Below are 71,673 nucleotides of genomic sequence, written 5' to 3'. Positions count from 1 at the left end.
GAATTTTTACCGTTGCCATTTCCAGCCGGGATCTTGACGGGTTAAATTAGACACAATACCACTGCCACTGCCGAAGGACCACATCGCGGGGGCCGAGCGAAGTCAGCGCAGCGGATGCTGTCCAGCGCCATCCTCCTGTGTTGTTGTATGGCCGTGCCGTGTCGCCCCACCCCTAGTTATTTATTATTGTTAATAACTTACTTTTTCTTACATCCTGTTGTAAATAAAGTACAGAGCAATTTTCTTTCCAAGTGTAGCTCGCTCTCTCTCTTCCTTGGCTGCTAATAACCTGCGGGTTGATGGAAGGAAGAAGATGGTGGCCGAGGGCTACTGCTTACACCCATTTCTAGGTGTGTGCAAGGAATTCACATGCAGTAAGAGGCCACGGGGTGACTTCAGGGCCAGGACCCCTGCTGGGGAAAGACTGGGCGTCTACTCCAATTGTCCAGCCAAAAGATCCCCCGTGAACATAGCCCAGTGGGATCCACTCACAGACTTCTCTGTCTCCTCAGCCAGCACTGCGTCCTCCCCTTCCCTCCCCACCCAATGTAGAGGCCCAGCCCCAAGGGGAAATGAACCCAAGGGTTCTCTGTCTCTGAGCTATACCCTCAGCCCCCCCCCCTTTTCTTTTTTTGGTGATACTGGGGGTGGAACCAGGGGCTTTTCTTCCTCCAGGCTATACTCCCAGACCTATTTTATATTTTATTTGGAAACAGGGTCTCACTGAGTTGCTGAGAGCCTCACTAAGTATCTGAGGCTGGCTTCAAACCTGTGTGATCCTCCTGTCTCAGCCTCCCAAGTGCGGGGATTACAAGCGTGTGCCACCATGCTCGGCTGCATTTTTTTTTTTTTTTTTAATCAGAGTCTCAACAAATTCCTGAGGCGGTCCTCAAAATGGCGATCTTCCTGTCTCAGCCTTTCAAGTTTCAGAAGTGCTCCACTGCACCCAGCTGGATTTTTTTTTTTTTTCCCCAGTACTGGGGATGGAACCCAGGAGCATTCTACCTCTGAGCTGCACTCCTAGCCCAATTTTTTATTCTTAATTTTGAAAAAGGGTCTAAATTGCAGAGGGCCTAAGTAGCTGAGGCTGTCTACGAACTGTGATTCTCCTGTCTCAGCCTCCCAAATGCTGAGATTACAAGTGTGTGCCACCATGCTCAACTTTGACCACTTCCCCCCCCCCCCCGGGTCTGGGGATGGAACCCAGGGGCATTCGACCTCCAAGCTACACCCCCTGCCCTAGTTTTTTTCTTTTATTTTGAAACTGGGTCTCACTGAATTGCAGAGGGCCTAAGTAGCTGAGGCTGTCTGTGAACCGTGATCCTCTGGTCTCAGCCTCCCGAATGCTGGAATTACAAGCTTGCGCCACCACGCCCGGCTGATCACTTTTTAAAGTGAATTGAAATCATGCTGTGGTTCCTCCTCTCCAACAGCCTCCTGTTGTTTGCAGAAGGGTCTAAGGGCAGAATTTCAGCAGAATGCACACTCTCCATTCCTTCCTGAAACTACCCACCAATGTCCGGCCTCCAGTGGCAGCAGGTACACAGCCTCCTAGACGGTGACCCGGAGCTTCTACCCTGGAACTTTCCCCAAATACTGTAATATTAATCCAATGAACGAAAATAGGCTTGCTTTTGTAGCTTCGACTCACCGTCACCACCCGCGCCACTGCCTTTTAATTCTCCATTCAAAACACACAAGCTGCCGGGCGGTGTGGTGGCGCACACTTGTAATTCCCGCATTCGGGAGGCTAAGACAGGAGGATCGCACAGGTTCGAAGCCAGCCTCAGCTACTGAGTGAGGCTCTCAGCAACTTAGTGAGACCCTGTTTCCAAATAAAGTATAAAATAGAGCCGGGCGTGGTGGCGCACGCTTGTAATCCCCGCGCTTGGGAGGCGGAGACAGGAGGATCGCACAGGTTCGAAGCCAGCCGTGCTGGTGTAAGAGACCCTGTTTCAAAAATATAAAATAGGTCTGGGAGTGTAGCCCGGAGGAAGAAGGGCTTCCAGGAACCCCAGTACCACAAAAAAAAAAAAAAAAAAGTATAAAATAGGGCTGGGAGTATAGCCCGAAGGTAGAAAAGCCCCTGGGTTCCACACCCAGTACCACCAAACACACACACACAAGCTTCCCACTTATAGTTCTACAGGCTGCCTCAGCCTGCCATCTTGGGGACAACCTGGCAAGGTGTGGATTCCTGGGGCTGAGCTATGTGCGGTTGGTAGGTATTTGGGCACCTGATGTTGACTACATAGATGTCTGTAGCACTCCCAGTCTCCTAAATGAGCTTTAATAAAGGCTTTTTAAATTTTTATTTATTTTTTATTTTTATTTTATTTTATTTTATTTTGCGGGTCTGGGGATAGAACCCAGGGTGATTCAACTTCCGAGCTACATCCCCTGCCCTATTTCTTATTCTTTATTTTGAAACAGGGTCTCACTGAGTTGCAGAGGGCCTCACTGAGTAGCTGCGGCTGTCCACGAACCGGGATCCTCCTATCTCCGCCTCCCAAATGCTGGGATTACAAGCGTGCGCCACCATGCCCGGCTCTTTTATTTATTTGTTTGTTTGTTTGTTTGTTTGTTTTACTGGGGATGGAACCCAGGAGCGTCCTACCTTCGAGTTACACCCCTAGCCTGTTTTTTTATTCTTTATTTTGAAACAGGGTCTCGCCAAGTTGCCAAGGGCCTCACTAAGTAGCTGAGGCTGTCCTCGAACCCAGATCCTCCTGTCTCAGCCTCCCAAGTACTGGAATTACAAGCGTGCGGCACCACTCCTGGTTGCATCATCTCATTTCTGAATGGCCACATTCCTCTCTAAACCGTCCATGTTTCCTTCAGGACATTCTTGCCTCTGACCTTCAACTGCACCTTAGTCTCGAGTTCAACTGCACCTTAGTCTCGAGTTCAGGCTACATCATGTGTTCCTTCTCCAAGTTCAGAAATGTCTGGATAGGACAATGTCATTGTCAAACCTGAAGTATTGTACTTAGGAGGCTGAAACAGGAAGACTGCAGGTTCCAAGCTAGCCTCAGCGACTTAGTGCGACCCTGCTTCAAAGTAAAAATAAAACAGTGCTGGGGAGCCAGGAGTGGTGGGGCATGCTTGTAATCACAGAATTTGGGAAGCTGAGACAGGAGGATTGCAGTTCGCGGACAGCCTCAGCTACTTAGTAAAGCCCTTTGCAACTCAGTGAGACCCTGTTTCAAAGTAAAGAATTTAAAAAATAAGGCTGGGGTATAGCTCAGGTGTAGAATGCCCCTAGGTTCCATCCCCAGTACCACTAAAATAAATAAATAAATAAATAAATAAATAAATAAATAAATAATAGTTCTGGGGAGCCAAGCGTGGTGGTATATGATTGTAATCCCAGCATTCAGGAGGCTGAGACCGGAGGATCACAGTTCAAGGACAGACTCAGCTACTTAGTGAGCCCCTGTTTCCAAATAAAGAATAGAAAATAGCCGGGTGTGGTGGCGCACGCTTGTAATCCCCGCGCTTGGGAGGCGGAGACAGGAGGATCGCGCTGGTTCGGAGCCAGCCTCGCTGGTTTAAGAGACTCTGTTTCCATATAAAAATGTTTAAAAAAATAGGTCTGGGAGTGTAGCCTGTGGAGTGTATACCAGAGGTAGAAGGGCTTCCAGGAACCCCAGTACCACCAAAAAAAAAAAAAAAAAAGAATAGAAAATAATAGGTCTGGGAGTGTAGCTTGGAGTTCGAATGCCCCTGGGTTCCATCCCCAGTACTTAAAAAAAAAAAAAAAAATAGTGCTGGGGATATAGATGCCTCTGGATTCATTCCCCAGAAACACACACACACACACACACACACACACACACACACCCTAAAGTAGTGATTTTTGGTTTTGTTTTTTGTGGTACTGGGGGTGGAAACCAGGGGCTTTTCTACCTCTGAGCTACACTCCCAGACTTATTTTATATTTTATTTGGAAACAGGGTCTCACTAAGTTGCTGAGAGCCTCACTAAGTAGCCGAGGGTGGCTTCCAACCTGTGCAATCCTCCTGTCTCAACCTCCAAGTGCTGGGATTACAAGCGTGCGCCACCACGCCCAGCTCCAGTAGTGATGGTTTTGGAACAACAATAACCTGTGTGTAGCCAGGCATGGTGGTCACGCCTGTAATACCAGGACTTGGGAGGCTGAGACGGGAGGATGGAAGGTTCAAGGCCAGCCTCAGCAAATTAGCAAAACTCTGTTTCAAAAAAAAAAAATAAAACCGGGCTGGGGATGTAGCTTGGAGGGTTCAATCCCCAGTAACAACAACAAGACTACAGCTGGGGTTGTAAGTTTCTGTTTGGGACTTACAGCATTGGTCTTGAGTAGCTCTGCCAAACAATGCTGGATTATGGAACTTGTCCTGAACTTGGCCTTTGGACTGGTCCTTCTTGGCCTGACCCCTGGGTTTCTTCACTGGGTCTTTTTGTCTTTCTTGTCCAGTTTTCTAGAACCTTTCTTCTTTCTGTCTTCCTTGGTAGCTTTGTAAAGCTCAGAAAGCAGCGGACCACTGCAGACTCGCTGAGACGCGGGGGGCATTCTGATTCTGACCACTGATGGTGAATGGGTTCGAAGGCAGCCAGATCTGCGCTTTATGATTTTCTAAAGTCTTATTCCAAAATAACACTCCCACTCCCGAAGGATTCCCGTGCAAGATGCTGGCGGTTAACTGCTCCTTAGCAACCCCCAGGATCATTCTTGTGCCCTTAAGCATCCGAGCAATTCAAGTCAGAGCATTCCAAAGATAGCTCACTGCTCCCGTGTGCAGGACGCGGGTAAAGTCGCTCATCAGGGCTGGACATCCCTAGTGGCTCCTCTCAGAAGGCCACTTGGAAACTGAGAAAGATTTCCCCAGGTTTGATTTTTCCCACGGTCTTCCTGGAGTGATTCTATGTCTTTATATTTTGTGGACATCTGTGATACACCCCCAAGGAGGTGACGTTTCACCATCTCTAAATCCTGGAGAATCTGTACTTGGACGCTGAGGACGTGGCTCAGTGGTAGAGCACTTGCCCAGCATGCATGAGGCCCTGGGTTTGATCCCCAGCATTGCCAAAAAATAAAATAACAGGTATTTGTATGTGCCTCCAGTCCTCAGCAGGTTAAGCGACTGCCAACATCTGATCCCCATATTAAGTCCTTTGCTGCGTGCTGGGGCTACTCAGGTGCTAAAGGGTGAGCCCAGACATGAAGGAGCAGTCAGACTCCCTGAAATGACGAGTGTCTCTCTGCCCAAGCTACAGAGACTGATGGGCTAACAAAGAAACAAAAGCCTCACCTGAGTGTAAGGTGAGGCGTTTAATTAAGTCACTTGTTTTCATGTTTTTACTGTTAACAAACACCAAATGGTCTTTACTTGAGGGTTTCCAGGAAATCACCGTATGAGTGCCAACAAGTTGGGGCTTTGTTGTTGTTAACAGAGTGAAAACTGGAGATTGCTGTTATTTTAACGTGTATGTGTGTAATGTGCATGTGCGTGTGATACTGGGGATTGAGCCCGGAGGCATTCTACCTCTGAGCTACCTCCCCAGCCCTATTTTATTTTTATTTTGAAACAGGGTCTCACTAGGTTGATGAGTCTCGCTACTTGCTGAGGCTGACCTCTGACCTGTGATCCTCCTGTCTCAACTTCCCCAAGAACTGAGATTACTGGCACTATGCCCAGCTGTTTTAATATACTCTATTCCCTGATTTGAGCAGGACAAAGCACAGTTCTGAGTAGGTACTTTTAGGTTTTGCTGGGGATCGAACCCAGGGCCTCAGCATACTGGGCAAATGCTCTACCACTGAACTATACCACCAACCAGCGTTCCTCCTAAACCTTCCATTTAACTTCTTGGAAAGAAGTTGATGCTGGATTGCTTATGTACTCCAAAGGCAATTGTCTCTAGATGCTGTTTTCTTAAGCCATGTGAGCACCATCCCTGAGAGATAGAGAATCCTCCACAGGAGAACAGTGTGCTCATTTCTCATACAGGACACGTAAAGGTCTAAGTTAGGACAGGTACAAGTTAGTCTGGAATCTGAACAGTCCCAAACTTCCCAGCTTCCGGAAGCTTTCACTTTTTTTTTTTTTTTTTTTCCGGTACTGGGGGTGGGTGGAACTCAAGGGCATTCTATCTCTGAGCGCCACCCCCAGCCCTATTTTTTTTTTTATTATTATCCTTTATTTGAAACAGGGTCTCACTGTGTTGCAAAGGGCCCCACTAAGTAGCTGAGGCTGTCTGCGAACCACAATCCTCAGTCTGTTTTCAGAATGCTGGGATTACAAGCAATCCTCAGTCTGTTTTCAGAATGCTGGGATTACAAGCGTGCGTCACCACACCTGGCTTTATTTGGGGTTTATTTTGAGTAGCTTTCTGTTCCTTTCAGCCACAGAAGTTCACTAAAAATAGCTGCTGTGTCAGTTTCCATTACTGTGACAAAACACCTGAGGTCATCAACTCAGGGAGGAAAGGTTACTTTGTCTCACAGGTTCATGAGTTTCAGTCCACAGCCACTCGGCCCTGTTGCTTTGGGCCTGTAGCGATAAAGTACACCATGGCCGGAGTGTGCAAGGTGGGGAGACAGTTCACCTCACCAAGGCAGGAAGCCGAGGGAGAAAGGAAAGGAACAGGACCCCAGTTTCCCCTTCAAGAGTGCACCCCAACTACCTAGCTTCCCCCAAATTGAACCTATGACATTTTTTTTTCTGGTACTGAGGATTGAATCCAAAAGCATTCTACCTCTGAGCTATACACCCACCCCCTTTCATTTTTTTATTTTAAATCAGGGTCTTACTAAGTTGCTGAGGCTGGCCTTGAACCTGAGATCCTCCTGTCTCACCCTCCCAGGTACTGGGATTACAGGAGTGTGCCACCACACCCAGGTGGCCCCACTTCTTAAAAGTGCCATCACCTCCCAATAGCTCCTTGGGTGGGAGACCAAGCCCTTAAACACACAGACATTTGAGGGACACTCAAGGATCATAACATAGCAACTGTGAGCCATGAAAAAATGTCTTTTCTAAATCCGGCTACAATATTTATAAAGAACAAGGTGAAATACCTTTCTGCTTGTAAAGAACTATATAGATGAAGTCGAATCTGTGAAATCGGCTGGGCGTGGTGGCACACGCTTGTAATCCCAGCATTCGGGAGGCTGAGACAGGAGGATCGCGGTTCGCGGACAACCTCAGCTGCTTAGTGAGGCCCTTGCAACTCAGTGAGACCCTGTTTCAAATTAAAGAATAAAAAATAGGGCAGGAGGTGTAGCTCGGAGTTTGAATGCCCCTGGGTTCCATCCCCAGACCCTCAAAAAAAAAAAAAATCTGTGAAATCTGTTTCATTTCTATGCATGCAAGTTGTACAAATAAGAGAGGGTGCTTAGATCATTGAAGGGCGGATGGGCTAGCAGAGGGCACAGGCTTGCAATCCCAGCTACTCAGGAGGCGGAGGCACGGGGATCACAAGTTTGGAGCCAGCCTGGGTAACTTAGCAAGACCTTGTCTCAAAACAAAGAGGGGTGACTCAGGGGTACAGTACTTGTCTTGCATGTACAAGACTTTGGGTTCTAGCACTTAAAAAAAAAACTGGCTACTTTCTGATTGCTGGTGGGTCAGTAGAGTGTTAGATTCAGATTCCTTTGGGCAACAGGATCTGCTATGGTGAAAATATAAAAATGTCAAAAGCGTCTCTCTTTTCTGATGTGCTAGATGTACTTTACAACTAGATGAAAGAGTTTTTTGGCATGCTGAGATGCCCTCCCCTTGATGAGTGACTTTGAGACAAATCTGACTGATATACAGAGGTGTAACTAGGAAGGCCAATGTTTTGTTAATTGGATTTTCTAAGCAATATCAATGCCTCAGCTGAAGCTCTTCAGTGATTCCTTTTTACAAAAAACGAGGCCAAATGTACCCCAGGAAGCATATATATCTTTAAAATGAGCCTCCTCAAATCTGGGTCCAAATACAAATCAATCGTGTGTGTGTGTGTGTGTGTGTGTGTGTGTGTGTGTGTGTGTGTGGTACTGGGGGTTGAACCCAGGAGCATTGTATCTGCGGGCGACACCCCCAGCCCTATTTTATTCTCTTTTTTTTTTTTTTTTTTTTTTGATGGTACTGGGGGTGGAACCCAGAGGCTTTCTACCTCCAGGCTATACTCCCAGACCTATTTTTTATACTTTATTTGGAGACAGGGTCTCACTAAGTTGCTGAGAGCCTCACTTAGTAGCTGAGGCTGGCTTCGAACCTGTGATCCTCCTGTCTCAGCCTCCCAAGTAATGGGTTTAAAATCATGCACCACTACACCTGGCTGACAAATCAATTTTAAGTGTTTTTGGTGAAATTCTCTTCTCCCCCTCCCCAGTGCATCTTTCCTGACACTTCTTCAGATGAAAACCAAGGAAAGATGGATTAAAAAGCAGAATTGTGCAGTGTCCTGAGGGACCAGTCTGAGAGTGTTCTTCCTCAGGGAGCACCAGGACCCACAAAGGGGGACCTCTATGGAAGTGAAAAATTAGTATGGCTACCGCTGAGCCAAAAGGGAGCCTCAGAGCACACATCTGGCAGGCTGCAGGGTGCATCAAGAATAAAAGTCTTAGCCAGGTGTGGTGACACACGCTTGTAATCCCAGCATTGGGGAGGCTGAGACAGGAGGATCGTCCGGTTTGCAGACAGCCTCAGCTACTACTTAATGAGGCTCCTTGCAACTCAGTGAGACCTTGTTTCAAAATAAAGAATGTAAAATAGGGCTGGGGGTGTCACTCGGAGGTAGAATGCTCCTGGGTTCCATCCCCAGAACTGAAAAATAAATAAATAAATAAACCCTCAAGTCTTTTCATCCTACACTTCCAGATAAAGAATACTATCTGGAGCTGGGCGTGGTGGCGCACGCTTGTAATCCCGGCATTCGGGAGGCTGAGACCTGGAGGATCGCGGTTCGCGGACAGCCTCAGCTACTTAGTGAGGCCCTCTGCAACTCAGTGAGACCCGGTTTCAAAATAAAGAATAAAAAATAGGGCAGGGGGTGTAGCTCGGACGTCAAATGCCCCTGGGTTCCATCCCCAGACCCACACAAAAAATAAAAAATAATACTGTCTGGATGTCAGGCACAATGGTGCACACCTGTAATCCCAACACTTGGGAGGCTGAGATGGATCAAAGGTTTTAGGCCAGCCTCAGCAACTTAGTGGGATTCTTGGCAATTTAACGAGACCCTGTTTCAAAGTAGAAAATATAAGGGACTGAGACTGTAACTCGGTGGTAGAACCCCAGCTCAATCCCCAGTACCACAAGGGGAAAAATATGCTGCTGGCCAGTGTGCATGGCAGTAATTCCTGTACTTAGCAGTGAGACATGAGGCTCACAAGTTCAAGACCAGCCTCAGCAACTCAGTGAGATTCTGTAGCTCAGTGGTAGAACTCCCCGGAGTTCAAATTCTGAGTACCTGAAAGGGGGGAAAAACTGCCATATTCATATAATATAAAAATTTGGTGGCATACACAGATCTACTATCCACTTTCTTAGCAGAGATTTCCCTCTATAAATATTTCTTTGACAAACATGTAATGAAACCCACTCATTCACAGAACACAGCAGCAGCAGGTATTGGCCCTCCAGGATAAATCTGTGATGGGCAACGCACTCCCTCTGGAAGACAGGCAGGCATCTTTCCTTACCATATAGTTAGGCTTGTGGCTGAGCATGGTGCTGCACCTCTGTAACCTCAGAATTTGAGGCTGAGACAAGGAGGGCCACAGGTTTGCAGCTAGCCTCAGCAAATTATCGAGGCTACCAGCAATTTAGCAAGACCCTGTTTCCAAATAAAAAATAAAACAGAGCTGGAGATGTAGCTCAGAGGTAGAAGGTCCCTGGATTTTATCCCCAGTACCACACAATAATAATAAAATAATAACAATAATAATAATAATAATACAATTTTTTGTGGTACTAAGGTGGAACCCAGGGGCTTTTCTACCTCCAGGCTTTACTCCCAGACCTATTTTATACTTTATTTGGAAACAGGTTCTCATTAAGTTGCTGAGAGCCTCACTCAGTAGCTGAGGCTGGCTTCGAACCTGTACGATCCTCCTGTCTCAGCCTCCCAAGCGCGGGGATTACAAGCGTGCACCACCATAATAATAATAATAATAATAATAATAATAATAATAATAATAATAAAATTTGGCCCCATTTCCCCCTTCTCCATACGAGCCAATGAGATTGGTGGTGACACGTTCAGATACAAGCATGACATTATTAGTCTGTTTCCTTTAAGCCTCATTTCTCCCATCCTGCTCTCCCTCTCTCAATCTCCTTCCACTATTTTACTGGTCTCTCCTCATTTTCATAAAGTCCCTTCTGTTTCCTATTTTCTCTCTGCTCTCCACATATGAAAGAAAATGTGTGGCCCTCCATGAGTTTAAGATGCATACATACAGTTTTCTTTTTGTGTGTGTTCCAGGGATTGAACTCAACTCAGGGGCATTCTGCCTTTGAGCTATACCCCAAGACTTATTTTATTTTTTATTTTATGTATTCATTTATTTATCTCTTGGTGGTACTGGAGGTGGAACCCAGGGGCATTCTGCCTCCGAGCTATGCCCCTATACCTATTTTATTCTTTTTTATTTGGAAACAGGGGCTCACTAAGCTGCAGAGGGGCTAAGTTGCTAAGGCAGGGCTTCCAAACTGCAATCCTCCTGTCTCAGCCTTCAAGTACTGGGATTACAAGCATGTACCACCATGCCTTGCTTTATTTTTTATTTTGAGTACATAGATTTTTTTCTTATTCCTTGGTTTTAATTTGTAATACAATAAATATCTATAAACATAACCCATATAAACCAAGCTCTTTTCAGTCCTCAATAATCAATATATATATTTTTTTTTTTGCAGTACTGGGGATGGAACCCAGGGGCATTATACCTTCGAGATATACCCCTAGCCCTATTTTTTATTTTGAAATAGGGTCTCACTGAGTTTCAAAGGGCCTTACTAAGTAGTAACTGAGGCTGTCCTTGAACTAGTATCCTCCTGTCTCAGCCTCCCAAATGCTGGGATTACGAGCATGCGCCACCATGCCCAGGCTCAATAATTTTTAAGAGTGTAAAAGAGTCCGAAAAGCCCGGCGTGGTGGCGCACGCTCGTAATCCCCGCACTTGGGAGGCAGAGACAGAATCCCGCAGGTTCGAAGCCAGCCCGCTGCGCGCTGGTTTAGGAGACCCTGTTTCCAAATAAAAATGTAAAAATAGGTCTGGGAATGTAGCCCGGAGGTAGAAGGGCTTCCAGGAACCCCAGTACCACCAAAATTAAAAAAAAAAAAAAAAAAAAAGAGTCCGAAAAATCACCAAGTTTGAGAACTTCTGTTTTAGTATCTTCAAGAGAAGTTGGAAACCTTTAGGTGCGGTAATGCACACTTTGTAATCCCAGTACAGGTTTGCAGGTTCGAGGACAGCTTTTGCAGGTTCGAGGACAGCTTCTGCAAGTATTTACACTCTCATCAATTTAATGAGACCCCGTTTCAAAATGAAAATAAAATAGGCCTGGGGGTGTAGCTCGGAGGTTGAACGCCCCTGAATTCAATTCCTAATGTCATAAAGAGAAGAAAAAGATAATGCACAAACCCTACTATTCTTTTTTCTTTTTTTCTTTTCATCCTGGTCTCTCCTGACAACCTTGCTCTTCCCTCCAGATCTCCTCTCTCTAAAATCTCCTTTGGTTCATACTTTCCCATATTTAAGAGATTCAGCCTGGACGCCTCCTCCTTTTCCTCTTCCAGGGAAGTCTTCCTTGGTTCTCTATCTCTGTGTGTGTTGTTGGGGAGCGGGGGACTGGCGATTAAATCCAGGACCTTTCTATCCCCGGGCCACATTTGTTTTTAATTTTTTAAAATTTTGAAACAGGGTCTCCATAGGTTGTTGTGGGTCCTGCCACACTGCTGAGACTATCCTCGAACCTGCGATCCTCCAGTCTCAGCCTTCCAAGTATTGGGATTACAGGCGTGCGCCAACACGTCAGGCTTGGTTTTCTTTCTTAATCTCGTTTATTTGCATTTGGCCACTTCCTAAACGCATCTTTCAAGCCTCCTTAGATCCACAGGCCCGCAGTCTGCGGGTTAGGCTATCTAAACCTCAATATTTCCCCAGCCCCGGGCACATCCGGGACCTGGAGGGGGCGTGTCCAGGGGCGGAGCCTAGCGCGCAGTCTCGGCCCCGCCCAGCCGTCGGCTTCCGGCTCCGCGCGCCCCTTCCGGCCGCCAGGGGTCGCCGCGGCGCGAGCCGGTTTCCAGGGCGGCGAGGGCCCGCCCCTTTGGCCCCTTCGGTTGTCGCGAGAGGAAGCGCGAGGCGTGCCGGGAGAAACGCGCCGCCGGCCCTGGGTTCGCCCAAGATGGCAGCTCTGGAAGAGGAATTCACGCTGTCTTCGGTGGCCCTGGGCGCGGGGCCCGACGGACTCCTCGGCGTGGAGCAGAGCGACAGAGCTGACCAGTTCCTAGTGACGGACGGCGGCAGGAGCGTCGTCCTGTATAAGGTGAGGGCGCGAGGGCCGCCGCCTCGCGGGTCTGAGCGCGGAGCGGGCGCGGGCGGGGGCCGGCTGGAGGGAGACCCGCGCCGCGAGCCAGGCCTAGAGCCTGGCCGGCATGTTTCCCGGTAGAGAAAGGCGCTGTTCCGCGTTGCGGTTGCCAGAGAGCTTCGGTGCACGTGGGAGAGACTGGGAAAAGAAGCGAAGGAACCCGTATTTTCGCTTCTCATCTCCCCGACACCGCCGTGCGGATAAGATCCCCTCCTGGGGTCGCTGTCACCCTGCTGCCGCGGAAGGGTCCTACGGAGACTGGGTCGACAGGGATGACACTGACGGGGGCCACCGTGCTCTAGGCCTGTGTCCGTACACTTCATCCTTCACTCGGGTGGGGGTCTTCTTGCCGACGAGAGGCCGGAGGTTTCTTGGTCGCCTGGTAAGAGGCTTGATTTGTAGGTGACTTGTAGGTGGGCAGCAGTGGTTTTCTCTACGAATCCGGGAGTTAGGTCCTAGGGTGTCAAACGTCCCGCCCCCTTTCCGCCTAGTTCCTGGCTCAGGACATTTAACTTCGCTTTGGTTGATTGTGTAGAAAACAATTACTTTTTCTCTTTAGGCTGCTGAACATAGTCGTCTATGTTAATGTTATTAAAAAGTTAGCTGCCGGGAGTGGTGGCGCACGCTTATAATCCCAACATTCTAGAGGCCGAAACTAGAGGATCGCGGTTCACGGACAGCCTCAGCTACTTAGTGAGGTCCTCTGCAATTTAGTGAGACCCTGTTTCAAAATAAAGAATAAAAAATAGGGCTGGGGGTGTAGCTCGGAGATAAAATGCCTCTGGGTTCCATCCCCAGTAACACACACACACACACACACACACACACACACACACACACACACAAAAGTTAGCTATCTTGTATAAGATAAGTTTCGAGTGACACATTTTCGACAATTCCTAGTACCGTTTAGACTCATCTGCAGACTCTCTTGGTCTTTACCCTGGACTTCCAGTGCATTTGTAATAGGAATACAGTGGCTGATCAAAAATGAAAGGACATGATTTCAATTACCCCTGCCTAACATGCCACTTTTCAGGTGCATAATGGGATTAGAGGTACTGGTGACCCTTGGTTCAATCACCAGCACCAAAAAGAAAATAAGAAAAATATTCTGTGCCCATTACATAAGTCTCCATATCCCTCAGCCCCAAGCAATCATCATTCTGTTTTTATCCACATTGACATCCCCCCTCCCCCTGGCACTGGGGATGGAACCCAGGGGCATTCTACCTCCGAGGTACACCCCCAGTCCTATTTTTTTATTCTTATTTTGAAACCGGGTCTCACTAGGTTGCAAAGGGTCTCACTTAAGTAGCTGAGGGTGTCCTTGAACCGCGATCCTCTGGTCTCAGCCTCCCAAATGCTGGGGTTACAAATGTGCACCACCATGCCCGACCACTTTAACAATTTTGGATATTTCATACTAGTGGCATCTACAAAATTTGTCAGTTTGTAATTGCTTTTTTTTTTTTTTTTTTTTTTGCTTTAGCATTTGTTAAATGCTATCATTGGAATGTTTCTTGTAATTCTTTTGCAAGAAAGAATTGTTTTTAATGTCTGAAATTGACTTCTTGAATATTTTGTTTCATTCATTAGGTTTCTGATCAGAAACCTTTGGGGAGCTGGTCAGTGAAACAAGGTCAGATTATAACATCTCCAGCTGTTTGCAACTTTCAAACTGGAGAGTATATTGTCGTGCATGACAATAAGGTAAGTTTTTTGTTTTTTGGGGGGGGTTTTGGTGGTACTGGGGGTGGAACCCAGGGGCTTTCTACCTCCGGGCTATTCTCCCAGGCCTATTTTATATTTTATTAGGAAACAGGGTTTCACTAAGTTGCTGAGAGCCTCACTAAGTAGCTGATGCTGGCTTCGAACCTGTGTGATCCTCCTGTCTCAGCCTCCCAAGCGCGGGGATTAAAAACCTGCGCCACCACACCCAGCCTAAATTGAGTTTTAAGACATGCATGTAAGCCAAGCATGGTGGTGCATGCCTGTTATGCCAGTACTTAGGAGGCTGCAACATGAGGATTGAAGGTTTCAGGCCATTCTAAACAACTTAGAGCCTGTTTCACAATAAAAATAAATAAAAAGGTCTGGGAGTGCAGTTCAAAGATATAATGCACCTGGGTTCAGTCCCCAAAACTAAAATATAAAAATAAAACTTAGAGTCAGGCATAGTGATACACATTTGTAATCCCAGTAATTGGGAAATTGAGACGGGGCATCACAGGTTCAAGGCCAGCCTCAGCAACTTGGCAAGGCTCTCGGCTACCTAGTGACACTCTACTTCCAAATAATAAGTAAAACTGGCCTGGGGGTATAGCATTTGGAGGTAGAATGCCTCTGGGTTCAGTCCTCAGTACCAGAAATAAATAAAACTTGACTGGGTGTGGTGGTACATGCCTGTAAATTCGGTAAGCTGAGACAGTGGGATTTCAGGTTTGCAGCCTGCCTCAGCAACTTAGCTAGGACCTCTGCAACTTAAAAAATAAAATAGCTTGCTGGGCGTGGTGGCACATGTTTGTAATCCCCGTGCTTGGGAGGTGGAGACAGGAGGATGCGCAGGTTCAAAGCCAGCCATGCTGGCTTAAGAGACTCTGTTTCCAAATAAAAATATAAAATAGGTCTGGGAGTGTAGCCCGGAGGCAGAAGGGCTTCCAGGAGCTCCAGTACCCCAAAATAAATAAATAAATAAAATAAAATAAAGTAAAATAACTTGGGAAGCTGAGACAGGAGGATCACACAGGTTCGAAGCCAACCTCAGCTACTTAGTGAGGCTCTCAGCAACTTAGTGAGGCCTTGTTTCAAAATAAAATGTAAAATAGGTCTGGGAGTATAGCCTGGAGGTAGAAAGCCCCTGGGTTCCATCCCCAGTACCACACACAAAAAAAAATTAAAATTAAATAGGGATGAGAGTGTCTACCTCTGAGATAGAATGTTCATGGGTTCAATCCCCAGTACCATACATGCACAAAAATATTGTAAATAATAATATGATACAAGTCAAATATTGATATTAAGTATTTGGTTTGTTATATGTAAGAGAATGGAATAATACTTTATATGCTTTGATTTAAGGTTTTGAGAATATGGAATAATGAAGATGTAAACCTGGATAAAGTATTTAAAGCCACAGTAAGTCCTCAGAGTTTTCAACATACTTATTTAGCTTTTTGATGAAATAGAACTATTTATAATACAGGATATGTCATTTATACTAATGCCCCTCAGAAAGTGAGCCTGAGGTCACGATCAGGTTTTCATTTTAGCTACCTTACAGTTTATCTTGGCAACGTAATCCATGTGTTACTAGACTAGAAGATACAGATATTATTATTCCATAAGATAATTTAAGTAATTGTGATAGAGCATAATTTGTGAGTGATTATACTTATTTCCATGAATTTGGATTTTTAGGGTTTCTCCCATGAGAATAGACCCTACAAGTTATTTTGGGTTTTTTTTCTTTTTTTGTGGGGTGGTATTGGAGATTAACCCAGGGATATTCTACCTCCAAGCTCCAACTCCAGCCCTGTATTTTATTCTTTATTTTGAAACAGGGTCTCACTAAGTTGCAGGGGGCCTTACAAGTTGCTGAGGCTGGCTGCAAAGCTGTGATCTTCTTGTCTTAGCCTCCCAAGTGCTAGGATTACAAGCGTGCCTAATCATGCCTGGCTTACGAGTTTCAGCGAAGCATGGCAGTGTATGCCGGTAACCCCAGTACTTAGGAGGCTGAGACAGGAGGACCGCAAATTCAAGGCCAGCCTCAGTAACTTAGTGAGGCCTTGTTTCACACACACAAACACAGATAAATAGGGCTGGGAGTAGAGTTCAGAGGTAGAACCCCTGGGTTCAAACCCCAATACCACTAAAAAAAAAAAAAAGTGATAATAATGATATATAAACTAGGCACAGTGACTCCTACCTTGTAATCCCAGTACTTGGGAGGCTGAGACAGGCAGATCTCAGGTTTGAAACTAAGCTAAACAGTCTAGCTGGGCTCTCGGCAATTTAGGAAGGCTTCCAGCAACTTAGGAAAACCCTGTTTTTATATTTAAAAAAAAAAAAAAACGGCTGGTATTGCGACATGAAGGTAGAATGCCCCTGGGCTCAATCCCAAGCAACACACACATATGACATACAGTTTAAAAAAAAAATTACTAGACATGGCTGTTTTTTCTACTAATGACCTACATTGTGTTTGTTAATTTTTCTTACTGATAAAATGAGGACTTCAAATGAGGTTATGACAATTGTAGTTGTAACTCTCTGACTCTGGATATAATTAGCAGTTCTAGAGTGGCCTACACATGGGGCTGACACAGTTGAAAGGCCTTGTTGCCTAGACTCTTGAAATTGGTATGCAGCTAGCTGTGCTGCCCCACACTGCAGTCTTCTCAGATACTTTGCAGTAAAACGGTCTTGAATTTTACTCAGTGGGGTTTTTAGCCCCATATGTGGCGTTAACTTCTCTCCTGTGCTTGGAGGCAACAGTTCTATCTTTTGTATCAGCCTTTCACACCAGGACAGTATTAGAGGCGATATCGCTGTCTCCTCCCTACTCTAGTTTTGGAGAACCCAGGTTCTAGCCTAGCCTCTCATATTCATACTAGGCAAACCAAAAATTAATAAAAATGTTACTATGGAGGAGAGAAAAGGACACAGTGAAGAAGATCAGAGAAGCTAGGCTTCTAAATTTATTTCATATTGTATAAATTTGATATTGGAACCATATACAGTTATAGAATTAAAATGAAAGCAAATTTCTTTAAAATACGCCTTCTAACAGGGTGTGGTGGCACACGTGTAATCCCAGTACTTGGAAAGCTAAGACAGGAAGATCTCAGGTTCAGGGCCAATCTCAGCAACTTAGTGAGACCCTGTTTCAAAAACAAGTTGTGGCTGGGCATGGTGGCGCACATGCTTGGGAGCCGGGGACAGGGGATTGCACAGGTTCAAAGCCAGTCTCACTGGCTTAAGAGACCCTGTTTCCAAATAAAAAATATTAAAAAAAAAAAAAAAAAAAAGCTGGGCATGATGGCACACGCTTGTAATCCCAGCATTCGGAAGGCTGAGACCTGAGGATCGTGGTTCGCGGACAGCCTTAGCTATTTAGTGAGGCCCTCTGCAACTTAGTGAAACCCTGTTTCAAAATAAAATAAACAATAAAAAATAGGGCAGGGGGTGTAGCTCAGAGGTCAAATGCCCCTGGGTTCCATCCCCAAACCCGCCCCCCCAAAAAAAAAATTATTAAAAAAATAGGTCTGGGAGTGTAGCCCGGAGGAAAAAGGGTTTCCAGGAACCCCAGTACCACCAAAAATAAAAAAAAAAAATTTTAAGTGAGTTGTAAGTCAGGTGTGGTGGTGCGTGCTTATAATCCCAGAATTTGGGAGGCTAAGACCAGAGAATCGCGATTCATGGCCAGGCTCAGCTACTTAGTGAGGCCTTCTGTAACTTAGTGTGACCCTGTTTCAAAATAAAGAATAAAAAATAGGGCAAGGGGTGTAGCTCAGAGGTCAAATGCCCATGGGTTCCATCCCCAGACCCGCAAATAAATAAATAAATAGATAGGGCATAGGACACATGCTTGTAATCCCAGTACCTGGGAGGCTGAGACAAGAGAATCACAGATTCAAAGCCAGCCTTGACAATTTAGTGAGGCTCTCAGCAACCTAGTGAGACACTGTTTCCCAATGTGAAAATCAGGCTGGGGGTATGGTTTGGAGGTAGAATGTGTCTGGTTTCAATCACAAGTACCAAAAACAAATACTAATAATGAATGAATGAAGCCGGGCGTGGTGGTGCACGCTTGTAATCCCCGCGCTTGGGAGGCTGAGACAGGAGGATCGCACAGGTTTGAAGCCAGCCTCAGCTACTTGGTGAGGCTCTCAGCAACTTGGTGAGACCCTGTTTCCAAATAAAATAGAAAATAGGTCTGGGAGTATAGCCCGGAGGTAGAAAGCCTCTGGGTTCCATCCCCAGTGCCACCAAAAAAAAAAAAGAATGAATGAATGAAAATAAAATAGGGCTAGGGGTGTAGCTCAGATGTAGAATGTCCCTAGGTTTCATCCCCAGTACCACCTATAAAAGCCTTTTATATACATGTCCTTATTAGCCAGGTGTGAGGCCTCATGATTGTAATTCAAGTACTTGTGAGGCTAAAGATTGCAGGTTCGCAGCCAGCCTCAGCAACTTAATGAAGCCCTCTGCAATTTAGTGAGACCCTGTTTCAAAATAAAAATAAAATAGACCTGGGGTTGTAACTTAAAAGTAGAGTACCACCGCCAGGCACTCCCAGCATTCAGGAGGCTGAGACTGGAGGATCACAGTTCACAGACAGCCTCAGCAACTTAGTGAGGCCCTCTGCAACTCAGTGAGACCTGGTTTCAAAATAGGGAATAAAAATAGGGCTAGGGGTGTAGCTCGGAGGTCAAATGCCCCTGGGTTCCATCCCCAGACCCGCAAAAAAAAGAAAAAAAAAAGTGCCCATGGGTCCAGTCCCCCAGTACCACAAAAAGTCCCTATTATATAAGTTTAAATTTGTGTATGAATTGTTTTAGAATAGAAGTTAAATATCTCTAATGCTTTTCCAGTTGTCGGCTGAGGTTTATAGGATACACTCCATTCAAGGGACTGAACCATTGGTGCTGTTCAAAGCAGGTGCCATTCGTGGTTTAGAGGCCTTACTTGCAGAGCCCCAACAGAAAATCGAAAGTGTTATCTCTGATGAAGAAGTGATCAAGTAAGTCCTAGTACTTGTAAATGAATTTTTACCCATAAATTCACTAAGCATTTTTTACTATACTCTCTGCCATGTTCAGAACCATTTTTGGTCACAAGGTCAAGGCCAACCCGGGAACTTAGTGAGACCCTGTCCAGAAATAAAAAAGGCGCGCACACACACTCTTAGTTATAAACATAATAAAAGTGCCTGGCACGATGCATGCACCTATAATCCCAGTACTTGGAATGCCGAGACAGGAGGATCTCAGGTTCGAAGCCAACATCAGCAACTTAGTGAGATAAAAGGGGATAGGGATGTAGCTCAGAGTTGGAATGCTCCTGCCCCCTCAAAAAATATAAGTAACTTTGGGCTTGTTTTATGGCTCAATGGAAGGGCGGGCACTTGCCTAGCATACATGAAACCCTGGGTTTGATCCCCAATACCACACACAACAAATAATAGTCTAATTAAAATCCACTTATAGCCAAGTGTGGTATATACTGTAACCACAGTAACTGGAAGGATGAGACAGTAGGATCACAGGATCAAGGACAGCCTCCACAAGTAGTAAGACTCTCATCAGACTATTTATGGAGGTCAGGCATGTGGCACATGCTTGTAATCCCAGCATTTGGGAGGCTGAGACAGGAGGATTACAGTTCAAAGACAGCCTCAGCTACTACTTAGTGAGGCCCTCAGTGAGACCCTGTTTCCAAATAAAGAATAAAAAATAGGGCTGGTGGTGTAGCTTGGAGGTAAAGTGCTCCTGGGTTCCACCCCCAGTACCACAAAGAGAAAAAAAAAACTGCTTGTGGAGGGAGTCCTTGAACATGTGATCCTACTGTCTCATTCTCCCAAGCACTGTGATTATAGGTATGTATTATCACACCTTGCTATAAGGTTGTTTTTTTGGTTTCTTGCAATGCTGGGGATGGAACCCAGGGGCATTCTCCCTCTGAACAGTACCCCCAGCCCTGTTTTTTATTCTTTATTTTGAAACAGGGTCTCACTGAGTTTCAGAGTACCTCACTAAGTAACTGAGGCCATCTGCGAACTGTGGTCCTCCTGTCTCAGCCTCCCAAATGCTGAGATTACAAGCATGTGCCACCACACCTGGCTCATTCCTGTATTATAATAAACAGGAATAAACTAGGGCTTGGGGTGTAGCTTCTAGGTAGAATGCTCTTGAGTTTAATCCCCAGCAACACACACAGACACACAACACTGACCAAAGTAACATCACCAGAAGCCTCCAGAGTGATGGAGGATTGAGAAAACTCTAGTCATACGAGTCCTGTTGTAATGCTAAGAATTAAATCATCAGTTATTTGAAGATGAAGTGCAAAATACCAAAATCTTTTTGTTTCTGTTATATTTTCCTGGTTCCCAAGTTAAAACCTTTTTCCTTGAAGAACAGCACAGCTCATTACTGAAATCCTGGTAGTGCCCTGAGACCTCTGCTTTCCCAGACTCTGGAATAAAATCAGAAAGTGAATCACTCAAGGGATAGAAGGACACTCATGATTTCACCTCTAACCCTCATGATTTTATGTTTTCTGCTCAGTTGAGTTGCTGACTCTCCAGGTCCTGCTGGGAACTGAATTTCTAACAATCAAAGTGAAGCCGGACGTGGTGGCACACGCTTGTAATCCCAGCATTTAGGAGGCTGAGACTGGAGGATTATGGTTCGCAGACAGCCTCAGCTACTTAGTGAGGCCCTTTGCAACTGAATGAGACCCTGTTTCAAAATAAAGAATAAAAAATGGGCAGGGGTTAGCCGGGCATGGTGGTGCACGCTTGTAATCCCCATGCTTGGGAGGCTGAGACAGGAGGAACACAGGTTTGAAGCCAGCCTCAGCTACTTAGTGAGGCTCTCAGCAACTTAGTGAGACCCTGTTTCCAAATAAAATATTAAATAGGTCTGGGAGTGTAGCCTGGAGGTAGAAAGCCTCTGGGTTCCACTCCCAATACCACCAAAAAAGAAAAATTGGGCAGGGGTTGTAGCTCAGAGGTCATTTTAAAGAATAAAAAAATTGGGCAGGGGTTGTAGCTTGGAGGTCAAATGCCTCTGGGTTCCATCCCAGACCCACAAAAAATAAATAAATAAATAAAAATAAAAGTGAAGACTTAGTAAGTGAACAACATGGGTAGTGGCCAGCTTTACCATAGACTCAGTGACGTATGTCTCTGATGTGTGAGCAACTATGTTTGGTGCAAACCATTTGACTCTCATCAATCCTGTGCCACACCCTGGCTCCGATTCCTTAGTAATAATCCTCTGGCTATGTTTGGTACCTTTGATACTTGAAGAAGGCGGATGAGATCCTAATGTTTTCCTCAGAACGCTAGTCCCGAAAGTAATTCTGAAGAAAAGCAAGTGGGCCGGGCATGATGGCACATTCTTGTAATCCCAGCATTTTTGGGAGGCTGAGACAGGAGGATTACTGTTGGTGGCCAACCTCAGCTACTTAGTGAGGCCCTTTGCAGCTCAGAGAGACCCTGCTTAAAAATAAAGAATAAAAAAGTAGAGCTGGGGAATGCCTTTGGGTTCCATCCCCAGTGCCACAAAAAAGAAAAAAAAAAGGCAGGTGGGAGCATCACCTGGTATTTGGAGAACGCCACATACTTTCCCTTCAACCTCCTGGAATTTACAATTCACATTGTCTGAGAAGTTCAGTTACCTGTGTTTATTTCAAACACCAAATTAGATGTTCTCTGATGTCTTTCTGCCTCCAAAAATTTTTAATAATAGTATTTTCTGCTGGGCGTAGTGGCACGTACTTGGGAGGCAGAGACAGGAGGATAGCACAGGTTCAAAGCCAGCCTTGATGGCTTAAGAGACCCTGTTTCCAAGTAATATATATATATTAATATATATATATATATATAATATATATTATATTATATATAAAAATAGGTCTGGGAGTGTAGCCCAGAGGTAGAAGGGTTCCATCCCCAGTACCACCAAAATAATAAAAGTATTTTCTTAAATTTTGATTCATAATATGATTCTCTCAAGCTGGGTGCAGTGGTATATTCCTGTAATCACACTACTTGGGAGATTGGCAGGTTCAAGATCAGCCTCAGCAATTTAGACCATCTGCAATTTAGTGAGACCCCTTTTTTTTTCTTGGTGGTGGTGGGCTGGGATTCTTGAAAACCCTTCTACCTCCAGGCTACACTCCTAGACCTATTTTATATTTTTTATTTTGAAACAAGGTCTCTTAAGCCAGCGAGGGTGGCTTTGAACCAGTGCGATCCTTCTGTCTCCGCCTCCCAAGCGCGGGGATTACAAGCGTGCACCACCATGCCCGGCAAGAGACCCTCTTTCAAAATAAAAAATAAAACAGGTATACCTCAGTAGTAAAAAAAAAAAAATTTCCTAAATTATGTCCCCAGTACCAAAAAAATAAGTTTCTAGACTGATATTTTTGCATTTTGTAATTTTACCTTTTTTTGGTTTTAGGTGGACAAAGATTTTCATGTTATATAGGCATCCTTTGTTACTTTTTATTACCGAAAAAGTAAGTGACATCTTGCTTGTGGCCCATTTTATGAAATTTTAAAGTCACCTATACTATTTCTAAAACCAAATGGGGCCGGGCATGGTGGGGTATGCTTATCCCAGCATTTGGGAGGCTGAGACAGGAGGACTGCGGTTCGCAGACAGCTTCAACTACTACTTACTGAGGACCTTTGCAATTCAGTGAGACCCTGTTTCAAAGTAAAGAATAAAAAATAGGGCTGGGGGTGTTGCTTGGAGGTAGGTGCCTCTGGGTTCCATCCTCAGTACCACAAAAAAAGGGGGGGGGGACCCAGGCATGGTGGTGCATGCTTGTAATTCCAGCCCTTGCAAGACAGAAACAAGAGGATCACATATTCACAGCCAGCCTCAGCAAATTAGTGAGACCGTCTGCAACTTAGTGAGAACCTATTTCAAAGTAAAAGAGTAAACCAGGGCTGGGGTGTAGTCGAAGGTAGAATACCCTGGGTTCCATCCTCAGTACTGCAGAATAAAGTGAACCAAAGTGGGACTTCAGTGTTTCTTTCCCAGGAAACCTCAGATCTCAGGATCCCAGGATTGCGGCTAGCATCAGCTACTTGGTAAGGCCTCCACAAAAAAAAAAAAAAAAAAAGGTGGGTTAGGGATAGAGCTCAGAAGTAAAATATTCCTTTAAATTAAATTTCGGGACATTCTACTCAGAGCTAAACTCCCAGCCCCATTTTATTTTTCCTTTGAAATAGGGTCTTGCTACATTGATGCGAGTCTTACTACTGTAATCCTCCTATCTCAGCCTACCAGTTAGTGGGATTTACAGGCATGCTACAACTTTTTTTTTTTTTTTTTTTTTGGTGGTGGTGGTACTGGGGTTCCTGGAAGCCCTTCTACCTCCAGGTTACACTCCCAGACCTATTTTTATACATTTTATTTGGAAACAGGATCTCTTAAGCCAGCGCTGCTGGCTTCGAACCTGCGCCATCCTCCTGTCTGCCACCCAAGCGCAGGGATTACAAGCGTGCGCCACCACGCCCGGCTACAACTTCTTAAATAGTTGGTTAAAGTGAGGATTTTTTTTTTTTTTTTTTTTTTTAGGCCGGGTGTGATGGCGCACGCTTGTAATCCCCTGCTTGGGAGGCTGAGACAGGAGAATCGCACAAGTTCGAAGCCAGCCTCAGCTACTGAGTGAGGCTCTCAGCAACTTAGTGAGACCCTGTTTCCAAATAAAGTATAAAATAGGTCTGGGAGTATAGCCTGGAGGTAGAAGGCCCCTGGGTTCCACCCTCAGTACCACAAAAAAAAAAGAATTTTTTTTTTTTTTCTTCTTGCGGTACTGGGGATGGAACCCAGAAGCATTCTACCTCTGAGCTACACCCCCAGCCCTATTTTTTAGTGTTTATTTTGAAACAGGGTCTCATCTCATTGATTGCAAAGGGCCTAAGTAGCTGCGGCTGTCTACGAACCCGGATCCTCCTGTCTCTGCCTCCCAAATGCTGAGATTACAAGCGTGCGCCACCACGCCTGGCTAAAATGAGAATGTTTATATAATAAAATTGCCCTTTTATTGCAGCATGGAAATTATTTTGCTTATGTAAAAATGTTCAGCTCAGGAAACTTAAGCAAGTATTCACTTTTACTTGGACAAGAAGAAAAACCTGTTACACTCAATTTTACTGCATATATGGATCGGAAATTCATCTCTTTGATGTCATTAAGTAAGTTTTCTTTAAACTTGCAGTGATTTAAGTAGATGTTACGGGGCAGTGGGAGTTCTGAGACTTGGAGTTTTCTCCTGGAGCTTCCCTTTTCATGCTTCCTTACGAACATTCCTGCCAGTTGCTTTGGCACTTGGCCCTGTCTGCCCAGGCTTAGGCCAGGCTGTGTTCTGAGGGTGCGGGCGTACTTCAGAGAGAGCACTTTGAGACACTGTCTGACACTTAGGTAATGTGTATGTAGGTGGTACTCAAAATTGAACTCAAGGATACCTCTCAGTTGCACCCCAGCCCTACTGGCTTTTGTTTGTGTTTTGTTGTTGTTGTTGTTTTGGTTTGGTTTGGTTTGGTTTTTTTTGGAGGTGCTGGGGGTGGAACCCAGGAGCATTGTACCTCCGAGCCACATCCCCAGCCCTATTTTTTAGTCTTTTAAGTTGTTTTTGGTTTGGTTTGGTTTGGTTTGGTTTTTCTTTTTTTGTGGTGTGTTTTTGTTTGTTTGTTTTTTGTTTTTTTTGGTACTAGGGTTCCTGGAAGCCCTTCTACCTCTGGGCTATACTCCCAGACCTATTTTTTATATTTTTATTTGGAAACAGGGTCTCCTAAGCCAGCAAGGCTGGCTTCGAACCTGTGTGATCCTCCAGTCTCTGCCATGCGCCACAATGCCCAGCATCTTTTAAGTTTTTTAAACAGGGTCTGACTGAGCTGTAGAGGGCCTCGCTAAGTAGCTGAAGCTGTCTGTAAACCGCAATCCTCTGTCTCAGCCTCCAAAATGCAGGGATTACAAGCATGCGCCATCACACCTGGCCCTGTTGTATTTTTTATTTTGAAACAGGGTCTCACTAAGTTGCAGAGGTTCTTGATAAGTAGCTGAGGCTGGCCTTGAAGCTGCGATCCTCCTGTTTCAGCCTCCCAAGCACTGGCTCAGCCTCAGCAGTTTAAACCTTTTTTCAACTGGGTGTGGTGGTACATGCTTATAATCCCAGCATTTAGGAGGCTGAGACCGGAGGAACATGGATCATGGACAGCTGCAACTTAGTGAGACCCTGTTTCAAAATAAAAAGAATAAAAATATATAGGAGCTGGAAGTTGTGGTGCATGCTTGTAATCCCACTGCTTGGGAGGCTGAGACAGGAGGATCACGCAGGTTCAAAGCCAGCCACAGGTACTTAGTGAGGCTCTCAGCAACTTAGTGAGACCCTGTTTCCAAATAAAATAGGGCTGGGAGTGTAGCCTGGAGGTAGAAAAGCCCTGTGTTCTACCCCAAGTACCACAAAAAGGGTGGGGGGGGTGTGGCTCGGAGGTTCAGTGCCCCAGGGTTCCATCCCCAGATCCACAAAAAATAAATAAGCCCTGTTTCCAAATAAAGTTCTGAGCCGGGCGTGGTACCGCACACTTGTAATCCCCGAACTTGGGAGGCTGAGACAGGAGGATCGCGCAGGTTCAAAGCCAGCCTCAGCTACTTAGTGAGGCTTTCAGCAACTTAGTGAGACCCTGTTTCCAAATAAAATATAAAATGGGTCTGGGAGTATAACCCGGAAGTAGAAAGCCTCTGGGTTCTAGCCCCACTACCACCAAAAGAAAAAGTCAAAGTTCTGGAAGCCGGGCGTAGAAGCCCATGCTTATAATAATCCCAGTACCTGGGAGGCTGAGACAGGAGGATCGAAGGTCTACAGCTACCTTAGCAACTTATAGAGGCCCTCTAGAACTTAGTGAAACTTTTTTTTTCTCTCTCTCCGTACTGGGAATGGAACCCAGGGGCATTCTACCTCCGAGCTACACCCCCAGCCCTATTTTTATTCTATATTTTGAAATAGGGTCTCACTAGCTAGGCGTGGTGGCGCACCCTTGTAATCCCTGCGCTTGGGAGGCGGAGACAGGAGGATCGCACAGGTTCAAAACCAGCCGTGCTGGCCTAAGAGACCCTGTTTCAAAAATATAAAATAGGTCTGGGAGTGTAGCCCGGAGGTAGAAGGGCTTCCAAGAACCCCAGTACCACAAAAAAAAAAAAAAGGAATAGGGTCTCACTAAGTAGCAAAGTACCTCACTAAGTAGCCAAGGTTGTCCGCAAACTGCGATCCTTCTGTCTCAGCCTCCCAAATGCAGGGTTTACAAGGGTGCACCACCACACCCAGCTCTCTTTTGAATTTTTTTAAAAATGGGACTGGGAGTATACCTTAGAGGTAGATTGCCCCTGGGTTCCATATCCAGTACCACAAATAAGTAAAGAAAGTTCTGGAAGTGTAGCTAAGAGATAGGAGGCCTCTGGGTTCAACCTCCTGAAAAGTAAAAAATAAATAAACAACCTACTACATTTGACTATAATAGATACAGAATTGTCCTTTACCCGTTACTGAATCACAAATACTTGTTTCCAACAGGTTCTGATGGGTGTGTATATGAATCTTTGATACCAATATTTTCAAGTGACACAGAAAAATATCAGAGGGTAGTTAAATCAGTATTGCTCAAGGCCGTCGTGTCTGGTAATGTGGGCAGTGGTGCTGCCCTCGCCATCCTGGACCAAGATCATGTGGCAGTCCTGGGACCTCCACTGTCATCCTCTAAGGGTAACTAAAATCCAGTCGGTTAAGATGTCCTTTGCCTTTGCCCCCAAACGCTTACCTTCTAGTCTTCCCTCCTTTCCCTTTCATTTCTTCATTACCTCCCTAATTCTTTCTCTTTATCACCATACTCAAATTAGTTTTGTAATTTTTGTTTTTTTTGTGTGTGGTATTGGGACATTCTATCCCTGAGCTGTGCCCCCATCCCTTTTTATTTTATTATTTGTAAATAGGGTCTAAGTTGCTGCAGCTGACTTCAAACCTCCAATACTCCTCTGTCAGCTTCCCAAATACTGTGTACTGTGATTACAAACGTGCACCACCACACCTAGCTAGTTTTATAGCTTTTTTTTTTTAATTTTCGTGTGATACCGGGGATTGAACCCAGGAGCATTTTACTTACCAGCCCTTTTTTTTTTTTTTTTTTTTTTTTTTTTTTTTTTTTTTTTTTTTTGTCTTGAAACAAGGTCTCATTAAATTGCAGAGTACCTCACTAAGTAGCTGAGGCTGGCTGCAAATCTGTGATCCTCCTGTTTCAGCCTCCCAAGTACTCAGAATACAAGGTGTGTGCCACCACACCCAACTTAGTTTTGTAACTTTTTTTTTTTTTTTTTTTTGTGGTAATGGCTTGTGCCACCATCACATTCAGCCAACTTTCTAATTCTTAAAAAAGTCTTTGATTTTATCCTTTATGGATTAATCTTTCTAGAACACCTTCTTGTACCACTCCTTTGCTCATTACTGTAAGGTCCTAAAGAAATAAAAATGACAATCCATCAAGCTGGGCATGGTCGTGTAGGCCTATAATCTCAGTAGTTGGAAGGCTGAGACAGGAAGATCTATCACGGGTTTGAAGATAGCCTCAACAGTGTAGTGAGTCTCTCAGCAACTTAGTGATACCCCATTTCCAAACAAAAAATAAAAAGGGCTGGGAGTATAGCTCAGAGGTAGAATGCCCCTGGGTTCAATCCCCAATGCCAAATACACACACACTGACGCACACATACACACTCCATCAGCCTGTAGGCATTTCAAATAGACAATCCTTGCAGTAAAGAATTCAGAGTGACATGGTAATCCACTGGATGAAATACTAGTATGCTTTTAGTCTCTGGGTCGTCTAAACATGGCTATAATCACCTTAACTCCTCAAACTGCCCCCCTCCAGTCTTTTGGTACAGAATATTAAAATCAGGGGCATTCTACCTCCAAGATATACCCCAGCCCTTTTTATTTTGAAAGTCACACTAACTTGCTGAGATTGGCCTCAAACCTTCGATTATTTATTTATTTTTTATTTTTATCTGTGTGTGGTGCTGGAGATTGAACCCAGTGACACCTGTTTGTTTATTATTTTTTTATTTTGAAACAGAGTCTCTCACTAGGTTGATGAGACTCTCACTACTTGCTGAGCCTGTCCTCAAACCTACAAACTTCCCAAGTCTTAGCCTCCCAAGTACTGGGATTACAGGCCTGTGCCACAATGCAGGGCTTATTTTTTTTACTTTCAAATTGGGTCTCCCCAAGTTGCTGAGACCATCTTTGAACCAGAGATCCTCCTATCTCAGGCTCCTAAGTACTGGGATTTCAGGTGTGTGTCACCATGCCCTGCTTTCCTCTTGTTTATTTTTATTTTTATTTATTTTTGCGTTACTGGGGGTGGAACCCAGGGGCATTCTACCTCCAAGCTATACCCCTAACCCCATTTTTAACTCTTTATTTTGAAATAGGGTCTTACTGAGTTGCAAAGGGCCTCAATAAGTAGCTGAGGCTTTCCACAAACTGCGATCCTCCTGTCTCAGTCTCCCAAATGCTGGGATTACAAGCCTGCACTACCACACCCAGCTGCTTTCAAAACTGCTTTACATTTTGAAAGGTTTTGAGAGTTTGGTATTAATTCTTTAAGTGTTTGGTAGAATTCATCAGGGAAGTCATCTATCTGGTCCTGGGATTTTCTTGGGTATTTTTGGTTTCTGAGGTTTTTTGGAGTATGTTTTGTAGATTTTTTACAGTACTGGGAATCAAACCCAGAGGCAATTCTACCTCTGAGCTGCACTCCTATCCCTACTTTTTATTCTTTATTTTGAAACAGGGATCACTAAGTTGCGGAGGGCCTCACTAAATTTTTGAGTGTGACTTTGAACCTGCAATCCTCCTGTCTCAGCCTCCCAAGTACTGGGATTCCAAGTGTGCGCCACCACACCCAGCTGTATGTTGACTATTATTGCAGTTTTTAACCTGCCATTAAGCCTCTTCCTCGGAACTCCCCTTTCCAGTCCATGTCATCTGGCCTTGTGCTCTCATGTCTTTGAATTCCTGTGACAATTACTCTCGTTTTACTCACTTTCATACTAAATAAAGCAAAACTTGTGTACTTTCTATGGCTCCTTTTCTTTCTGAAGATATTATGTATTTATACCTGGGGATGTCTCTGAGTTTGTATATCTTATTTTATAGACTGTCTCTCGATATGGAACATAAAGTTTCAAACACTACAGACTTCCAAAGACCTGCCACAGGGAACCAGTGGTCAAGTAAGTTTTATTTATCTGAAATATTATACTTACTGTGGTTTTTTTTTTTTTTTTTTTTTTTTTTTTTGGGTGGTACTGGGGATGGAACCCAGGGGCCCTCTACCTCTGGGCTACACTCCCAGACCTATTTTATATTTTATTTGGAGACAGGGTCTCTTAAGCCAGCTGAGGCTGGCTTCGAACCTGCACGATCCTCCTGTCTCAGCCTCCCAAGCACAGGGATTACAAGCGTGCGCCACCACACCCGGCTTAATGTGGATATTTTAATAGTTTCTGTATATTTATCACTTTAAAGAGACTAAATTATCATTAATATTAGATCATGTTGCTCTTACAAAGCAAGGGCTTTCCCAGCCCCAACCACTTTTTTTAAATGTGTATATTGATCAGAGTTTTCTGACTCAAAAGTGACCTTTTCAAGCCAGGCATGGTGCCGGCACATGTAATCCCAGTACTTGGAAGGCTGAGACAGGAGGATCACAGGTTCATGGCCCGCCTCAGCTACTTAGTGAGGCCCTCTGCAACTCAGTGAGACTCTTTTTCAAAATAAAGAATAAAAACAGGGCTGGGGGTGTCGCTCAGAGGTAGAATGTCCCTGGGCAGCACCACCAAAAAGAATTATGTTTTTTTCAGACGAAAGTACCCCCAGTTAATAAAGTATACAGGTATACATATGGTACTCTTGAAAGGTTTTTTTACTTTGCCCTGTTTATTGTTATACTGAGATAGCTTATATAAAAGGTTACTATTACAGCCCGGAGTTGTGGCGCACGCTTATAATCCCGGCTTTTGGGAGGCTGAGACCGGAGAATTGCAGTTCGCAGATAGCCTCAACTACTTAGTGAGGCCCTCTGCAACTTAGTGTGACCCTGTTGCAAAATAAATAATAAAAAATAGGGCAGGGGGTGTAGCTCGGAGGTTGAATGCCCCTGGGTTCCATCCTCAGACCTGCAAAAAAAAAAAAAGAAAGAAAAATTACTATTACAAGTTATAAGGGCTTGTTGAGCCAGATCTTAAAAGAGAAAAAATAATTGCTTACAGTTTTGATAACCTTTTGCAGCTCTGGTATTATGGGGAAAATTTATTTATTCTACATGGAAAATTTCTAACTGTGATTCCATACAAGTGTGAAGTGTCATCATTAGCCGGTGCTCTTGGAAAACTCAAACACAGTCAAGATCCAGGTAGAAACTTAAAGTTAATATGTGGGGTTTTTTTTTTTTTTTTATTGGTGCACTGTATTCATATATCATAATGGGATTAAAAAAAAACTTTTGTAGACATACATGCATACATTGCCCAGTTAGCCCCCTACCCAATCCCTATCCCGTTCCTTCCCCATCCCTCCTTCCCATTCTTGGCTTAGTGGTTTTATAGCAATTTATCCAAAATTAACAATGACAATCTCACATAACAGTTTAATTTGTCTGATACCAAGCTTTTGATGACTTAAAGATAACATTTCTTTTTTTTTTTTTTTTTTTGCTTTCTTTCTTACCAGAGAATATTTTTTTTTTCTATTTTTTTTTTAGGTGAAACCAACATACATTTATTTACTTATTTTTCAGAAAAAAATCTATCCTAATGTGGAGTATGGACTCTAGATACCCAAAACGGTCTCGAAAAAGAACAAAGCTAGAAGATGTATATTTTCTGATTTCAGACCATATAAAGCTACAATAATTGAAACAGTGTAGTACTGTTATAAAGGCAGATATATAAAGCATTGGAGTTATATACAAGCCTAGAGCTAAATTCTTCCATATATTGTCAAGTTCTTTTTGACAAGGTTTTCATGAACATTTGGTGGAGGAAATAATAATCGTTTAACTAAATATTGTTGAAAAATAATAATTACATGAAAAAGAATAAAATTGGACCCTTACCTAACACCATATACAAATATTAACTCAAAATAGATAAAAGACCTAAATATAAATCTTAAGACTATAAACTTTTAGAAGAAAATCTGGGTCATAAAACCTCACAACATTGAAATTGGCAGTGATTTCTTGGATATGATTTCAATGGCACAGGCAACAGAAGGGTAAACAAACTCCCAAAAAAAATTTAAAAAATATTGTATATCCAAAGACAATGTAAACAGTTAAAAGTTACTGATAGAATGGGATAAAATATTTCCAAATGCTATATCTGAAGGTATATTAATATTCCAAATAGAAATCCTAAAAATTAGCAACAGTAAAAGCAAACAATACAATTTAGAAATAGGTAAAAGACTAACATAAATAATGAATCTCCCAAGATAACCAATCTTAGTTGTCTTTTGGATGGAAAATCTTGTTTCTCTGGTTCTGGTGTGTGTTACCTATTTCTTCTTTGTAGTTAATCTCTTTGAGTATTTTCTCTAGCGCTGGTTTTGAAGACATAAATTCCTTCAGTTTCTGTTTGTCATGGAAGCTTCTTATTTCTCCATCTAATTTGATAGAACGTTTTGCTGGGTAGGAAATTTTTGGCTGGAAGTTGTTTTCTTTCAGAGTTTGGAATATGTTACTCCAAGCCCTTCTGGCTCTCATGACTTGTTTTGGGAAGTCTGGAGTGATTCTAATTGGTTTGCCTCTGAATGTCACTTGGCCCTTTGTTTTTGTTGCCTTTAAGATTCTCTGCTTGGCTTCCACATTGGTCATTTTGACAATTATGTGGCGTGGGGATCTTCTTCTCCGATCCTGTCTAAAGGGAGTTCTATAAGTTTCCTGAACCTGTGTATCGACCTCTTGCTCTATGTTTGGAAATTTTCTGCTATTACTTCCTTGAAGAGATTGTTGATCCCTTTGGTTTCACTTTCTTTTCCCTCCTTTATTCCAATTATTCTTAGGTTAGCTCTCTTAAAATGGGCCCATATTTCTTCAATGTCAGATTCCTGCTGTCGGCTTTTTTTTTTTTTCTCTAAATTAGAAACTATGCGTTCATTTTTGGAATGATCCTCTTCTAGGAACAAGATTCTATTCTCCATGTGGTCTAATCGGTTGTTTATACTTTGAATTGAGGCCTTTATTTCATTGTTTTCCTGATTTGATCTTCTAGAAATCTCTGAATTTCTGTTTTATCGGGTTCTGATGTTGTGGGATTGTGGGCATTCACTGCTCCATTGTTATTCCTCTTTCCCATGATTTCAGAAGTTTGTGCCTTCTCTGGGTTCTTCCCTGGGTCACTACGACTTCACTTAAGATGCTCTGGATCTCGAGTCTGTGGTATCTCAGTCCCCACTACTCCTTTACTGGGTTGTATCGCACAGTCTCAGACCCAGGGAGTCAATCGAGGCTGCTTTAGACCATGGAGGTTGCCAGGTTGGGTGTTCTCCTGCGGGGAGTTGTGACTATGGTGTGATATCTCTGCCACCGCCACTCCCCCACTTGGTCAAGTCCCTGGGAGTGCAGTACTGGGAGTTCTCACCTAGGGGCCGCAATTTGACTCACTGTTGTTGAGTGCGCTGATGGAGCTGTAGTGGACTAGGTGAATTCCCTGCTGCTGCCGGTGGCAATATGACACCACTGCCACACCCTCAGCCATGAGGGTGTTTCTTTGTTTTTGAGCTCTGCTCTGAGTCCCTGCAGGGTGTGCTGAGCAGGATGTGCTGAGCCCAGCCCCTGGGAGCTTTAGACGCTCCCTGCGCCAAAAAAATCTGCCGAATTCCACTTGGCTGATCTGCAGTGGCTCACCTTGGCTCACTGTCAGCTGCTTCTCTCTGGAGCCTGGTGGGCTGTTGAGTGCATTGGTCTGGTGCCATCCGGTGAGCTCGCTGCTGCCGTTGGCAGTATGGTGCTGCTGGTGCATCTTCGGCCGTGAGGCCAGCGTATCTCCTCTCTGTCTCTGAGCTCCGTTCTGAGTTCCCCTCCTCTCTGGCACCTGGTGCTGCAAGGGAAGATGGTGCCTGTGCCGCTCCACACCGCGGCTCCGGCCACAGCACTGCAGTCTGGTTTCTTTCTGGTGTCTCGTTTTTCCAGCCCTCTTTTTCTCTGTCCCTTGTATTTACATTTTTTGTTTCTCTGCTGATGTTGTTTTCTGGCTATGAAAGGTGCTGATTTTGTGGTAATAGAGATTGGTTGTTAGTGGGGCTCATAAGCCCCGATTTTCTCCGTTGCCATCTTCCTTCTCTTTCATGTTTATTTAATAAAGCTGATTTATTATCTCCCAATTTATTATATAGAGTCCTATAATCTCCTATAGACTTATTTCTTTGATTGTTTTTTAATGATTTGGGGTATTAGTTCATCCCAAGTCCTCTCCCATAATAGGCAAGTGCTCTGTTACTGCGCTCTACTCTAGTCCACAAAGCCTGTTTGTTTTTTTGGCTTTTTTGTTTTTTGTTTTTTGTTGTTGTTGTTGTTGTTTTTTGGTTTTTTTTTTTTTTTTTTCAGTGCTGGGAATGGAACCCAGGGGCATTCATTCTACCTCCGAGCTATACCCCCAGCCCTATTTTTTATTCTTTACTTTGAAACAAGGTCTCACTAAGTTGCAGAAGGCTTCACCAAGTAACTGAGGCTGTCTGCAAATTGCAATGCTCCTGTCTCGGCCTCCCAAGTACTATGCTTACAAGTGTATGCCACCAGGCCTGGCCAGCAGCCTGTTCTTAATTGAAGCTCCCTGGCCTCAGTAACCACCTTGGGAGGGATCTACATCACAGGTGCTGCTGCAGACTGGAAACCCACACTGTTTGGAATGCCAGTGTTCCTCTGCCTTTAGAGGTAGTGGCAACTGTGAGATTTCTCAAGACAAAGTCAGTAGCACACCTAGCCTTCCGGATTTACTGTCAGCCTCATGGTTTGCCTAATGTTGCTAGTCTGGGCAAATAGCACTTAACTGTTTTATGATTTACTGATTTGAAGTTATCAGTGAAGTTTATCACATGGATGTTAATTCCTCTCTTGAAGTTGGGGATGTGTAGCACACCTAGCCTTCCGGATTTACTGTCAGCCTCATGGTTTGCCTAATGTTGCTAGTCTGGGCAAATAGCACTTAACTGTTTTATGATTTACTGATTTGAAGTTATCAGTGAAGTTTATCACATGGATGTTAATTCCTCTCTTGAAGTTGGGGATGGTGGCATACACCTATGATCCTAGCATTCAGGAGGATCACAGGTTCAAGGATAGCCTCAGCAAGTAGTGAGACAATCATCAGTCTAGCAAGACCTTTCAAAATAAAAATGAAGTAGGGCTGGGAGTGTAGCTCAGGTGAATGCCCCAGGGCTCAATCCCCAGCACCACAAAAATAAATAAATAGAAATAGGCCTGGGGCTATAAGTCAGAGGTAGAATGCTTCTGGGTTCAATCCCTAATACCAGAAATAAATAAAGCCTCTCTTGAAGCCAGGCATGTTGGCACACACCACCATGTAATTTCAGTATTTGCAGAGCTGAGGTAGGAGGATCACAGGTTTAAATGACAGGCTCAACAAGTAGAGAAGACTCTCTCATCAACCTGGTGAAACCCTGTTTCAAGCAAAAATAAAACAATAAAATAGGGCTGGGGGTGTAGTTCACAGATAAAATGTCCCTGAGTTTAATCCCCAGTACCACACACACAAAAAAAAATCTCTTGAATTGTGCATGACCAGTTGTTTTTTATTGTTCTTTGGTTGGTTAAACAACTAAGTCAAAATATTGTAGAAATTTTCTATTTTGTGTTTTTAGGCACTCACACCATACCCCATTTTGTAAATTGGGAGACATCTCAGGGTTGTGAACCTCGATTGCAGAACTCAGAACAGCCAAGGAGAATTGTAAGTTTATAGCTTTAGTAGCTGAAAAGAAATGTTAGGGTAAATGTTACAAAAACAGGAAATTCTGAATTATTTTAATGATTCATATCTGTATAACTCTCAGAGCCTTCTTGAACCCAGTAACTTATAGCCTTGCTCAAAAATGACACAAATGGTGTATTAGTTACTTCTAATGAGCATGCGTGCAATGCCAAATTTAAAGTGTGAAAAAACCAGTGAGCTGGGGAGTGGGCATGCCTGTGATCCCAGTAATTCAGAACGCTGAGAAAGGAGGATCTCAGGTACAGGGACAGCCTCAGCAACCTAGCAAGACCCTGTATCAAAATAAAAAATAGGGATGAGGGTCTATCTCAGAGGTAGAACTCTTAGATTCAATCTCTAGTAACATACACATAACAATAAAGAATACAACATAGCACACGTGTACTCCCGGAACTTGGGAAACTGAGACGGGATCACAGGTTCCCGGCCAGCCTCAGCTACTCAGGCCTCTGCAACTTAGTAAGACCCTGTTTAAAAAGTAAAGAGTAAAAAATAGGGTTGGGGGTATAGCTCGGAGGTAGAATGCCTCTGGGTTCTATCCCCAGTACCAAAAAGAGAGAGAGTGAGGTAAGGGGAGAGAGGGAAAAGAAGAAAAAGGGAAAAAGGAATTGGGCTCGGGGTATAGCTCAGAGGTGAAATACCCCTGGGTTCAGTCCCTAGTATCACACACAAAAGTGTGTGGTTTAAGCAAAAGTGTGATAGTCTCATTTGAGTGTTTCATATTCCTCTGAATGTTTCAAGGGCCTTTGTATTGATCTGAGATCCTTATTGGTTTACTTAATTCCAGTTAAGGAGAAAAGCAATTGAAGCAAGTTTGCAAACAGAAGTTCCAGCATCAGAACAACTTTTCTCAACCATAAAGGTAAATGAAAATAATGAAAGTATCAAAGATCAACTTATGTAGTTAAAAGAAGTTTCATCCGCCGGGTGTGGTGGCGCACACTTGTAATCCCAGCATTTGGGAGGCTGAGACCAGAGGATCGCGGTTCACGGACAGCCTCTGCTACTTAGTGAGGCTCTTTATAACTCAGTGAGACCCTGTTTCAAATTAAAGAAAAAAAAGTAAGGGGGTGTAGCTCAGAGGTTGAATGCCCCTAGGTTCCACCCCCAGACCCGCAAAAAAAAAAAAAGGTAGTTTCATCCACTTTTCATTCTCTTATAACCATAACCATGTTTATAAGTATAGCTGACATATTGTATCTCAAGGTAGCAGAGTTGGTCGGAAACTTTGATGCACTTTTTTTTTTTTTTTTTTTTCCAGTACTGAGGATGGAACCCAGGGGCATTCAAGCTCTGGTCTGCACTCCCAGCCCTATTTTTTATTCTTTATTTTGAAACAGGGTCTCACTAACTTGCAGAAGGCCTCACTAGTAGCTGAGGCTGGCTGCTAACCGCAATCCTCCTGTCTCAGCCTCCCAAGTACTGGGTTTACAAGCGTGCGCCACCTGGCTCAGCCGAGATCAGTGTTTTGATGTCTCTTTTTAACTATTTTCTTGAACTTTGCACTTACGATTGCACTTTAGCCTTCTAAAGATTTGGATTTCTAAACCCTTGGATCTTTTTTTTCTTTGACGTTTCTTGTGTACCAAATTGTAGTGTCAAATTGTTTCACAGGAGCACATGAATACTATTGGTGATTTGAGAAAATATCCTAGGAAATGTTAAGTTCAGAGTGACATTTATTAATGTGCCATACTGAATGCTTGAATTCTGCCCTCCCAGAAAGATTCAGAAAAACACATTGAAGTAGAGCTACGTAAATTTTTGGCTGTTAAGCGGACACCTGACTTTCATACTGTAATTGGGGACGTATTAACAGGACTTCTGGAAAGATGTAGAGCAGAACCATCATTTTATCCCCGGAACTGTCTGATGCAGCTTCTCCAAACACACATGCTTTCATACAGGTAGATGCTTATGTGCACCATACTTTGTATAATTCTTCTGACCTTTTGGTGTGTTTGGTTGGTTGGATGATTTGATTTGGTTTACTTTTCTTATGGTACTGGAGATTGAACCCAGGGTTATTTTACCTCTGAGCTATGCTTCCAGCCCTATTTTATTTTTTTATTCTGAAGCAGGGTATTGCTAAGTTGCAGTGGGCATCACTAAGTCGCTGTGATCTTTAAAACTCTGGTTTTTTTTTTCTCCTGTCTCGGTCTTTTTTCTTTTTTTTTTTTTTCTTTTTTCTTTTTTCTTTTTTTTTTTTTTTTTTTTTAATTGTTCTTTGGTTGGTTAAACAACTAAGTCAAAATATTGTAGAAATTTTTTATTTTGTGTTTTTAGGCACTCACACCATACCCCATTTTGTGATCCTCCTGTCTCGGTCATTAAAGTAGTGAGATTACAGGTATGCGCCACCATACCCAGCTTGACCTTGTTTTTTTATAGTTCAGATTTTTCTTAACAAATTTTTTTTTTTCTTAGCTTGTGTCCTGGCTTAATGGAAATTGCCTTAGAAAAATCAGATGTACAGATGTTACAGGTCTGTCTGCAGCAGTTCCCTGACATTCCTGAGTCAGTTCTCTGCGCTTGCTTAAAGATTTTCTTGAGGTACGTTAGAATCCAAAGGACTTTTTCCTTCACTGCATTTTAAATCTTAAAGTATTTGATTTCTAAAACTTGGAATTTTTAGAAACTAGAGTTTGCTTCCAAAGTTTGAATGGAAAAAAGAATTACTCTCTTTCATTTATACAGCATTGATGATCAAAGTCTTCAAGAAATTAATATCAGTATGGAGTCAGTTTTTGATTGTAGTGATGCGATACAGGATGAGAAAATGGAAGAGCAAACCGAAATTCTTCAAAATGGCTTCGGTCCTGACGATGATAACTGCAGTAACTGTAACCAGAGTTTAAGAGAAAAGCCTCGGGACGCATCAGAGGAGGCCACCCCGTGCCCCGTGATACCAAAGAGAGCAGCTCTCCTGTATCCTTGGACATGCTGTTTCCTTTGCACCATGATTTGTTTTTCCTTTCTGCTTTTATTTTTAGATACTGAGGGTTGAACGCAAGAAGCATCCTATCTTTCTATCTCCAAGCTACACTCCCAGCCATTTTTATTTATTTTATTTTGAAACAGGGTCTCACCAAGTTACTGAGTCTGGCCTCAAACCTGCCATCTTCCTGTCTCAGCCTCCCAAGTATTAGGATTGCAGGCATGTGTCACTGTGCCTACCTACATCATCTCTTTCTCTCCTTCATTCCTTCCTTCTTGTTGCACTGGAGATTGAACCCAGGGCCATTCTACCTCTAAACTACACTCCCAGGCCTATTTTCTTTTCTTTTTTTTTTTTTTTTTTTTTTTTTTTTTTTTTTGCAGTACTTGGGATGGAATCCATAGGCATTCTACCTCTGAGCTACAGCCCTCCATCCCAGCCCTGTTTTTATTCTTTATTTGGAAACAGGGTCTCACTGAGTTACAAAGGGCCTAAGTGGCTGAAGCTGTTGGCAAACTGCGATCCTCCTGTCTCAGCCTCCCAAGCGCTGGAATTACAAGTGTGCACCACCATGCCCGGCTTTGTTTATTTTTAAAACAGTGTCTCACTAGGTTGATGAAAGTCTCACTATTTACTGGGGCTGTCCTTGAACCTGAAATCCTTGTGCTACCATGCCCAGCTTGCACCATCTCTTTTTTTCTTTTTTTTTTTATTTTATTTTATTTTTTGTGGTACTTGGGGTGGGACCCAGGGGCTTTTCTACCTCCAGGCTATATACTCCCAGACCTACTTTTTATATTTTATTTGGAGACAGTCTCACTAAGTTGCTGAGAGTCTCACTCAGTAGCTGAGGCTGGCTTTGAACCTGTGCAATCTTCCTATCTCAGCCTCCCAAGTGCTGGGATTACAATTGCCCGCCACCACACCCAGCTGTACCATCTCTCTTTTTTTTTTTTTTTTTTTTTCTCGTGGTACTGGGGTTCCTGGGAACCCTTCTACCTCCAGGCTACATTCCCAGACCTATCTTATACTGTTTTTTGTTTGTTTGTTTGTTTGTTGTTTTTTTTTTTTTAAACAGGATCTCTTAAGCCAGTGAGGCTGGCTTCAAACCAGCACCTCCGCTCCCAAGTGCGGGGGGGGGGGGGGGTACAAGCTTGCGCCACCACGCCCGGCTGTACCATCTCTTTCTAAAGATAAGCAATAATTAAGGAATAATTAGCTTAAAGAGTTTTTTTCTATTTACATTTTTTAGTTTCTCCTTGAAAATTGATCCATTAATTTCTATATTCAAATTATTTACTTAAATACTCTTTAAGTTAATTAAGAAACTATACTAACTGGGCATGGTGGCGCACGCTTGTAATTCCAACATTCAGGAGGCTGAGACTGGAGGATTGTGGTTCCCAGACAGCCTTGGCTACTTAGCGAGGCCCTCTGCAATTTAGTGAGACCCTGTTTCAAAATAAAGAATTAAAAAAAAAATAATCGTAATAAGGCAGGGGGTATAGCTTGGAGGTCAAATGCCCCTGGGTTCCATCCCCAGACCTGCAAAAAAAAGATAGAAGCTATGCTGCCAGGCTTGATGATGCATGCTTGTAATCTCAGCATTTGGGAGGCTGAGGCAAGGAGGATCACAGCTTGGAGGCTAACCTCAGCAATTTTAGCTAGACCCTTTTTCAAAATAAAAAATACGGTTGGGGGTATAGCTCAGGTAGAATGCCCCTCCCTGGGTTAGATTCCCAGTACCAAAACAATAATAATAATTAATAAAATATTCTAGATGGTCTCTGGGGTCAGCAGAATATCCAATGACAGGTCTCTTCTAGACAGTTAATACTTTATTTATTTATTTATTTATTTATTTATTTTTGGTGGTAGTGGGTATGGAACCCAGAGGGTTTCTACCTCCAGGCTATATCCCCAGACCTTTTTTATATTTTTTCTGGAAACAGGGACTCACTAAGTTGCTGAAAGCCTCACTCAGTAGCTGAGGCTGGCTTCGAACCTGTGCGATCCTCCTGTCTCAGCCTCCCAAGCGCAGGGATTACAAGCGTGCGCCACCACGCCCGGCTGACAGTTAATACTTTATATGTGCACGTGTAGCACTGGGTTTTAAACCCAGAGGTATTACACCTCTGAGCTTCTCGGAGGTCAAATGCCCCTGGGTTCCATCCCCAGACCCGTTTAAAAAAAAAAAAATCAATGCCTGGGGTGTGTGCCTCAGACAGAGAATGCCCCAGCAGTCAATTCCCAATACCACAAATAAAAAAGGGAGTTACTCAGGCTTCTTTTTTTTTTATTTTTTTTTTTTGGGGGGGGGTGTGGTTCTGGGATTCCTGGAAGCCCTTCTACCTCTTGGGCTACACTCCCAGACCTATTTTATACTGTTTGTTTGAAACGGGGTCTCGTAAGCCAACGAGGCTGGCTTCGAACCTGCGCGATCCTCCTGTCTCTGCCTCCCAAGCGCAGGGATTACAAGTGTGCGCCACCACGCCTGGCTTTACTTGAGCTTTTTAGTAAAATGGCATTTATGAATTGGAATCCTATTTTTTCCTTTACTCCTAAGAAGAAATGCCGTCCTTCATTCAGCGTATAGTGAGCCGTTCCTTCTGCCTCACCTGAAGGGCGTCCCCGCTCAGCACATCACTGTGAGTTCGTATCAAGTCTGTAGAATCTTATTTCCAGTGTGGATTGTGCCGCTCAGCTGTTACCAACTGTTATTCATCATGTGAATAAGAGATTGTCCAGCCTCACAGGGAAAAATTGTGCTCAAGACACTAGAGTGATTGGGGGTGATAAGCCTTAGTTTTTCCTTGTGCCAGGCGTGAAGTCCAGGTTAATCCATTTAAGTTATGAATGTGTAGACACAAAAGGATTTCTGAGGACAGAATTGTCTCTTCTCTGTGTGTTCCTTACCTACAGAGGAAGCTCGTCTCTAGCTTCCCAAAGTAGCAGGGCTCGGAGGTGGCCGGGCTTCATTTTACTCATCTTTGTATCCCCAGAGATCTGTTGTATTTATTCAATGTATGCTTTAATTGAAAAGCCTCTTTAAATTCTTTTCACTTCAGCTTATATGTAGAGAAAGTTTTTCCTACCAAAGTAATAAATTGCCTTTTTCCTTTCCACCCAGCTTTTTCTCCAGTATTTGTACTTCCTGTATCTGAAGTGTAGTGAAAATGCTACTATGACTCTTCCTGGAATACATCCTCCAACCATGAGCCAGGTCAGATGGCTTTTTACTGTGTTCACAAAGGCCATGTGCAGTGGCGGCGCCTGCGATTCAGTAACTGTCTCCTCCGGGATCCTCCCTCATCCTGTGCACCAGAGATGGGGAGGGAGGAACACCTCTCAATTTAGTACACAAAGTCCTAGATCCATAATTCTACGCTGCAGAGTTTAAATCATATTAAATTCCTGGTTCTTCCTTATGACTTTTTTCAAGAAATTTGTTAGATTTTGGGGGGGAGCACAAAGAGGTGCTATCTCTATTAACAATCTCTTAATAAGAGAATGAAGCTGGATGTGGTACTTAGGGGGCTGAAACAGGAGGATCGAAGGCTTGAGGCCATCCTCAGCAATTTAGCAAGACCCTCTTTTAAAATAAAAAGGTCTGGTGCGTAGCTTAAGAGTTAGACTACCCCTGGGTTCAATTCCCATAGTCAGAGAAACACAAAATCCAGTATTTGAGAAATGGTAGGATTTTTTTTTTTTTTTTTTTTTTTTTTTTTGGTGGTACTGGGGGCAGAACCCAGGGGCTTTCTACCTCCAAGCTATACTCCCAGACCCATTTTATATTATATTTGGAAACAGGGTCTCACTAAATGGCTGAGAGCCACGCCCGGCTGGTAGGAAAATTTTTTTGTTTTGTTTTGGTTTTTTTTGGTGGCACTGGGGTGGAACCCAGAGGCTTTCTACCTTCGGGCTATACTCCCAAACCTATTTTTTATACTTTATTTGGAAACAGGGTCTCACTAAGTTGCTGAGAGCCTCACTAAGTAGCTGAGGCTGGCTTCGAACCTGTACGATCCTCCTGTCTCAGCCTCCCAAGCGCAGGGATTACAAGCGTGCGCCACCACGCCCAGCTTGGTAGAAAAGTTTAAAAAATAAATTTTGTAGTTGGGCGTGGTGGCCCACGCTTGTAATCCCCATGCTTGGTAGAAGGAGACAGGAGGATCACGCAGGTTTGAAGCCAGCCTCCCTGGCTTCAGAGACCCCATTTCCAAATAAAAATATAAAATAGATCTGGGAGTATAGCCTGGAGGTAGAAGGGTTTCCCAGAAACCCAGTACCACCAAAAATTAATTAATTAATTAATAATTTTAGTTGAGGAATGTGTTAGTATAGTCATTCAAAACATTAATTTGAATTACTTTTTTTTTTTTTTTTTTTCTGGTGCTACTTTGAGTGGAACCCAGGGGCCTTCTACCTCTGGGCTATACTCCCAGACCTATTTTTACACTTTCTTTGGAAACAGGGTCTCACTAAGTAGCTAAGGCTGGCTTCCAATCTGTGTGATCCTCCTGTCTCAGCCTCCCAAATTCTGGGATTACAAGCATGTACCACCACACCCAGCTCATAATTATGGATTTTACAATGTGAATTCACCTAAAATTTAATTTACAGTCTTAACTTTTCTTTTTCTCTATCTTCAGATTATGGATTGGATATGCCTACTTCTAGATGCTAATTTTACTGTTGTGGTAATGATACCAGAAGCAAAGAGGCTACTGATAAATCTTTACAAGTTTGTAAAGTCCCAGGTTGGTGATTTCTATTTCTATTGAGTCTATTATTCCCCAAAAGTCACCAAAGGGGTGGGTGGGTGGGTGTGTGCGTATACACACAGTAGTATTCTACTTCTGACTACATTTCCAGCCCTATTTTTATATTGCTAGGGTTTTGCTAGGTTGATAAGAGTCTCCCTACTTGCTGAGTCTGTCTCCAACCCAAGTATTGTCTCAGCCTCCCAAGTATTGGTATTACAGGCATCTACCACCATGTCTGGCTCTAAATAACAACTTATTTGGGGGGGGTGGAACCCAGGGGCTTTTCTGCCTCCAGGCTATACCTATTTTATACTTTATTTGGAAATGGTTTCATAAGTAGCTGAGGCTGAGCACTGAGATTACAAGCATGCGCCACCATGCCTACCTCTTTTTTTTTTTTTTTTTTTTTTTTTTGCAGTACTTGGGGATGAAACTCAGGGACATTGTACCTCCGAGCCACACCCCCAGCCCTATTTTTTAGTGTTTTTTTGTCTGTTTTTGTTTTTTTGAAACAGGGCTCACTGACTTGCAAAGGGCCTAAGTACCTGAGGCTGTCCACGAACCACAGTCCTTCAAATGCTGAGATTAAAAGCATGCACCACCACCAACTTATTCTTGAAATGTATCCATTGAAACAGGCATAGTAACACAAAACTGTAATCCCAACTACTGTGAATGCTGAGATAGAAGGATCACAAGTTCAAAACCAGCTTTCACAATTCTGGGAGACCATATCTCAAAAAGTGCTTAGGAGTATTGCTCAGTGGTAGAATACCCCTGGGTTCAATCCCCAGTATCAGGTGGGGAGAAAAAAAATCCTTGTTTATGGAGGAGCTTGGGTGTGCTCAGAGGTAGAATGCATATGTAAAATGTTTGAGTCTCAGCCCGCATGGTGGCGCACGCTTGTAATCCCAGGACTTGGGAGGCTAAGACTGGAGGATCACACATGTTCGAAGCCAGCCTCAGCTACTTAGTGAGGCTGTCAGCAACTTAGTGAAACCCTGTTTCCAAATAAAATATAAAATAGGTCTGGGAGTATAGCCCGGAGGTAGGAAGCCTCGGTTGCACCCCCAGTACCACAAGAAAAAAGAAAAATCATAAGTAATTATGAGAAGTTTCATTATATATAGAAATAATAGTAATAAGCTATTCTAAACCTTTTTTTTTTTTTTTTTAGATATGTGTTTATTCTGAGCTCAACAAGATTGAAGTAAGTTTTCGGGAGCTACAGAAATTAAATCAAGAAAAGAATAATAGAGGATTATATTCCATTGAAGTACTGGAACTCTTCTGATAGTGCCAGTTTTCCTTCATAGACATTTTATGAAGTTCTTTTATGTGAACTCTTCTATTCATCCAGACAAGAAAGATTTTGTTTGTGACCGTGTCATGGTGTCAACATGTGCGTGAGTGTGGGTGCCGCACACGGGGCCACGAGCGCCACAAGAATTTACTCCAGAGCTTGGACGTCTCTGGGGAGGCACTAAGATTTCTTTTTAAATAGTGTGACTGAGCTGATTTTAAGTAAACTTATTTGTGTATTGATAAAGGTCTAACTTCTTATCACGTGTTTTGTGTAGTTTTTCTTTGAATAAAAAGTGAAACAGCGCTTCTAGGAAGAATGTAATTTTAGGAGAATCTGAAGCTGCCTTAGATCCTTATGTGCTTGCATGGAGCAGGTCAGAATCACAAGCAGGGAAAAGAGGGGTCCCCCGACAGGGAGGTGCGACCAACTGCAGTCTTCCCGCCTCCCTTAATTAGAGTTGGAAAAATACCTTCTTCTGTTCTAAAGGGTAAAAACCAATGTAGGTTATGAAAATGTATAACTGGCTGGGAATGTGGTGCACACCTGTAATCCCAGTACTTGGTTGGCTGAGACAGGAAGATCGCAATGTCGAGGCCAGCCCTTAGCAACTTAGACCTTCTTTCAAAATAAAATAGGGCTAGAGGAGTAGTTTAGAGATAGAACACTCCTGGGCTCAATCCCTAGTACCACCAAACAGAAAAAAAAGGAGGAGATGTATTACTGAATAGTTGAAAGGTGCCTTCTGAAAATAGTTTTACAAATTGATTGACAGTAGATTTCTAGGTTTGTTTTTTATTGTTTCTTTCTTTCTTTCTTTTTGGTACTGGGAGTGGAACCCAAGGGCATTCTACCTCAAGCTACACCCCCAGCCCTATTTTTATTTTTTGAAATAGGGTCTCATTGAGTTGCAAAGGGCCTCACTAAGTAGTAGCTGAGGCTGTGAACCGCGATCCTTCTGTCCTCAGCCTCCCAAGTACTGGGGTTATAGGTGTGTGCCACCACTCCTGGCTAGATTTTTAGTGTTTTTTGTGGTGGTTTTTTTTTTTTTTTTTTTTTTTTTTCTTTTGCAGGCTTGGGGATGGAACAACCCAGGGGCATTTGACCTCCGAGCTACACCCCCTGCCCTATTTTTTTTTTTTTCTTGCTTTTGAAACCGGGTCTCACTGAGTTGCAGAGGGCCTCACTAAGTAGCTGAGGCTGTCCATGAACTGAGATCCTCCAGGTCTCAGCCTCAAAATGCTGGGATTACAAGCGTGTGCCACCACGCCCAGCTTTAGATTTTTAGTTTTAACTATTTGGATTTAGAACAAATAGAATTTAAGTGTGATTCTAAGCTAGATTTCTAGTTTTAACTGGATTCTTCTTTTTTTTTTTTAATACTAGGGATGGAACCCAAGCACCTCAACCTCTGAAATACACCTCAGCCTATTTTTGCATTCTTGTTTCTTTTCTTTTTTTTTTTTGGTGGTACTGGGGTTCCTGGAAGCCCTTCTACCTCGTGGCTGGCTTTGAACCTGCGGGATCCTCCTGTCTCTGCCTCCCAAGCTTGGGGATTACAAGCCTGCACCACCACGCCTGGCTTGCATTCTTTATTTTGAAACAGGGTCTCACTGAGTTGTGAAGGGCCTCACTAAGTAGTAAATGAGGCTGTCAACAGAACTGCCATCCTCCTCTCAGCCTCCAAAATGGTGGGATTACAAGCATGTGCCACCACACCCTGCTTAAGTGGTGGGTTTTCTGTTTTGTTTTGTTGTGTGGTACTGGGAATGGAATGGAACCTAGGAGCATTCTACCTCCGAGCTGCATCCCTAGCCCTATTTTTTTATTATTTATTTTGAAACAAGGTCTCACTAAATTGCAGAAGGCATAAGTAGGTAAGGTTGTCCTAGAACCTGTGATCTTCCTGTCTCAGCCTCCCAAATGCTGGGATTACAAGCATGCTCCAGCCAGGCGTGGTGGCGCACACTTGTAATCCCAGCATAGAGAGGCTGAGACAGGAGGATCTCAGTTCGCGGAGAGCCTCAGCTAGTGAGGCCCTCCACAACTCACTGTGACCCTGTTTCAAAATAAAGAATAAAAAATAGGGCAGGGGGTATAGCTCAGAGGTCAAATGCACCTGGGTTCCATCTCCAGACAGACCCACCAAAACAAAAAACCAAGTATGGGCCACAATGCCTGGCATAAATGGTGTCATTTCAAATAGTGTGCCCCAGAGCCTTTCATCCTGTAATCTCAGTACTGGGCAGGTTCGGAGGCAGCCCCAGCTATTTAGGCCCTCCAAAACTCAGTGAGATCCTGTTTCAAAATAAAGAAAAAGGAGCTGGGCGTGGTGGCACACGCTTGTAATCCCTGCGCTTGGGAGGCTGAGACAGGAGGATCCCATGGGTTCAAAGCCAGCCTCAGCTACTTAGGCTCACTAGCAACTTAGTGAGACCCTGTTTCCAAATAAAATATAAAATAGGCCCGAAGGTAGAAAGCCTCTGGGTTCCACCCCCAGTACCACCAAAAAAAAAGAATAAGAAATAGAGCTGGGTATAGCTCGGAGGTAGAATCCTCCTGGGTTCCATTCCTAGTCCTGCAAAAAAAAAAAAGTAAAAGGCCGGGCGTGGTGGCACATGCTTGTATTCCCAGCATTCGGGAGGCTGTGAGACAGGAGGATCGTGGTTCGCAGACAGCCTCAGCTACTTAGTGAGGCCCTTTGCAACTCAGTGAGACCCTGTTTCAAAAAAATAAAGAATAAAAAATAGGGCTGGGGGTGTAGCTCGGAGGTCTAATGCCTCTGGGTTCATCCTCAGTACCGCAAAAAATAAAAAGTAAAATTGCTTTGCCAGGCCAAATTTGAATATGTGTCTTTTTTTTTTTTTTTTTTTCAGTATTGGGAATGGAATTAAGGGCATTCTTCCTCTGAGCTACACCCCCAGCTCTATTTTTTTTTAATTCATTTTTTATTCTTTACTTTGAAACAGGGTTTCACTGAGTTGCAAAGGGTCGAAGTACCTGAGGCTGGCCAAGAGACTGAGATCTCTCCAAGTACTGGAATTCTAAGTACTGTCTCATCTTCCCAAGTACTGGGATTCTAAGTGTGGGCCACCATAAGTAACAAAACAGGGTTGGAGTGAGGTAGCTCAAAGGTAGAATGCCCCTGGGTTCAATATCAGCAACACGCATGTGCGCATGTGCACATACACACACAGGCACACACACTTGATTTCTTTTATGTAAGTGAGCTCCAAAAACAGCATTCATTTATCGCTGGAGTCTAACCCCAGAACCCACTACAATAAAATTTTTTTTTTTTTTTTTTTGGTGGTGGTACTGGGGTTCCTGGGATGGAAGCCCTTCTACCTCTGGGCTACACTCCCAGACCTATTTTATACTTTTTTTATTTTTGGAAACAGGGTCTCTTAAGCCAGTGCGGCTGGCTTTGCCTCCCAAGCACTGGTATTACAAGCCACCACTCCCGGCCAGAGTTTTCTTATTAAAAGGCAAATGCAGCCGGGTGGCAGCGCAGTTTATAATCCCAGCATGATTTCTATTGCACCCTCCCCGGCACAGCCAGATTGCTGAGCACCTGAGTGTTGTAGCAGTCAGTAGAGATGCAGAGACTTGGGCGTGGCTGGGAGTGATGAGCACTCCCCAGCACCCCCTCAGAGGCCCTGTGCTGCAAGCATTTTCCACCTCTTCCTCCCAGTCCTCAGGGATGTGCAAATGGCTTTATTATAATGCACAGAATTAGCCAGATGAGGTTGTGCAAGCCTGTCATCACAGTACCTGGGAGGCCAAAATAGGGTTTGGAAAGTTCAAGGCCAGCCTCTGCAATTTAGACAGGTCAGTGGCACAAGACCAGCCTCATCAATTTAGTAGACTGTTGGCCACCTAAGAGACTTAGGAGGTTGAGACAGGAGGATCACAGTTCCCAGGCCAGCAAGCTCTAATTTAGCAAGACCCTGTTGCAAAATAAAAGGGTTGGGATGGTAGCTGAGAGATAGAACACCCTGGGTGTGATCCAAAGTATCACCAAAATAAACAATAAAATATGGAAACAGGCCGGGACCTTTGCAACTCATTGAGACCCTGGGAGCTGGAAGCCAGGCGTGGTGGCGCACGCTTGTAATCCCAGCATTTGGGAGGATGAAACCAGAGCAGCCTCAGCTACTTAGGCCCTCCGCAACCTAGTGAGACCCTGTTTCAAAATAAAGAATCAAAAATAGGGCAGAGGGTGTAGCTCGGAGGTCGAATGCCCCTAGGTTCCATCCCCAGTAACAGAAAAAAAGAAAAAGAAGAAAGAAAGAAAGAAAATATGGAGCCATAGGTAGTTGCACAAGCCTGTAATTCCAGTACTTGGAAGGCTGACACTGGAGACTCAACTCGAAGGTTCAAAGACAGTCTCAATGACTTAGCGAGGGTGATCGCGATCACAGTTCATAGCCAGCCTCTACAGCTTTAGTGAAACCGTTCCAAAATAAACCAGGCATGGGCCCGGTGTGGTGGCGCACGCTTGTCATCCCCGCGCTTGGGAGGCAGAGACAGGAGGATCGCGCAGGTTCGAAGCCAGCCGTGCGCGCTGGCTTAGGAGACCCTGTTTCCAAATAAAAATGTAAAAATAGGTCTGGGAGTGTAGCCCGGAGGTAGAAGGGCTTCCAGGAACCCCAGTACCACCAATAAATAAATAAATAAATAAATAAATAAACAAACAAACACAAACCAGACATGTACTGGGGAAGCTGAGACAGGAGGATCACAGGTTTGAGGACAGTTTTAGCAAATAGGGATGTACCAGTGAAGATTTGGGAAAGCTATGATTATTATATTTCAAAAATTGTGAGGGGCAAATCTGTGCAAGGACTTGGTTTCTGCCTAAAAGCAGGCTATTCCCATGTAAATTAACATAGCTAAAAGTAATTAACAAGTCCATAGGAGAGGAGAACTAGGCCTTTCTCTATCTAAAGACAGATCTACATGATAATCTTGGGAGACTGGAGCAGGGTTTGACCTTTGTCCTTCATGAAAGGAGCCCCCTTGCCACACCTTGCTGGGGGAGGTACCTTACTGGGACGTTCACTGCATCAGAATTATGTAAACAAGATGGAGGTCATGGGTATAAAAAGGTCGAGTCCACATGTGATCCCTTTGGTGTATTCATTCGAGTCACCCCTCCATGCCAGTCTGGTATGGAGCTGTACCTATCCTCTGTATTTCTATCTTTTAATAAACTTTTGCCAGATGTGGTGGCGCACGCTTGTAATCCCAGCATTCGGGAGGCTGAGACCTGAAGGATCGCGTTTCGCGGACAGCCTCAGCTACTTAGTGAGGCCCTTTGCAACTCAGTGAGACCCTGTTTCAAAGTAAAGAATAAGAAATAGGGCAGGAAGTGTAGCTCAGAGGTCGAATGCCCCTGGGTTCCATTCCCAAACCCGCAAAAAATTAAAAAAAAAAAAATGGATTGGAGATATAGATTAGAGGTAGAATGTCCCTGGGTTCAATTTCTTTTTTGGGGGGAGGAGGAGTCTGGTGATAGAACCCAGGAGCATTCTACCCCTGAGCTACACCCACCCCATGCCCTATTTTTTTATTCTCTATTTTGAAACAGGATCTCACTAAGTTGTGGAGGGCCTCACTAAGCTGAGGCTGTCCGCAAAGAAGCGTGATCCTCCGGTCTCAGCCTCCAGAATGCTGGGATTACAGGCGTGCGCCATCACGCCCGGTTTAGGCATAAACTTTTGATCTAGACTTGCCACCCTGTGGAGGTGGCTCACATAGGCCAAGGGACTGAGGCCCCTTCTCTGTGCTCAGCATCCAGTTTCAGGAAAGGCCCAAAACCTAGGTCTGGGACCGCACAACCAACACACACTGTGCAGGGGAATCTCCAGCGAGGACAGGGAAAAGAATGTACGTTAAGGTTCATAATAGCTAGAAAAATAATCCAGCCTGGCACCTTTCCCAGCACGGCGGGTTGCTGCCTGGGTCCAGGCCCCAGTCCACACCCTGCCGTGCTCCCTGCACCTCCCTTTCTGGGTCGGGTGTGCACAGACAACCCTCCAAGGGCGGCCCAAGGAGGTCTGGGAGGAGAGGGCAGAGAGGAGGCTGCTCCCTGCCGCCCACAAGCCAGCCCCCTCTGCCACACACATCCCCAGCCTTCTCCAGGCTCTGCCGCCCCACCCTGCACTGGATGGGGAAAAGGAAAGCACCTTTTCATGCGCGCGCGTTCGTGTGTGTGTGTGTGTGTGTGTGTGTGTGTGTGTGTGTGTGTGGTTGTAGGGACTGAACCCAGAGGCCGTCTACCTCTGAGCTACACCCTCAGTCCTATTTTTATTTTATTTTATTTTTTGCGGGTCTGGTGATGAAACCCAGGGTCATTCGACCTCCAAGCTACACCCCTAGCCCTATTTTTTATTCTTTATTTTGAAACAGGGTCTCACTAAGTTGCTGATGGCCTCACTAAATAGCTGAAGCTGTCCGCGAATTGCGATCCTCCAGTCTCACCCTCCTGAATGCTGGGATTACAAGCGTGTGCTACCACGCCCGGCTTATTTTTATTTACTTTTATTTATTTATTATTTTATTTATTTATTTATTTATTTATTTTGGTGGTACTAGGGGTGGAACACAGAGGCTTTCTACCTCCGGGCTATACTCTCAGACCTATTTTATACTTTATTTGGAAACAGGGTCTAAGTTGCTGAGAGCCTCACTAAGTAGCTGAGGCTGGCTTAGAACTTGTGCGATCCTCCTGTCTCAGCCTCCCAGTATTGGGATTCCAGGCTTGCGCCACCACACGTGGGAGGCTGAGGTAGGAGAGTCACAGTTTGAGGACGGCCTCAGGCACTTAGCAAGGCCTTCAGAAATTAATGAACCGCTGTTTCAAAATGGAAATGAAAATAGATCTGTGGGTAGCTCAGAGGTAGAATGCCCTGGGTTCCATCCTCAACCACAAAGATAGATGAAAAGCCGGGCGTGGTGGCGCAAGTTTGTAATCCCCATGCTTGGGAGGCTGAGACAGGAGGATTGAGCAGGTTCAAAGCCAGCCTCAGCTACTTAGTGAGACCCTCTGCAACTTAGTAAGATCCTGTTTCAAAATAAGAATAAAAAATAGGGCAGTTGGTGTAGCTTGGAGGTCAAATAACCCTGGGTTCCATCCCCAGACCCGCAAAAAAAAAAAAAAAAAAAAAAAAGGATACATAGCCAATTCATTTCCTGGCTTCACCAACTCCCTGCCAATCATAAGGCTGGCTGCACCTCTGCTGCCCCCGCCCCCGTGTATGGCACCTGCCCAGTTCCAGAGCCACAGGTGGGAAGCATAAATGCAGCAGCTTCTTGACCCTCTGTGGTTCCTCCAACCCCTGACCATCACTCCCAACCCATCTCACCTGAGAAATAAATAGACACCACTCCACAGGAGCTTCAGAGAAGCTGGTGTGGCCAAGACGGCCCGGCTGGTAAGCCTGAAAGCCAGCGCTCCAGGGAAAGCGCTGTGGGATGCCGGGAGAAGCAGCAAGCGGGCGCACTGAGGGGGCCAGGCTCCCCCCACTCCCTCTCCCCTCCCTTGAGCTTTTCAACGGGCTGGTAGGAATTAGGAGGTCCTCACGCCCTTTTGCTACAAAGGTGCTGGTTACTGTGCCATCAGGGATAGTGAATATTTTGTTTTGTTGCCTTGGTGTGTGTGTATGTGTGTGTGTATTTGTGTGTGTAAAACGGGGGTTTCTTCTGAGCCCCCCAAGATGTAACGGGGGTTTCCTGAGAAGAAACCTGGAGTTTCATCATAGATAAAACGGAGTTTCTTGAGAAGAAACTCGGCATCTCCGTACAGGGTTCTTGTCTACGGTGAGCGAAGAATGACACCCGCAGACCTCAGGAAGGGGAGTAAAAGGTTTATTAGAATCAGCAGGGAATGAGGAAAGATGGCTGAACACCCCAAAGGGGTGGTCGGAACTCTTGGGGTCCCGCAGCTGCCTTCAGGCCAATACTTGAGAGTAGCCCAAGCCGAATTGCTTTTAGTTGCAGGCTGCTTTCTTCCAGAGTCCATGCGATCTACCAGAAAGGAATAGGGAAAAGTGGCCGAACACCCCAAAGGGGCTGTCGGGGCCCTGGTGTCCAGTAGCTGCCTTCAGGTCACTACCCGAGTGTAGCCTGAGCTAAGTGCCGTCAGTTGCAAACTACTTTCTTCCAGAGTCCACACGATCTGCCAGAAAAGAGGTGCAGGTCACCCCTAGGGGCCCTGATCAGCCTTGATGTCCAGGGAAGGGCATTCTACTTCCAAGCTACATCCCAAGCTCTACTTTTTATTTTGAAACAGGGTCTCCCTTGGTTGCTGAGTCTTTCTACATTGTTGAGGCTGTCCTCAAATCTACAATCCTCCTGTCTCCACCTCCCAACGACTCGGATTGCAAGCATAACTAAAAACTTGTTTACTAAACCTATAGGTATTTTCCCAGCTTGTATATATCTGTTCTAGATTTTTTTTTTTTTGGTACTAGGAATTGTACTCAAGAGGCATTCTATCTCTGAGCTACACTCCCAGCCCTATTTTATTTTTATTTTAAAACAGGATCTTGCTGGGTTGAGAGTCTCACTACTTGCTAAGGCTGGCCTTGAACATGCAATCTTCCTGTCTCAGACTCCTAAGTACTAGGATTACAGGTATGTGTCAGGAAGCCTGGCTGCAGCTCTTGATTCTTGACCAAATGCGTCCATAAACGTGGCCCTCTCTCGGCTGCCCATGCAGCTTTTGGCATCCCAAGAATCTCACCAGGATGCAGAACCAGGTTTCTCAGCTGCGCTGACCTAACCCCCAGCTCTTTGCTGCCCCCACCTGGTTGAGCCCATCGTGGCCTCGGCCCTCATTTAACTCAGGCGATAGTCACGTACTCCAGGCCTCTCAGGCTGCTGTCAGCACGCTGGACAGGGAACTTCATTCTTGGGGTTTTTTGTTGTTTTGTTTTGTTTTTGCAGTACTGGGGATGGAACCCAGAGACATTCTACCTCTGAGCTACACCTTCAGCCCTATTTTTTTTTATTATTCTTTATTTGGAAACGGCCTCAATGAGTTGCAGAGGGCCTCACTAAGTAGCTGAGGCTGTCCTAGAACCGTTATCCTCTTGTCTCAGCCTCCCAAATGCTGGGATTACAAGTGTGAGCCACCATGCCTGGCTTTGTGTGTGTGTGTGTGTGTGTGTGTGTGTGTGTGTGTGTGTGATACTAGGAATTGAATCCAGGGCCATTCTACTAGTCCTATTTACTTTTTTTAAATTTTGAGACAAGGTGTAGATAAGTTTCTGAGGGTCTCACTGAGTTGCTGGGACTGGCCTTGAACCTGGAAACCTCCTATCTCAGGTTCCTAAAGCTGGTAGGCTGGTATTACAGGCGTGTACTAACATGCCTGATATATTTCTTTTCTCTTTCTCTCTCTCTCTCTCTCTCTCTCCTTTCTTTCCAGACTCCTAAAACCCAGCATTCCTGATAAGAGTTTTCTTAGTCCTTAGACTAAATATGAACAAGCCGGGTGTAGTGGCACATGCTTCTAATCTCACTCAGCATTCGGGAGGCTGAGACAGGAGGATCATGGTTCACAGACAGCCTCAGCTACTTAGTGAGGCCCTCTGCAACTCAGTGAGACCCTGTTTCAAATAAAGAATCAAATTATAAGCCGGGCGTGGTGGCTCACACTTGTAATCCCAACGCTTGGGAGGCTGAGACAGGAGGATCGCACAGGTTCAAAGCCAGCCTCAGCTACTTAGTGAGGCTCTCAGCAACTTAGTGAGATCATTTCCAAATAAAGTATAAAATAGGCCTGGGAGTGTAGCCCGGAGGTAGAAAGCCCCTGGGTTCCACCCCCAGTACTGCAAAAAGAAAAGAAAAAAAAAAAAAAAACTTGCCCTCTGCAGATAGAGGTGGCGCCCTGCCATTGGTCTGCAAATGCTGGAGCCAGTATCCAGCAGGTCTGCAAATGTGTGAGGAGGCCACAGCTTGGATCATTGGATCACGGCTTGGATGGCTGGGCTGGACCCTTTGAGCACCCCTGGAAGAGAACAGGAGCACTGCCCAAGCCTACCAGTCCCTACACTGCCTATGACTCACCTTGAATTCTTGTTTTTGTTGTTGTTGTTGTTGTTGTTTGTGGTGTGTGTGTGTGTGTGTTTTCCCATGGCAGAGCAACATGGATCTATAAGCAAGGTACCACGTTGTACACCTGTAATCCCAGTACTTGGGCGGCTGAGAAAAGAGGATCCAAGATTCAAAGCCAATGGGTTATAACTTAGTCCCTCTTTCAAAATAACAAAGCGGGTGTGGTGGTGCACACTTGTAATAACAGAACTTGGGAGGCTTAGACAGGAGGATGGGGTTCAAAGACAGCCTCAGCTATACTTAGTGAGGCTCTTTACAACTCAGTGAGACTGTTTCAAAATAGAGAATAGCGCCGGGCATGGTGGCACACACTTGTAATCCCAGCATTCAGGAGGCTGAGACAAGAGGATCGCGGTTCTTGGACAGCCTCAGCTACTTAGGCCCTCCACAACTTAGTGAGACCCTGTTTCAAAATAAAGAATAAAAAATAGGGCAGGGGATGTAGCTCTGAGGTCAGATGCCCCTGGGTTCCATCCCCAGACCCACAAAAAAGAAAGAAGAAAGAAGGAAAGAAGGAGAGAAAGAACAAAAGAAAGAAAGAAGGTAATAAAGAAAGAAGGAAGGAAGGAAGGAAGGAAGGAAGAAAAAAATAGGGCAGTGGGTGTAGCTTGGAGGTTGAATGCCCCTGGGTTTCATCCTGAAACCCGGAAAAATAAATAAATAAGGCTGGGGATATAGCTCATAAGTAGAATGCCTCTGGATTCCATTCCCAGTACCATACATACATACATACATACATACATACATACATACATAAAATGAAATAAAGCTGGGATGTAGCTCAGAGGTAGAATGCTGCTGGGTTCAGTCACTAATCACACACACACACACACACACACACACACACACACACACACACACAAACACACCCCTTCCAGCCTCTGTACATAGATACACTGTCCCAGCCAAGGTGTGCAAAGGTCTGCCCCCAGCCTCTCATTTCTGGGGGAAGAAACTCCCAGTGCCTTGAGCTTTACTGGCAAATATGTAGCATGTTTCACTTATCACTTTCCCTTCCCCTAAAAAAGGTCATTCATTTTATGACCAAGCTAACAGATACTTGCTTTTGTGTAATGTAAATACATGTTTAATAAAATTCTGAATCTCTTAGGATGTTGGCTTTATAGCCTCCTGGAGGAGACAGGGGTACTTGGGAGGGTGAGAAGATAATGAAATTGCTGAAATTATTCAGGGCAACTTCAGATCAGAAAATAAAAACATTCTGTCCCTGTATTGTTCCCTGTGAATGACCCATTGGGAAGACTAAAGGAGGCTTTTTTTTTTCTTTTTCTTTTTTTTTTTTTTTTTTTTTGGTGGTACTGGGGGTAGAACCCAGAGGCTTTCTACCTCCGGGCTATACTCCCAGACCTATTTTATACTTTATTTGGAAACAGGGTCTCACTAAGTTGCTGAGAGCCTCACTAAGTAGCTGAGGCTGGCTTCGAACCTGTGCGATCCTCCTGTCTCAGCCTCCCAAGCACGGGGATTACAAGTGTGCAGCACCACGCCTAGCCTTAAAAGAGGCCTTCTTCTTCTTCTTCTTCTTCTTCTTCTTCTTCTTCTTCTTCTTCTTCTTCTTCTTCTTCTTCCTCCTCCTCCTCCTCCTCCTCCTTCTCCTTCTTCTTCTTCTTCTGTACTGAGATGGAATCCAGGTGCATTCTACCCCTAAGCTATACCCACAGCCCTATTTTTTATTCTTTATTTTATTTTGAAACAGGGTCTCACTGAGCTGCAGAGGGCCACACTAAGTAGCTGAGGCTGTCTGCAAACTGCAATCCTCTCAGCCTCCCAAATGCTGGGGTTACCACGCCCAGCTTTAAAGGTTTGAAAACTCTGTACTTGATTCCCTTTCTATTAGCCAGGCTTGCTCAGGGAGCAGGGAGGGCTAAAAGAAGAGTTCAATTTGATAAGAAAACAGTCTCCCCCCCCCCAAAAAAAAAAAAAGATTGTTTTTAAATTCACCCTGGAGCCAGGTGTGGTGGTGCACGCTTGTAATCCCCATACTTGGGAGGCTGAGACAAGAGGATCACACAAGTTCGAAGCCAGCCTCAGCTACTTAGTGAGGCTCTCTGCAACTTCCAAATAAAGTATAAAATAGTTCTGGAAGTATAACCCGGAGGTAGAAAGCCCTGAGTTCCAGTACACACACACACACACACACACACACACACACACACACATACACACACACATCACCCTGGAAACAATTTATTTTCTTTTACTTTTGGTACTGGGGATTGAATGCAGTTGCTTTTTTCCTCCAATCTACATCCCCAGCTCTTTTTTTTTTTTTTTTTTTTGTGGTACTGGGGATGATACCCAGTGGCATTCTTCCTCCAAACTATACACCTAGCCCTATTTTTTATTCTTTATTTTGAAACAGGGTCTCACTGAGTTGCAAAGGGCCTCACTAAGTAGCTGAAGCTGTATATGAACTGCGATCTTCCTGTCTCAGCCTCACAAATGCTGGGATTACAAGCGTGCGCCACCACACTGGCCCCCCCAGCTCTTTTTATTTTATTTATTTATTATTTATTGTTTTATTATTATTTAGTTAGTTAGTTAGTTAGTTAGTTAGTTATTACGGTACTAGGGATGAAACCCAGGAGTATTCTACCTCGGAGCTATACCCCCAGCTCTATTTTTTTAATTCTTTTTTTTTTCAGGTCTGGGGATAGAATCCAGGGGCTTTTGACCTCTGAGCTACACCCCCTGGCCTATTTTTTATTTTTTACTTGAAACAAGGTCTCACTAAGTTACAGAGGGCCTCACTAAGTAGCTAAGGCTGGCTGTAAACCTTGATCCTCAGGTCTCAGCCTCCAGAATACTAGGATTACAAGCATGAGCCACCACGTCCTGCCTATTATTTTTGTTGTTGTTGTTGTTGTTGTTGTTGTTGTTGTTGTTGTTGTTAATTAATCACTTTGTTCTCATGCTGAGAATGTGGTCATTGATTTCCATAACAAGGTGCTGGGCTGTATACTTTTCCAGGCTTTGCAGCTGCGCAGAGCAAATCTAACCCATTGTCTTGTCAATGGCAGCTTTCAGTTCCAATCATTTTTATCATCAGGAAGCCTGTTGACATATGCTGTTCAAATATAATTCATAAATGTTGTCTGTCACAGGTTAGGTAAATGATAACATTTGTTCCTTTGTGGGTGCATTATCCAGAAAAAGAGATTTTTAACAATGATAAAAATAAAGCTTGTTAGATCATTTCTGATGGTAATAAGTTGGTTTCTGAAAATCTGATTAGTGACAAAACTGGAAGTGGGCCGTGGTGGCGCACCCTTGTAATCTCAGCATTCGGGAGGCTGAGACCTGAGGATTGCAGTTCAAGGACAGCCTCAGCTACTTAGTGAGGTCCTCTGCAACTCAGTGAGACCCAGTTTCAAAATAAAGAATAAAAAAATTGGGCTGGGGGTGTAGCTCAGAGGTTGAATGCTCCTGGGTCCCATCCCCAGACCGGCAAATAAATAAATAAATAAATAAATAAATAAATAAATAAATAAATAAATACGGCCAGGGGTGTAGCTCAGAGGTAGATTATTCCTGGGTTCAATCCTTGTTAACCTCTCATCCCCCAGTAAAAGAGAGGTTCTTTTTTTCTTCTACATTACTGGGGATTGAACCAGGCCTGGCTTGGTACTGCTAGGCAGACACTCCCCTTTGAGTGCCCACCTAGAAGATACGAATGTTGACAGTTTCCCCATGTTACCAGGGCCCTGGGTTAAATGTTTCATGTGTATTGTTTTATTCAACCCTTAAAACAATAAAACAATCCTATACAATGAGTTCTTTTTTTTTTTTTTTTTTTTTTGGTCGGACTTGGGGTGGAACCCAGAGGCTTTCTACCTCCGGGCTATACTCCCAGATCCATTTTTTAATATATATTTTTATTTGAAAACAGGGTCTCACTAAGTTGCTGAGAGCCTCACTAAGTAGCTGAGGCTGGCTTTGAACCCGTACAATCCTCCTGTCTCAGCCTCCCAAGCGCAGGGATTACAAGCGTGCACCACCACGCCTGGCTATGAGTTCTATTTTTATCTCTGTTTCACAACTTGAAAAAATAAGGCTTAAATAAAAAAAAATTATGCAAATTAAGCTATTATCTCACAATCCTGGGAATGAATCCAAACCTGATTCCAGAGTGCTTACATTACACCATACCTGTTACCTTCCATGCCTTCTCAATGTCTTATTAATAAAATAATAAATATGAATAAAATAACAAAATCAAGCCAGCGTAGTGGTGCATGCTTGTAATCCCAGCATTTGGGATGTGGAGACCAGGGGATCGTGGTTCGAGGACAGCCTCAGCTACTTAGCAAGACCCTTCACAACTTTTTGAGACCCTGTTTCAAAAAATAAAAAGTCTAAAAAACAGTACTGGGGGTGTAGCCAGAGGTGCAATACCCCTGGGGTACCACCAAAAAAAAAAAGAAATATAAATAAAGAAATCAAGGCAGTGGATATAACTTGGAGGTAGAATGCCCCTGGGTTCAATCCCTAGTGCTACAAAAAATAAAATAAAAAGTAAGTCGGGTGTGGTAGTGCATGCTTGTAATTCCAGTATTTAGGAGGCTGAGACAAGAGAATTGATTGCAGGTTCACAGCCAGCCTCAACTATTTAGCGAGACCTCCCAGTTTCTAAATGAAGAATGAAAAATAGGCCTGGAGGTGTAGCTTGGAGGTAGAATGCCCTTGGGTTCAACCCCCCAGTGCAAAAATAAAGAAGTAAATAAATAAATTTAAATAGGACTGGGCGTGTGACTCAGAGGTAGAATGCCCCTGGGTTCAATCCCGGTACTTCCCTCACACAAAAGGTAACCTGAGGTGGGCACAGTGGTACATGCCTGTAATCCCAGCACTTAGCAAGTTCAAGGCCAATCTTAGTAAGTTAGGGAGACCCTCTGCAACTTAATGAGATTCTGCCTCACAATAAAAAATTAGGGCTGGGGCTATAGCTCAGAGGTAGAATGCCCCTGGGTTCAATCCCATTACCACACCCCCCAAAAAAGTACTCTGAAGAGCCGGGCGTGGTGGTGCACGCTGTAATCCCTGCGCTTGGGAGGTTGAGACAGGAGAATCGCACGGGTTCGAAGCCAGCCTCAGCTACTTAGTGAGGCTCTCAGCAACTTAGTGAGACCCTGTTTCCAAATAAATTATAAAATAGGGCTGGGAGTTTAGCCGGAAGGTAGAAAGCCTCTGGGTTCCACCCCAGTACCACACACACACACACACACACACACAAAAAGTACTCTGAAGTAACCCGATGTTAACTGATCAGTACTCTTTTTTTTTTTTTCAGGTCTGGGAATGAAACCCAGGGGCATTCTACTTCTGAGCTATATACCCTGCCCTATTTTTGATGCTTTATTTATTTTGTTTTGTTTTGTTTTGTTTTGTTTTGTTTTGTTTTTGGTGGTACTGGGGTTCCTGGGAGCCCTTCTACCTCTGAGCTACACTCCCAAACCTATTTTATACTTTTTTAGTTTTGGAAACAGGGTCTCTTAAGCCAGTGGGGCTGGCTTCGAACCAGCACGTTCCTCCTGTCTCTGCCTCCCAGGGGTGGGGATTACCACCACTCCCAGTGTTAATGCTTTATTTTGAAAGAGGCTCTCACTGAGTTGCAAAGGGCCTCACCAAGTAGCTGAGGCTGTCGGCAAAGGAGCGATACTCTGGTCTCAGCCTCCCAAATGCTGGGATTACCACACCCAGCTCAGTAATTTTTGTTTTTTGTTTTTTTTTAAAGCACAAAGATTTATTTATAATAGGAAAATTTCTAAAACCTACTAAAATCTTAATGGAATATTATGCAGCTTTTAAAATGTGCAAATGTTTGGTAATCACAGGTACAAAAACACAAAAGTATGTATCTGGTGTGAACTTGGCTCTGTAAATAGCTCTAAAAAGACCCTGGGCCTCTCAGGCCTGTGGGTTTAAATGAGGTCAAGTTAAATTTATATACAAATTTCACCGCCTCGGTGCCCCCACCTGCTTGTACACACCTTCGCAAAAGCCCCCTGGGCCCCGGATTAGAGATAAAATATCTGTGTGGGCACAGTCAGCCTTTTGCCTATGCCCTTGACGCCCCTCACAAAAGTCACCTCCTACTGGGCGACTGACCACCTGGTTAGCCTGTGACTGGGAGGTGTTTTCAGTGCTAAAGAAGGGAGAGTCCTTGGCAAAGTGACATAAGGGGTCACCCTGTTTCACTGTGTGGGGTGCGTCCAGGGCTGCTGCTACTACACAATTTTTTTTTAATACTGGCGATTGCGCCCAGGGGCAGTCAACGTCCAAGCTACACCCCCAGTTTTATTTTTTATTCTTTCTTTGAAACAGGGTCTCACTGAGTTGCAGAGGGCCTCACTAAGTAGCTGAGGCTGTCCACGAACCACGATCCTCCTGAATCACCCTTCCAAATTATGAGATTACAAGCATGCACCACCACGCCTGGCTTATTTTTTATTTTTTATTTTGAAACAGGGTCTCACTAAGTGGCAGAGGGCCTCACTAAGTAGCTGAGTCTGGAGAGGAAACTAGCAATCCTCCTGTCTCAGCTTTTCAAGTACTGGAATTACAAGCCTGCACCACCACACCTGGCTGAGCTTGGTTTTTTTTTGTTTGTTTGTTTGTTTTTTTCATTATTGGGATAGAACCCAGAGGCATTCTACCTCAAGATACACACCCAGCTATATCTTTATTCATAATTCTGTTTGTGTGTGTGTGTATGTGTGGTACTGGGGGTGGAACCCAGGGGCTTTCTACCTCTGGGCTATACTCCCAGACCTATTTTATATTTTATTTGGAAACAGGGTCTCACTAAGTTGCTGAGAGCCTCACTCAGTAGCTGAGGCTGGTTTCGAACTTGTGCGATCCTCCTGTCTCAGCCTCCCAAGCGCTGGGATTACAAGCGTGCGCCACCAAACCTGGCTTTCAGCCTGATTTTTTAAATTTTGAAAGAGGGCTCACTAGGTTGACAAGTTTCACACTTGCTAAGACTGTCCTTGAACCTACGATCCTGATCCTCCCCTAAGCCTCCTAAGTACTGGGATTACAGTAGGCACGCGCCACCATGCCCTGGTAATTCTATACTATCAACCTTCCACAGGCCATTTCCACATCCTTGCCACACTCTGCAGCCAGCAAGTGTAGCCCTTCCTACTAGAGATAGATGGGAGATGTATGGGTGGTGTAGTTATTAATGCTCCCAGCCCTTAGCACGCCTGGCCTGGGACTTCTACATCCAACCCTTTTTTTTTCTTTCTTTTTTTTTTTTTTTGTGCAGGTCTGGGGATGGAACCCAGGGGCATTCTACCTCCGAGTTACACCCCCTGCCCTATTTTTTTATTCTTTATTTTGAAACCGGGTCTCACTGAGTTGCAGAGGGCCTCACTAAGTAGCTGAAGCTGTCCGCGAACCGCAATCCTCCAGGTCTCAGCCTCCTGAATGCTGGGATTACAAGCGTGCGCCACCACGCCCGGCCTCTTTTTTTTTTTTTTTTTTTTTGAGGTATTTGGGATGGAACCCAGGGCCATTCTACCCCTAGCTACACTCCCAGCCCTATTTTTTATTCTTTACTTATTTATTTTTGCGGTACTGGGGATGGAACCCAAAAGCATTCTATCTCTGAGTTACACCCCCACCCCTATGTTTTAGTCTTTATTTTGAAATAGGGTCTCACTGAGTTGCAGAGGGCCTCACTAAGTAGTAGCTGAAGCTGTCTGCGAACCACGATTCTCCTATCTCAGCCTCCCGCATGCTGGGATTACAAGCATGTGCCAGGACACCCAGTTTATTCTTTTTTTTTTTTTTTTTTTGCAGTACTAGGGATAGAATCCGGGGCATTCTACCTTCAAACTATACCCCCAGCCCTATTGTTTAATTCTTATTTTGAAACAGGGTCTCATTAGAGCTGGCTGTAAAAACGTGATCCTCCCGTCTGAGCCTCCCAAGTACTGGGATTACAAGTGAAATTACAAGCATGCGCCACTATGCCTGGATTTTTTTTTTTTTTTTTTTTTTTTTTTCAGGTCTGGGGATGGAACCCAATGACATTTTACCTCTGAGCTACACTCCCTGGCCTACAAACCCTTTTTTTTTTTTTTTTACGGTACTTGGAGTGGAACCCAGAGGCTTTCTACCTCCGAGCTATACTCCCAGACCTATTTTCTATTTTATTTGGAAACAGGGTCTTTTCATTAAGTTGCTGAGAGCCTCGCTAAGTAGCTGAAGCTGGCTTCGAACTTGTGTGATCCTCCTGTCTCAGCCTCCCAAGCGCGGGGATTACAAGCGTGTGCCCCCACGCCCGGCTTATTCTTTGTTTTGAAACAGGGTCTCACTGAGTTGCAAAGGGCCTCACTAAGTAGCTGAGGCTGTCCGTGAACCGTGATCCTCTGGTCTCAGCCTCCCAAATGCTGGGATTACCAGCATTCGCCACCACAACTGGCCCAACCATTGCTTTTGAGAGCAGATGTGTAAGGGTGGACTGGGCGCCACCCAGTTGTGTCTGGTAAACTGGGACCCAGGGCGTGTAGTCCAGGATCCTCAGGGAATCGCTCTAGGACCATCTCTTGAGGCAAGGGCAGAGGGAGTGTATCTGACGGTAAGGTATGAGGCTGCCACAGCCAAGGCACTCTGTTCAAAGTTCACTGCACACAGTGGCAAAATGGTTCACCAAAATCACCCATATCATTTGGAATTAAAGGCAAGTCTTTAGAAGAGTGGCTGAAGCCAAAGAATACACTATGGGCATGAGGAACCCACGCACTGTGGGTGCTGGACGTTCTTTTGATGGTCTGGATGCATGCAGGGCACTCTGGATTATACAGACCACATCTGATTAGTGTGTGTGTGTGTGTGTGTGTGTGTGTGTGTGTGTGTGTGTTATGAGGATGGAACCAGGGGTATTCTACCTCTAAGCTACACCTCCACCCATATTTTAACCTTTTTATTCTGAAACAGAGTCTCACTAAGTTGCAGAGGGCGTTGCTTAGTTGCTGAGGCTGGCTGCCTCAGCCTCTCAAGTACTGGGATTACAAGCATGCACCACCATGCCAGTATGGACCAAAAGGCAAGGGAGAAGGCTCTTCAGCAGGTGTGGACTGCAGCGCCGGGCTCTGCTATGGACTCATGGCCCAGTGTACCTGGCGATCCTACATGTATCGTCACAGGCTGGAGTGGAACAGCCTGCACCCAAACCCAGGAGGGATGCCCAGTGCCTGTGGGTAGGGCTTTGCAGCAAAGGCTTGCTTTCTGGCTAATAACTTTTTTTTTTTTTTCTTGGTACTGGAGAACGAACCCAGGGGCATTCAACCTTTGAGCTACACCCCCTGCCCTTGTTCTACACACCCTTATTTTGAAACAGGGTCTCACTACTTGCAGAAGGCTTCACTAAGTAGCTAAGGCTGTCCCTGAACCTCAATCCTCTGGTCTCAGCCTCCAGAATGCTGGGATTACAAATGTGCGCCACCACTCCCGGCTGCTGCTGCTTCTGCTTCTTCTTCTTCTTCTTCTTCTTCTTCTTCTTCTTCTTCTTCTTCTTCTTCTTCTTCTTCTTCTTCTTCTTCTCCTTCTTCTTCTTCTTCTTTTATGGTACCAAGGATGGATCCCAGGGGCATTCTAGCTCCGAGCTACCCCCCCAGCCCTATTTTCTATTCTTTCATTTGAAACAAGGTCTCACTGAGTTGCAAAGGGCCTCACTAAGTCACTGAGGCTGGCCGTGAACCCAGATTCTCCTCTCTCAGCCTCACAAATGCTGGGATTACAAGCATTCGCCACCACGCCCAGCCCGGCTATTATTTTTTATTTTTATTTATTTATTTATTTTTGTGTGTGGTGCTGGGAATGAAACCCAGGGTCATTCTACCTTTGAGCTATATCCCCAGCCCTACTTTTTATTTTTTATTTTGAAACAGGGCATCACTAAGTAGCTGAGGCTGGCCACAAACCCAGCTCTTCTTGTCTCAGCCTCCCAAATATTGGGATTACAAGTGTGCTCCACCACGCCTGGCTTATTTTTTTGTTCTTTATTTTGAAACGTCTCACTAAATTGCAGAGGGCCTAAGTGTCTGAGGCTGGCTGCAGACCTGTGATCCGCTTCTCTCAGCCTCCCAAGGACTGGGATTACAAGCGTGTGCCCCCACGCCCGGTTTAATAATCATTTTTCTGTTTGGAAATTGTTTTTATTCTGCTCTTGAGCCCTGATATAGATTGAAAGCTGGCTGACCACATGTCTGTGTGACTTATCACGAACTGAGTATCTGTTCCATTTATCCACAGAGTGCCCGGTAGCGCTCCCTGCCCCAGAAAGCATGATATACATAAGGGCGGGTCTGGGCAGATCCTGGAGACGCAGAGAGAGGCGGTGTGACTCCCGGCACTGTCACTCTCATCTCCCCGCACCACTCCCTCCCTCAGAATCTCAGCCTCAGAACTCCCGTGACCACCCGCGGCTAGGGAGGCCATTAACACAAGGGGTCAGGGGGACATGGTACAGCCGCTCTTGCATGTGCTCTTGAAAGACAGTGGCGAACAGAAATCTTCCCAGTAGTCAGATGTTGTACTTTCCTGGCTCTCTTGCCATAAGAAAGACTATAAAGCCAGGAACAGTGGCACACAATTGTAATTCCAGGCTGAGACAGGAGGATAGTGGGTTCAGGGCCAGCCTCAGCTACTTAGTGAGGCCCTCTGCGACTCAGTGAGACCTTGTTTCAAAATAAAGAGTAAAAAAATAGGGCTGGGGGTGTAACTCGGAAGTAGAATGTCTCTGGGTTCCATCCCCCTAGTACTGATGAAAAAAAAAAAAAAAAGATTATAGATAGGTGCAGTGGCACCCACCTGTAAATCTCGTATTTGGGAGGGTGAAACAGGAGGATTGCAGGTTTGCAGCCAGCCTCATCAAACTTAGTGAGGTCCTCAGCAATTTAGCAAGACCCTGTTTCAAATGAAGCAATAAAAAAGGGCTGGGGGTATGTAGTGAGGTCCTCTGCGACTTAGTGAGACCCTGTTTAAAAAAAAAAAAAGCTGGGCGTGGTGGCGCATGCTTGTAATCTCCGTGCTTGGGAGGCGGAGACAGGAGGATCGCACAGGTTTGAAGCCAGCCTCAGCTACTTAGTGAGGCTCTCAATGACTTAGTAAGAACCTGTTTCCAAATAAAATATAAAAAAGGTCTGGGAGTATAGCCTGGAGGTAGAAAGCCTCTGGGTTCCACCCCAGTACCACACACACACACACACACACACACACACACACACACACAATAGGCCGGGCGTGGTGGTGCACACTTGTAATCCCAGCCCTTGGGAGCCTGAGACAGGAGGATCCCACAGGTTTGAAGCCAGCCTCAGCTACTGAGTGAGGCTCTCAGCAACTTAGTGAGAACCTGTTTCCAAATAAAGTATAGATTAGGTCTGGGAGTATAGCCCAGAGGTAAAAAAAAAAAAAAAAAAAAGCCTCTGGGTTCCATCCCCAGTACAGCAAAAAATAAAATAAAATAAAATAATTAAAAAAATAAAATAAGGATGGGGTGTAGCTCAGAGGTAAAATGCCCCTGAGTACCATATCCAATAACACACACACACATACACACACACACACACACACACACACACACACACACACACAATAAAGCCAAGTGTGGTGGCCCAAGATAGTAATCCCAGTACTTGGGAGGCTGAGATTTGAGGATGGCAGGTTCTCAGCCAGCGTCAGCTACTTAGTGAGGCCCTCTGCAATTTAGCGAGACCCAATTTCAAAATAAATAATAAAAAATAGGGCTAGGGGTTTAGCTCGGAGATAGAATGGCCCTGAGTTCAATCCCCAGTTCTGAAAATAAACAAACAAACAAACAAATAAATAAATATAAAAAAGGGCTGCGGTATAGTTTGAAGGTAGAGTGTCCCTGGGCTCAGTTCCCAGTACCAAAATAAGAAAGTCTGTGTACTGGCAGGGCATGGTAGCACACACTGTAATCCCAGTACTTGGGAAGCTGAGGCAGGAAGATAACCAGTTTATTTTTTTCCCCTTTTGGTACTGAGGATGGAACTCAGGGGTATTCCACCTCCGAGCTATACCCCAGTCCTATTTTTTATTCTTTTTTTTTTTTTTTTTTTTTGGTACTGGGGTTCCTGGAAGCCCTTCTACCTCTGGGCTACACTCCCAGACCTATTTTTATATTTTTATTTGGAAACAGGGTCTCCTAAGCCAGCGCGCGCGGCTGGCTTCGAACCTGCGCGATCCTCCTGTCTCTGCCTCCCAAGCGCGGGGATTACAAGCGTGCGCCACCACGCCCGGCCTATTTTTTATTCTTTATTTTGAAACAAGGTCTCACTGAGTTGCAGAGGGCCTCGCTAAGTAGCTGAGGATGGCTGTGAACCTGCCATCCTCAAATCTCAGCCTCCCAAAGTACTGGGATTACTATCTTGGGCTACCAAACCTGGCTTTATTTTTTATTTAGTGTGTGTGTGTGTGTGTGTGTGTGTTACTGGGTATGGTACTCAGGGGTATTTTAACTCTGAGCTATAACCCCAGCCTTATTTTATTTTATTTTTTGCTGTACTAGGGGTGGAACCCAGAGGCTTTCTACCTCCGAGCTATATACTCCTAGACCTATTTTATACTTTATTTGGAAACACGGTCTCACTAAGTTGCTGAGAGCCTCACTAAGTAGCTGAGGCTGGCTTTGAACCTGTGTGATCCTCCTGTCTCAGCCTCCCGAGAATGTGGGAATTACAAGCATGTGCCACCATGCCCGGCCAGTTTAAAGCCAGTTTGGGCCGGGCGTGGTGGCCCACGCTTGTAATCCCCGTGCTTGGGAGGCAGAGACAAGAGGATCGCGCAGGTTCGAAGCCAGTCTCCCTGGCTTAAGAGACCCTGTTTCCAAATAAAAATGTAAAAATAGATCTGGGAGTGTAGCCCAGAGGTAGACGGGCTTCCAGGAACCCCAGTACTACCAAAATAAATAAATAAATAAATAAATAAATAAATAAATAAAGCCAGTTTGAGCAATCTAGACCCTGTCTTAAAATAAATAAAAAGAGCTGGGATGTAACTTGGTACAATGCCCCTGGGTTCAATCCCCAGTATGGCAAAAAAAAAAAAAAAAAAAAAAAAAAAGAAAGAAAAAAATTCATGGGCTAGGTGGTCACATACTGAAGACTGGTAGCAAGGAGGTTAGGGAGAGAGGACACAGATGAAGGCAGAGATGCTGTGGCCTGTGAACACAGCACAGTGTTCTCCTTGCTAAGGAAGCTTGGGGAAGGAGTGGAGGAGAATCCAGAGCTGGCTGTAGGCAGCCTGCGCAGAGTGCAGAAGGCGGGCCTGAGGTCAGGCAGCTGTCGCGGGCTCCTCCCTGCCAGGCCGGCCAGCTGGTGCTGATGTGGAGCATCCACCCTATAAGGAACCATTATCATAGGCTGTGCATGGCTGTGGCACTGGGACTGAACCATTATCATAGGCTGTGCATGGCTGTGGCACTGGGACTGAACCCTGTTTTTATTTTTATTTTGGTGGTACTGGGTGTGGAACCCAGGGGCTTTTCTACCTCCGGGCTATACTCCCACACCTAGTTTTATACTGTATTTGGAAACAAGGTCTCATTAATTTGCTGAGAGCCTAAGTTGCTGAGAGCCTCACTAAGTGGCTGAGGCGTTGGGTGTGGTGGCACAAACTTGTAATCCCAGCACTTGGGAGGCTGAGCCAGGAGGATCGTGCAGGTTCGAAGCCAGCCACAGGTACTTAGTGAGGCTCTCAGCAACTTAGTGAGACCCTGTTTCCAAATAAAATATAAAATAGGTCTGAGAGTGTAGCCCAGGTAGAAAGCCCCTGGGTTTCATCCCTAGTACCACAAAAAGACAAAACAAAACAAAACAAAATAAAATAAAAAACAAACTAAGTAGCTGAGGCTGGCTTGGAACCTGTGCGATCCTCCTGTCTCAGCCTCTGAAGCGCTGGGATTACAAGTGTGCGCCATTACACCTGGCCTATTCTTTATTTTGAAACAGGGTCTAAGTTTCAGAGGGCTTCACTAAATAGCTGAGGTTGTCTGTGAACCCCGATCCTCCTGTCTCAGCCTCCCAAATGCTGGGATTGCAAGCGTGCGCCACCACACCCGCCCTATTTTATTTTGAAAGAGAATCTCAGGCAGGTGTGTTGGCACACGCCTGTAATCCCAGTACTTGGGAGGCTGAGACAGAAGGATTGCAGGTTTGAGACCAGCATCAGCCATTTTGTGAAACCCTGTTTCAACATAATTAATAAAAAGGGCTGGGGGTGTAGTCTAGAGATAGAATGCCCCTGGGTTCAATCACCAGTCCAAAAAGAAATAAAAAAAAAGAAAGAAACAGAGTCTGTCTGGGTGTGGTGGCACAGGCCCTCAATTCCAGTATTTAGGAGGCTGAGACAGTTGGATCACAGGTTCAAGGCCAGCTTCAGCAAGTGGTGACTTTCATCAACTTAGTGAGACAATGTTTCAAAATAAATATAAAAAATAGGGCTGAGGGCTAGCTCTGTGGTAGAGTGCCCTGAGTTCAATCCCTCAGTAACACACACATATAAACCAAAAAGAAGAAAAAACAAGAGTCTCACTAAATTGCTGAGGGCCTCACTGAATTTTTTTTTTTTTTTTTTTTCAGTACTGGGATGGATCCAGGAGCATTCTACCTCTGAGCTACACCCCCAGTCCTATGTAGTCTTTCTTTATTTTTTGAAACAGGGTCTCACTGAGTTGCAAAGGGCCTCAGCCTCCAGAATGCTGGGATTACAAGCAAGTGCCACCAAGCCTGGCTGCCTCACTGAATTCTGAAGCTGGCCTTGAGCCTGTGATCCTCCTGTCTCACTCAGCCTCCCAAATACTGGGATTATAGGTGTGCACCACCATGTCTGGAAGTACTGTATGAGGAAATAGATGGTAAATTTATAGACTCCAGGCTGAGACAGGACGATCACAGGTTGAGGCCAGCCTCAGATTCAATGAGAGCCTGTTTCAAAATTAAAAATAGAACGCCGGGCGTGGTGGTGTACGCTTGTAATCCCCAGGCTTGGGAGGCTGAGACAGGAGGATTGCACCAGTTGGAAGCCAGCCTCAGGTACTTAGTGCGGCTTTCAGCAATTCAGTGAGACCCTGTTTCCAAATAAAATATAAAAAAGGTCTGGGAGTATAGCCCGGAGGTAGAAAGCCTCTGGGTTTCACCTCCAGTACCACCAAAAAAAAAATAAAAATAAAAATAAAAATAAATTAAAAAAAGAAAATAGAAGCCTGCCAGGCATGGTAGCGCACGCTTGTAATCCCCGTGCTTGGGAGGCTGAGACAGGAGGATCGCACAGGTTTGAAGCCAGCCTCAGCTACTGAGTGAGGCTCTCGGCAACTTAGTGAGACCCTGTTTCCAAATAAAGTATAAAATAGGTCTGGGAGTATAACCCGGGGGGTAGAAAGCCTCTGGGTCCCACCCCCAGTACCACACAAAAAAAAAAAAAAAAAAAAAAGAAGCCTGGCATGGTGGCCATGTTTATAATCCCAGTACTTGAGGGCTGAGAAAAGAGGATTACAGGTTCCCACACAGCCTCAGCTACTTATTGAGGCCCTCTGCAGTTTAATGAGATTCTGTTTTAAAAAACAAAGAGTAAAAAAATAGGGCTTGGGAGGGAATAGCTCAGAGGTAAAATGCATCTGGGTTCAATCCCTAGTACAACCACACACAAAAAAAGTTGACTTAGTTGCCAACATTTAAAAATCAAGAAGCCGGGCGTGGTGGCGCACGCTTGTAATCCCAGCATTCGGGAGGCTGAGACCTGAGGATCACGGTTCGCAGACAGCCTCAGCTACTTAGTGAGGCCCTCTGCAACTCAGTGGGACCCGATTTCAAAATAAAGAATAAAAAAAAAAAATAGGGCAGGGGGTGTAGCGCAGAGCTCGAATGCCCCTGGGTTCCATCTCCAGACCTGTAAAAAAAATCATTAAAAAAAATAATAAGCCGGGCATGGTGGCGCGCGCTTGTAATCCCCGTGCTTGGGAGGCAGAGACAGGAGGATTGCGCAGGTTCGAAGCCAGCCGCACGCGCTGGTTTAGGAGACCCTGTTTCCAAAATGAAAATGTAAAAAATATGTCTGGGAGTGTAGCCCGGAGGTAGAAGGGCTTCCAGGAACCCCAGTACACCAAAAAAAAAAAAAAAAAAAAAAAAAAAATCAAGAGATAGGTCAGGCGTGGTGGCGCAGGTTTGTAATCCCCGCGCTTGGGAGGCTGAGACAGGAGGATCACATAGGTTTGAAGCCAGCTTCAGCTACTGAGTGAGGCTCTCAGCAACTTAGTGAGACCCTATTTCCAAATAAAGTATAAAATAGGTCTGGGAGTATAGCCTGGAGGTAGAAAAGCCCCTGGGTTCCACCTCCAGTACCACACACACACACACACACACAAAATAAAAAACCAAAAAACAAGAGATTTCATAGACAAACCACATTTCAGTCAGGCGTGGTGGCAAATGCTTGTAATCCCAGTACTCGGGAGGCTGAGACAGGGGTATCTGGGTTCACGGCCACTCTCAGCTACTTAGTGAGGCCCTCTGCAACTTAGTGAGATCCTGTTTCAAAATAAAGAATAGCTGGGCGTGGTGGCGCACTCTTGTAATCCCAGCATTCGGGAGGCTGAGACCTGGAGGATCGCGGTTCGCAGACAGCTTCAGCTACTTAGTGAGGCCCTCAGCAACTCAGTGAGACCCGGTTTGAAAATAAAGAATAAAAAATAGGGCAGGGAGTGTAACTCGGAGGTCAAATGCCCCTGGGTTCCATCCCCAGACCCAAAAAAAAAAAAAAAAAAAAAAGAATAAAAAATAGGGCTGAGGGTGTAGCTTGGAGGCAGAATATCTCTGGGTTCAATCCCCAGACCGGCAAAAAAAAAAAAAAAAAAAAAAATCATATTCTCTAGAAAATGTTGAAGCTATGACCATCTTCGGCCTGCATTAAGCTGCCCTCTGTAGACAAAGCATGGCGTGTCTGCTTGCCAAAGCCCTTGCGGTGCCCAGTTTGTGTATTTTCATTAATTACCTGGTCCTTGTAGGTGTTTGAGTTTGCCACCCTTAGTGCTCAACTGAATTACAGTGAATAAATTAATTTGGCAATTAGAGCTTGTATTTGAATTTTCATTTCACATATGTGTTAT

General features: G+C 44.6%; 1 protein-coding gene across 1 annotated transcript; it reads left to right on the top strand.

Annotated features, from left to right (window-relative positions):
* Positions 1 to 12,383: 12,383 nt before the first annotated feature.
* On the top strand, positions 12,384 to 44,381 carry NOL11 (nucleolar protein 11; the record flags this gene model as incomplete). Its single annotated transcript, XM_080712615.1, has 18 exons — positions 12,384 to 12,524; positions 14,166 to 14,279; positions 15,648 to 15,704; positions 19,163 to 19,311; positions 22,760 to 22,817; positions 24,363 to 24,507; positions 26,883 to 27,071; positions 29,523 to 29,599; positions 30,660 to 30,783; positions 35,253 to 35,341; positions 36,171 to 36,245; positions 37,106 to 37,290; positions 37,811 to 37,936; positions 38,081 to 38,311; positions 40,891 to 40,969; positions 41,452 to 41,544; positions 42,974 to 43,081; positions 44,265 to 44,381. The coding sequence occupies 18 exons, from the start codon at positions 12,384 to 12,386 to the stop codon at positions 44,379 to 44,381; spliced, it is 2,157 nt and encodes a 718-aa protein (XP_080568741.1).
* Positions 44,382 to 71,673: the final 27,292 nt, after the last annotated feature.

Source organism: Muscardinus avellanarius, assembly GCF_963383645.1.
Source record: "Muscardinus avellanarius genome assembly, chromosome: 16".
NCBI classification, from domain to species: domain Eukaryota; kingdom Metazoa; phylum Chordata; class Mammalia; order Rodentia; family Gliridae; genus Muscardinus; species Muscardinus avellanarius.
This window is presented reverse-complemented; position numbering and strand designations above follow the sequence as displayed.